General features: G+C 36.6%; 1 protein-coding gene across 1 annotated transcript; it reads left to right on the top strand.

Moving 5' to 3' along the window:
- The first annotated feature begins 909 nt into the window (after positions 1-909).
- On the top strand, positions 910-48,014 carry FRK (fyn related Src family tyrosine kinase). The gene is made up of 8 exons (XM_090135868.1): positions 910-1,440; positions 19,379-19,500; positions 26,874-27,037; positions 27,607-27,775; positions 35,806-35,964; positions 40,502-40,683; positions 42,683-42,848; positions 47,258-48,014. Exons 1-8 carry the CDS (start codon positions 1,010-1,012, stop codon positions 47,464-47,466), a joined length of 1,602 nt encoding a protein of 533 aa, XP_089991994.1. The 5' UTR covers positions 910-1,009; the 3' UTR covers positions 47,467-48,014.
- The last annotated feature ends 24,075 nt before the right edge of the window (positions 48,015-72,089 follow it).

Consider the following 72,089-nt stretch of genomic DNA (forward strand, 5'->3'; position numbering starts at 1 on the left):
GTGCTTCATACCTTACTCCCATGCATTACATGCACCATTGGCTGGTGATTTCCAGCTGCTGTAAAGCCTGTTCTGCATGGCTGAAAAGTGGCAGATTGTTCCACAGGCTGCTTTGCCACAGCAGCAGTTAGACACCCATGCTCTGTCTGTTTGACACTTTGCAGGTGCCTTAGGAAAGGAAGCATACTGGTTAACTTAGCTTCTGCTGGCTTGCTCACTGGCTGGAAAACAGAAATTATTTTTATATTGTTGTTAGTATAATTAGCCATCCACCTAGAGCCATTGGCTTGTGACTTTGTTTCCTCAAAATGCAGAATAAAGTATGTAGTAAAATCACTTCCCCTCTCCCTCCCGTAAGAAGTTTCAAAACCAGATTAAAAAAAAAAAAAAAGAGTGGGTGTGTAAGAGCGCAGAAGTAGCAGGTGTGTTCCAGGTGAGGTCCCCTGGGCAGGCATAGGCTGCTCTGTGAACAGAAGGCAGCGCAGACCAGGAAGCAAAAAGAAATAATCAGGCTGCCCATGCTGGAGGCTGAGGAGACACGCAGGTCACCTCGGTTAATCATTACCAAAGAGATAAGAGATAAGAATGCCCCATCACAAGCATAAAGAGCTGAGAAGACTCCCCAGAACAGACTAGATTTTCTGAATGTATTTTTGTTGTGTCAGAGGAGGATCCATGTTCTTTTGCTGTTCCAAAAGTTCAGCCCAAAGGCAGTTCGTGTGTTGCTTTCCTGTTCCGAGGAGGAAGTCAGAAATTCCCTCCACATCTGCTCTCGCGCATGAATTCTCCGGTTTCACTTCTGAATCGGGAGCTGTCTGAATGAGTTCTCAGCAGTGCTCAGAGAGGAGCTTCCAGCTGTGCCACGAACGGTTTCATCTTGTGCCAAAGGAGGAAGAGGAAAAGAAATCCTTCAAAATGCTAAGATATTATGGGGCAAAAATTTCTTTAAGGATATTTCAGCTGTGAAAAGTGAAAGAAAAGAAGGAACAGGAAGGCATAAGGAAACAGAATGGGAAACTTCTGTCAGAAGTACTGCAGCTGTTTGGAGCCCTATGTTCCTTGCTTATTCTCAGGGAAAGAAGATGAGCGGGAAGAGGATGTTGGCCAGGTCTTTGCCAACCCTGCTGTGGTAAGGATTGACTCACAGGCAGGAGAGAAGGACAAAGTGAATAAGACTAAAGGGAAACCCTTACCTCCACTGCCTGGCCAGCATTTGGTGAGCACTTGCAATTTTGTGGCACTCTTCAACTATGATGCTCGCACAGAGGATGATTTGAGCTTCCAAGCCGGGGATAAACTTGAAGTGCTGGACGCATCCCATGAGGGCTGGTGGTACGCTAAGCTCCTCCTGCCAGAAGGGTCAGTCTGTCCTGGCCGCAAGCTCCAGGGCTACATCCCTGCCAACTACATAGCTGCTGTACAGAGCATTGAAGCTGAGCCGTGAGTAACCCATGTAACACACACCACATCGTATTTTCTGTAGGGTTAAGTGGCTATTTTCTTTTTCTGACTAGTACCTTGTAGCAATGAATGCCCAGTAGTTCTACCAGCAAGAGTTCGAGTCCATGTGTGTGAGGAAAAGACACTGTGATTGAAAGAAAATTAATGTTAAAAGGCAGAGTCTTGAGGGATTAGTGGTATTGTAAGTAATATATACCCCAATGAAGAAGCATTTGGAAATATTCAGGCTGGTTACCACTGTAATGGTTCCTACTGTTATTCATGTAATACTGATTGTGGACCAGACCCTTTCAAGTACAACCCTTTACCCAAAAAGCCCTCAACCTAACCAGTTGCAGAGTTATCATTTAGTTACAGTTTCAGGAAGTTCCACATTAAATCTTGTTGCAAATGATAGGTGAGTCTCTAACATACCATTTTTTTATGGCTTGTTTCTTTATAAACAAATCACTCTCAGGGTTATTGAAGGTTAACTAAAGTATAGGAAATGGAAAAAAACTGGATAAAGCAAAGGAATGGATTGTATTTCTTTAAGTTCCACAGGGTTTATCTATGCTGCCTATGTTCTGTTCCTTCAAAAGTGGTCTGATCTTATTTACCATTCAGAACAAAAGAAGAAATCACATGAAATCAGTTATTTGGCTTTCCAGTGAGGATGAGTAGGATCTACGTTAGTCTGGGATGCAGAATTACTTTTGTATGCTGCAGTCAGAGGCAGCATGAAATAACACTGACTGCCACGTGAGAGGTGTGTTGTGGCAAAAAATTATTGCCTTGGAAAAAGACAGTAGAAATAGCATTATAATTCATTTTGGTTTTAAAGAAATGATACTGCAGATTTTCAGTTAAATCTCATCTAGACCTGAAATATCATCTCCAATCTGATCTGCCCACTGTACTGCTTATGCTAGGAAAATTGGCTTACATATGATTATGCCCGCCTTTTATCCACTATAGGATTTGTGCTAGAGAAATCTTAGGGCAACTGTAAGATTTCTCTCAAACCTGAAGACCTTAATTTTTGGAGTCTGTCCAGATGTTGCTATTTCTATATTCAGGCAGACAACAATTTCAGTGGTCATGTTCAAAAGAATTCTTCCAATTGCAGAAATCAATCTGCAGGGAAGACATTTTCTGAACCACTAGAGAAAAGATGGTAGGCTCTAATTCAACCAACCTTGGCCTTTGCTCTCTTCCAAGAAGTAATTTTATTACAACTCATCTAAGATTACCACTTGCAGTTAATATTTTGAAAGCATTTTTCCTCAGTTATACAACAGAGTCTCAGCTTTTAGGCTTCCTCTTATCATTCTATATCTTCCGTATCATATGTGGAGTTACCTTGTGCAAAGTTCTCTACTGCATAACCTTGTTTTTTTTTTTTCTTTTTTTCTATGTGCAGAATCAATTTTATTTTCTTGCACTCTTTTTATATACCTTACTCTGTTTAATAATCAATACACAGTTATGAGAAAAGTTTTATGCAGTTGGTTGGATGGTTTCTTTAGTTGTTTTTTTTTTTTTTTTTCTTTTTTCCCCTCCATATTTTTAAAAATAGCAAACAGGGGGAATGGAGGGCTTTTACAGCTCTCAGACAAAGTAATTCCTCCAAAGTATTTAACAAGTTTTTAATTTCATACCAAAACAATTCTGGCTAGACCTGCTGTCTTTTCTCAACTCTCCTTCTAAGTCAGTTGGTTGCATTGACCTTCAACAAAACTAAATATGCAACACTGTCTCCTGTCAATCCATACAGATACATTTCCTATAACAATAGGCTAACTCAGGTTGTAAAGGGCCTCTGATCTGAAAGTTTGAATCAGCCCGGCTCAAACAAGGCAAACATAAAGTTAGACCCATTTGGTTAGAACTATTTCCTGTCAAGTTTTTTTTTTCAACCACCTCATGGTTATGATTTTTAGACTTGTATCTAGTTGGAATATCTCTTGCTTCAGTTTCCTCCACAACCTCCATTTCACCCATCCCATGTATTTCACACCTCTATTATCCTATTGAAACAGTAAGAACAGCAGCTGTGATTGTGCTTTAACAGATGAACCCTTGCCTGAATTACAAGGATGACGAAAAAGATATTATAATGTCTCTTTATTTAAAATTCAATGTTCAATCACATTCTGGGAACCAGGCTTGTTTAGCTGGAGAAGACTGCAGGGAGACCTCACTGTGGCCTTCCAATACTTATAGGGAACATATAAACAGGAGGGGGAACAGCTGTTTACATGGGTGAATAGTGAAAGGACAAGGGAGAATGGTTTTAATTTGAGACAGGGGAGGTTTACGTTAGATATTAGGAGGAAGTTTTTCACTCAGAGGGTGGTGATGCGCTGGAACAGGTTGCCCAAGGAGGTTGTGGATGCCTTATTCCTGGATGCATTCAAAGCCAGGTTGGATGTGGCTCTGGGCTGCCTGGTCTGGTGGTTGGCGAGCCTGCACATAGCAGGGGGGTTGAATCTAGACAACCTTTGAGGTCCTTTTCAACCCAGGCCATTCTATGATTCTATGATGATTCTCAGCCTGAAATTTAAATTTAACTTCTTTTACCATTTCATTTAAGTTTTAATTAGCACTCACTTTTGGTGTTGGCCAATTTTTTACAGCCATGACATAGACATTTGTTGAAATAGGAAAAGTTTCAATTGCATCTTTTCATCCTTCGTATTGTCCTTCTTGGTCCCAGCACAGAACTGATAGAGAAAGATTTACAGAGTCTGTCATGTAGCACCATCCAGCTTCTGGACACCTGCAGAGAGAATGGACATTTTCGTTTATTTCTCAAATATAATGCCAACTTACTAGATCATGGAAAACTGGCTATCCTGTTGAGGGAAACAGATTTGATAATTACAGAAATAGCCTAGGTCAATGTCCGGTACACATAGAGGGACTTATGAAATTAGTGATTTTTTTCACAATTTCTGAGTCTCAACTCTGTAAATTAATGTCTGTAATTAAGCTAGGCTAAGATGCACATTGGCAGACAATAACAAGTGTTGATTTGATGACAATAGATGGTGAGTATCTAGTACTCAGGAAGGGCTTTCAAAAAAACAGCAAAGTAAAATATGTAGTTTGTTATCTCCTTACTGACAGCTCAGTATTAAGATATGAAATTTACTCAATATGACTTGCACAGCTTCAATAGTAGAGAAAAAAGTAGGTTTTATCTTTTTTTTTCCTGGATATATTGAGGCAGTTTCATAAATTCTTGATATGCACACAGATCATTCTGCTCAAAGACATTTACATTGTCATTTTCTATGTTTGTTTAGGTTTATAAATCAGAGATTTATGTATTTTCTTTAGCAAGTGAACATAGCTTACAAAACAGGTTCTCTTGAAAAGCAACTAATTTAAACACTTACAATCTTTGTTTCATGACATGAGTTCTTGGAAAACTGGGAAATAAAACAAACTGACCATGTTCTTTAGCAGCTGATTTCAAGATGGTTTTATATAAAAATTAAGAAAATATTGATACTCAATATGTGCATGGATACCCCATAAACTCGCTTAAATAAAGGGACATAAAGACATGAAACATTCTATAAGTTATGGAATAACAGAGTTGTCAGAGTCACTATGTAAGTTTAGTAAGTATATGTTCTCATACAGAACTTTGCTTTTCCTAATCATTTCAATTTTGCCTGTAGACATCAAGATTATTAAGATAAAAGTATATCTAGTCCTTTTTTAATTTAAATTTTTAACATGATCTGTATAGCAGAGCTAACTAGGGATTGGTAAATCCATTTGATTTTGTGTTGTCCATCCTGGTAGAAGATAATACTAGGCGACTGCTTGTTCCCTGCAAGTGCCACAGGAGACCATTTTGTCTCCTTACTGAAATGTCTGGGATTCTTTCCTTGACAGAGAGTGTGACTTTACTTTCCCTGTGTTCCTTCTGTTATTTTGTCCTATAAACAGGAACCATAGTAACACATTCACCTGCCCTTATTTTATTACTGCCACTTGTTTTAACTAAACAAAAAAAAGACATAGTGCCAATAGTTATGTGCAGCAAATACAGCCCAGCTGGACAGTTAATTTTAATGAAGAAAAATAATAATTAGAAGAAGTAAAGAAAACTTTTGGAGTGACATGAATTCTTCTACGGAGGAAAGGTAGAGTGTACTTAGAGGGTGCTCTCTCTCACCTGCTATCCTGATGGACCTGATGACTGCTTATTGAAAGTCAAATTCATTCCATATATTCACCCAACATTACTGACATAATAGTGCTGTGCTAAGGGAAGTAAATTCATGCAAATTCCTAGTAGATTAGGTCAAAGAAGAGCACCACAATTACTTTTAATGTTTACTAATTTCAGAATCATTCCTCCCTTCAGGGAGATCTCTTGAATTGATATTCTCAGCTGGTGGAAACTGAGTCCTTGACCTAATCAACAAAACCTTGCTAGTCAATTCCACAATGAGTTTCTACACTACCCTTTGAAAGCGGAAGTGATTTATAGGTCATTTTTGTCAATTTCTGTAATTCCTTCCTTTCTGTGACTTGACTTTGTTTCATATGCTGACGTAATCTAAATTACTATGTATGAACAGGAAATCATTCACTGCGTTGACCTGTTTCAGACTTTCTGCAAATTCAGGCTTGTGGGGTTCCTTTCATACACGTGGGTCATTTTACAAAGTAATTTACAGTTTATAGCTAGAATGGCTAGAGGTTGTTTTTGAAATGAAAGCTTAGATTTTGCTGAACAATTCAGAAATCCAAATATGATCCTCTGTGGTTTCAGTGTGCTCTCACTCTGTCATTCTCACAAGTCCTTTCTCTATTACCATACAAAATCTTGACACCACCTGAAACAGCAGTAATCCTAGCACTGAAGTGGACTTATAAAAACTGTGAGACTAAGGAACATGTATGTATTAGTGGGCAGTGTCAGTGGTAGGTGGACAGTTGGACTAGATGATCTTAAATGTCTTTTCCAACCTTAATGATTCTATGGTTCTATGATTCTGTGTTCATTAACAGGCATGCCTGTATTATATTTCTTGTGTTCACATTCAGCTTTTGGTAGAAAAGGATTATTAATTGCCAAAATATGCATTTATTTTAAATAAATGACTCTATATGAATTCTCTTTTGATGAATGTATTTCAGGTATTCACTTGAATATACTTCATATATATGTGCTTCTCTGTGTGCGCATGTGCAGAAAGTATAGAAGATTGATGCTCTTATGACTATGTAAAACAGCTTGGAGATACAGGCAAAGCCTATTATGCTTTTGATGTTTTCTTCACCATGTGTTCAGAGCATCCGAAATACCTACCCAGAGTTTTGAATCACCAAGTGTTTTCAAGTGCTTTTCTTGAAATTACTTAAACAATTTAATACTGGAACAAGACCCTAAATTTTATTAACTTCATTGGTCTTTTCTCAAAATTGCCATGTTATCTTCAAGCCTATCTCAAACATTTTCTTCAGCTCTGCTTTTTTTTTAACTATACAATGATAACCCAAAGGAGACTGTTCACAGAAGTATGCAACATGTCAGATTTTGTCAAGTGTCAGCAGTATTTACATGTCTGTGTGTAATGCAGAAAAGATATTACCACTCAAAAAGATCAAAAGGATTCTGGCTTTGTAAATGAGTGGTTTATACAAATTTGTCCAGTTTAGGCCACCTATTTCTTGTCAGCATGGTATTCTTAATATATAACATTGTCCGTTTAAATGGAGAAATGAAAAAATCTTTTCCTACTATATCTTTATTTGAAATTAGGGTGTACTTTAAGCATTATAATTAGTATATAGCAATTTCTATTACCATGTTGAGAAAGATTTGACAGTGAATCATGTCAAGATCTGAAACAATATCCTGAAAAGCTGAAAAAATAGGCAGTTTGTTTTTTTATGGCACCATGAAACCCACATGGCCCTTGCAGCATGTCTTCAAAAAACATAGAAAATATCCCAGTCAGAAGAACTTAGCAGTCTTGTTTGATGTTTTTTTTCCCCTCCAGATTCAGTAGAAATAGATGTTGTGTGTTATGACCTAGATTAGTTGATTTTGAATGATGTTGTTAGTAAAAACATTCCCCAGGTAGTGTACAACAGTTATTGTTTTCTGTATAGTTGTCTTTGGCGGTTGTCTGTGTAACAAAGCACAGAACTGTGTGGAGCTCACTGATCTCTGAACAGGTTTAGGAGGGAAAAATAGTAATCAGAAGCTCAGCCAGACTAAGAAGTCCTAAAGCTGTACTGGTTTGAAACTATCTAGGTCAGATATCTCTGTGAAGAATTGTAATAAGTGAAAAGCACTGTTGGTCATAGAAGACTGGGGCTTTTCTTACACATGTGTGGGATCTGCACTGAACAGATTAAGTCATAAAAGTATACAGGATACCCTAAGAGGTCCAGCCAAGGACCCTCTATACCAGCTTTTCTGTTTCGGAAAGGATCACTGCCATGTCTGATTGCAGACCTAATGTCAAGTCTATTTAGCAAAGGCATAGGTATTGACATTGCAGAGCTCTTTATTTCTGTTTGGAGATGAAGACTAAGGTATTTCCAAAAAAAAAAAAAAAAAAAGAGCAAGAAAGCAAAAAAAAAAAACCAACCAAAGGAAAAAAAAAAAAGCAAAAAAACCCATCTCTCATCTCTACAGAAAGTTTTACATTCCTAAACAAGTTTTTGGCTTTTCTTCTCCATCTGGTAATTGTTTAGTGTGGAATGACTCAAAAAAAAAACCCCACCAACATACTCTTGAAACTAATGAGGAAGTAGCAGTGCTGTGAGGTTCACCTGCCCATTCCTTTACAAGCCACACCTGCCTATCTCTGTATATCGTAATTCTCATGAGTCAGCCTGTGCTGCAGACGTCACTTACTTTACTATGAGAAATTTACTGTTAAGTTCATCTTGAATCTTACTGAAGATAACAGAAATTAGACCAGAATGTGTTATGCTATTATCTTATAGTTTAACAGAGATGCCTCTGCAAACATTATATTGAAGATGCAGCCTTCCAGTAGCCTAAGTTAGATAATAAAAATTTACTAGTGAATTTGTTTTGAATAGATTTGTAGAAAATGTATGATTGTTCATGTTTCATACATTTATTTGTAATACAATTTTGCTCCTTTTCAAGTCATGGAAATAAAGTCCACATAGCAAGGAAGAATTTATTAGATGACATTAAAATAAGACAAAATATTATTACATGTTTACTACTTAGTTACTTACACATGTAAGATAAAAAAACAATATGCAGTGTTGCTCAAATAATATTCTATGAAGCATATGTAAGGGCATCTTATATTAGAACTTGACAAATAAGCAATAAAGCTCCTTAGTTAAGAAACTTATTATTCATGGGAGTTTTTAAATGTTGACGTTCAGTTTTACACCTTGATACTGCATATGAAAGCCATAAAAGTAACAAGAAATTAGAGTGGAAATTGACATCTTTGTAGTTTTCAATTCTCCAGATATGCTGAGGAAGCAGGTTTGTTGTTTCTTTTTTCTTCAGAAGATCAAACAAAATATTGATCATGAATAAATTTCTTCTTTTTATCACTTAAAATACATAAAATATATATTTTGCACACTTATCTTAATCACAGAAAATGGAAAAGAGCAGTGAATTCAGTAATAAGAGATGGATCCAGAAAGGATTCACTAATTGACATTTTTTTTTTTTACTTCCATGAGATTACTCTCTAATCTGTAATTTCTTACATTGTAGACTTATGTATCTGCAATAATGTTGGTAAGTGTTTTCATTACCTTTCTCTCATTAAAGCAGATACGTTGCTAGTTTCCTGAAACTTTTTTTTTTTTTTTTTTTGTATTTGTAGCACAAGAAATTTTTCAGCAACATTTCAAGCCTCAGCACAAAAGAAAAGAACAAAAAAAAAATTTTGAGGCTTACTGCAAATTTCAGAAATGATGAGAAGTCCCAAAACTCAACCTCCCTTTGGAAACTACAAATCATTTTATTTAGCAAAAGTCGCTGTGAAGGTATGCAGGATTCTCTATTGCTCTGATGTTTTCTAGTCAAAAGAGCTATACAGAACAGGCAAGCCTGGCTGACACATGATAAGGGAGGTGGTGAGGAGAACAGGCCTAGTCAGTGGCACTAATTGATAACAGTATGTGGCATCAGTTGTACTAATTGATGGGCCTTCAAGAAACAATCTGAGACTTTGCAGGTGAGGAGATGCAAAGCTGGGGATCCAGGAGATTGGAGAGTTTGGTGGGACTGTGCCAACCAGTGAGGCACTGTGCAGGGGAGGGATGTTGGGGAGGTGGAAAGGTAGGAAGATGTAGAAATGGATGTAAAAGGATCTGGCTGTGAATACTGTGTGCTTGTGAACCTGGGGAGTGCTATCCTGTGCACCACTACCAGTGACCCAGTCTCTACCAGCCCAGGAAGAGAAGGTGATGAGGTTGTCTGTGCTCACATAGAAGATATTGTATGTGAGTCCTGCATGTGGGAGCTGTTGAAAGTAGTGCTTTTTCTGTGATTATCTGTGTTACTGGCCACATCCCTGTTCTCTGTGTGGATAGTTACTGGTTTTCTGAATTCCTGTAAAAAAAGAAAAGATCACCTCAATCTTGCTCTAATTTCAGAGTAAAAATGATTTAAAAATTGAAATATCTTACTGTTGTAGTGTTATGCTCTCTTATGAAATAAACCATATTTGGGCATCTTGGGCTGATAATACATGCAGATGTCACACTGATATATGGAGTTGGATGTGCAAGCTTTTCTTCTGGAAGTCAAAGGTATCCTGAGAGTGTTATCTTCATCTCTCAACCTTTTCTGATTACCCCTGGAAACTGAGTGACCTGATCATTCTCCACTGAAAACTGAACTGAAAGATCACAGAATTCTGCTACTGGCAATAGGGTATGGAAGTATGTGCCTGTGTGAATGTCCAAGAGAGAGCTCTGCACAAAATCTGTGGGCAGATAACATCAGCATCATTAACAGCCATAAGGGGCTTTTTGTTTCTGAAAGCTTCTCTTTTACTTCTGTGCTGTCATGATTTTACTTGTTTGAAAAGAAAATAATTTTTCAAGAATTATTTTTGGAAGAAAATCAATTCAGTGCTTTTCAAGGCTGTAATGTTTCAAGTGAATGTACGATGGAAAATTTTCTTGTGCTTCTGAGTTTCCCTTAATGTTAAATCAATTGATGCTATTAGTGTTCTTTGTACCACTTTAACATTAAGGCTACCTCATGGTTTCAGCTTTGTTCCAAAGTTGCTATGAATAGCAGAGTTATTGCTACATTTAGGGAATATTAGAACTGTATATCAGTACTTTTGTTCAGGTATATGTTAACAAATGTGCAGAGGTACTAGCACTTATGCAAGGTTTTATAATGCTATTTTGAAAATAGGACCTGTGAAATACTTTTTTTTTTATTTGGTTTGTTGGTTGTTGTTGTTGTTTTTTTAAAGCAACAATGTAGCTATATTTCACACAAAAAGCCCAAGACAATGCCCATTACAGATGATGATAAACTTTCATTTATTCCGAAGACAAGTGTTTTTGAACAAGTTTAAAATGAAATAAAGTCCTTATCCAGGTACAATAGCACTACTGGGAATAAACTTTAATAGTCAATTCCCCATCATTACAGAGCTAAAGATTACAGAGCTAAAGAGGCACAGTGATTGCTTTTGCAGCAGCCACGCTTTTCCCCCAGAGACTCCTTTCTCAAAAGCCTGGAGGGGCCAGGGGAAACCTTTGGTGAAAAAGGGGAGGGCTGTGAGCATGGAGTAGGTGAGCCTGGAAAAGAGAACACTTGGGGGGATCTGATCAATGTGTATAAGTAACTGAAGGGAAGCTATCAAGAGGATGGGGCCAGACTCTTCTCAGTGATGCCCAGCTACAAAATAAGAAGCAACAGGTACAAACTGAAACTTGGGAGACTCCTTCTGAACACGAGGAAGCAATTCTATACTGTGAGGGTGACAGAGCACTGGAACAGGGTTCCTAGAGAAGTTGTGGAGTCTCCTGCTTGGAGACGTTCAAAAGCCGCCTCGAAGTAATTCAGTGCAACATGTTCTAGGTGTCCTCGCTTGAGCAGAGGGTTGGACCAGAGGTATCTTCCAACCTCAGCCGTTCTGTGATTCTATGAATGTGTTGGTGTACATTTCAGAAGTTGGAATGGACTCAAATGTGTGGCAGAGTAGGGGCACGACTTCACCCATCCCCTGAGTTTGAGGAATGTCTCTTGAGTGCGGTGTTCATGGGGCATGCTGAGGGATGAGAAGAAAAACTGATGTGGAATGCTGCAGATTTCAGCCAGAATGATGCCTGCAGACATCTAATTCACAAATTCACAAAGAGTTTGCCACAGAGCAACTAACAGGGCAGCTGGGATCCATCAACTGTTAAAACATAGGAAAACCTAGAGCACATGCCACATTCATAGAGTTTGAAAAGCATTTTGCATCTCTCCTTATTCTGTTGCCCTAAGAAAGAATTTCATTTCCTACAGGCTTTCCTGTAGGAGGCATGACCTCCTTGCTCTAGGCTCTGTTTTTGTTTGCTTTGTAAAACAGGCATCAGAGCAGATTCAACAACACATTTGCAGTACAATCAACTGTTATTATTGAGAAGTGAAAAATTAACATAACATTATGCGTAATCTCTTTTAACAGGATTACACACCAGTGTAGCTATGTCCTACTGCAGTAAAATGGTATATACCCAACACGTCATGGACCTTTGTCTGACTAATCTTTGTATTTATGTTTACAAGACTATAAGTTTGTTCTAGTTTGTAAGAGGAAATGCCGATCTCTGTGGTGGATTTTACCACACTCACTGTTGAACGTTACCTTATCCAAACAATCCCACACAGTTCTTTACTGTAAAAGTTCATCTGACAGACCTGTTCTTTCAGGTACAGCTTACTATTTCCAACAAAAACAATGACAAAACAAAACAATTTCATAGACCACAACAGACTTCAGGTGCCTAGAATTTTTTGATACCCCTGCTGCCTTCTTCTCATGGCTTGAGAGTGAATGTAGGGTATCATTTGGCTGTAATTCTTTTCAGATAACTGAATTATTTATGAAAAAAAAAAAAACCCACCAGTTTATATTTCAATAGAAACTCCATTTGAGAACAGAAATAAGAAACAACTTTAAATCTAAAAATTATTCGAGTACCTTCAAAAATAAACATAATATTTTGTTTAGAAAACATACAGGGAAGTATAAATTCTTTCTTTCTTCTTTATTTATCTATTTTTTTTTTTCTGATATCTCTTCAGTTATCAGCTCTTATATTTTTCATCTCACCAGTTATAAGCCAGTCTACAGTAAATTTAGTATTTTTTGAAAAATGCCAATCCATCAGCTATAACTGTTGACAAGGATATTAGTAAAAAGTTACCCAAAGGCCAAGAAAAAATGTGATCTGTTTTTTCCAAAACTGTGTATTCTTCTTTGTAATCATTATTTTATGAAAACTTGTAATGTTGATCTCAAAGTATGGAAAGTAAAATGGGACTTAATATACATTGCCCACAAAATATCACTTTCAAAAATACAGGTGGATTTCTACGTACTTGTGTAACATAAAGTAGTTATATGCTGTTGATTTTGATAGAGCTCTTGCATTTAGACAGCACGGAAATGAGCCTTTGTTTTTTTCTGAACTATTCATGTATTCTGCGTTTTCCCACATGGAAAGAATATCCAACTTACTCCACCCACTGTCACTGTTAAAAGACTCAGAAGCTCTCAGTCCATCACAAAGTATATATGGATAGTCTTCATTTCACTTCTGATAAGCCACTCAGCAACAAGGATCTGAGCAATATACATGACTCAGATCCTTACGTATGAAGCAAGTGCATTGTGGTTGCGTAAGATTAAAAGTGCTGCCCTACCTAATCGTCCCTGAAAACCTGAATTTCTAGTTTCCTTGGAGGAAATTACTTTCTGAGTATTGTAAATAAGTAATCAGAACTGAGCTGTGTCACTGCAGAGGTACATTTTAAACACATTTTTATTTCAGGTGTTGTCTATGTTAGAAACTATGTTAGAAACTGCAGCATGCTAAGATTTTAATTCATTTCTGTATATAGACTGTAGAAAGCTGTTGTTTCTTACATTTTTAAAGTCTTATTCTGACTCACTTGTTGATGGCAGTAGTTTGGGAAGTAAGATTTATGTATTAATGTATTTAACATTGAGCTTTAGTCAACATGCGACTAAAGTGAATAGTGAAGTAGTCTCTTGGTGAGTCCAAAAGCAAGTGATGAAATAAAGTTAAGAAAGCAAAAGGGGAAAGGTCTGTAAAGAGCAACACTTAGAGTGGGAGTTAGTCTGTGAAACTATTTCCTCAAATAGGAGCAGGATAATCTGGAGACACATTTCCTGCACAGCCTAGGCAGCAGTAGTTCATAGACTCTGAGCATTAAACGAAATCCTCAGCTTTTTTATGTCTTTATTTTCTCTTTATCTTCTGTTAGCTCCAAGTTTCTCCCTTCTTTTCCTCCATCTCCTTAATGGTATCTTATGGTCCTCTCTACATTCACTTTTTAATATCCTGTTTCCCCCACTCCTACATTGTTCTATGCATTCCTTTTCCAACAGTTTTAAATTCCTTTCTTTTATATTTTGTCCCATGTATCCTTCAGTATCTGATTATAAATGACAATGAGGGATACATGGTATTACAGATAATCCCAGGCAGGCCTGTAGAAGGTAGTAAGGAAGCAGGGTTTGGTGTCTAAAAGAGCTTAAACCTAAGTTTAGATTTTTCAGGTTCTTCTTACCCAAAAGACTGGAAAATTTATACTGAGGCTGAGAACACTTTCTTTGTCCAGTCTGGAGAAGAGGAGGCTGAGAGGAGGCGTGACTGGTCTATGCAGCTCCTTGGGGAAAGATGCAAGAAGCTATGAGCTCTGCTCCCTCTGGGCACCCAATGACAGAACACATGGGAATGGCACAGACTGAATGAGAGGAGGCTCAGACTAAGGATTAGGAAAAAAAATCATTACAATGAGGGTGGTCAAACACTGCAACAGACCTCCTAGAGAGGTGGTTGATGCCCTGTGATTGTCAGTGTTCAAGAGGTATTCGGATAGTGTCCTCAATGACTTTTGTTTAGCCCTGAAGTGCTCAGACACTTGGACTGGATGTTCTTTGAAGATCCCTTCCAACTGAACAATGCTATGCTATGCTAAGTTATGCTATGCTATTCTATATTAAAAGTATATGTTTTTTGCTCTCAGAGAAAACTTTGCTTCATACTAACCAAGCATTTGGAAATAAAATTGCACTTTATATATATCATAACCAAACAGATAACAATTGTCAAATTCTAATAAGCCTTCTTCTCAGCACAGAGAGGACGCATTGGGGGCTCCCAGAAGTAAACTTCTGTCCCAGCTTCTGCACTGAATGTTTACCCACAACAGACTGCAAACCTGGCATGGATTAAAAGCTGGCTCAGCAGCACTCTTTGTCCTGCTCAGAAAACAGCAGTGAAGAGTCGCACACGCAAGCCTGTTCAGGTTTCTATGTGCTGAGTAAGGACAGTGATCACAGGATGGTCATATGATGAAAGGAATTAAATAAGAACCCAGAGGATCTGTCTCTCTTTCTCTCTTTTGCTTTCTGCACACCTCTCCTTGTCTTCTTATGTGAAACACTTCCTGAAGTTAACAAATATTTGTCCCTGACTGAACTACTACACGCAGTACAATTCTGAAATCTCTGAAAGGCTCTAGGCATTTCAAATTGGATGTTCAAAATTAGTAGAAAATTTTAATGATAATGTTCTCTTGCCTTTGTCCCCTTTTATAGTTTTTCTCCACTGTAAATAACAGTTTACAAACAGAAGTCCCACAAAATAAATGAACATTTGTAAAGTATGCAAATAATATAATCATAAATGCTATAATAGAGGTTTCTAGGAAATTAGCCATTCATGTAATTTTATAACTTGTATTGAGAACAGAGACTAAAATACACAGTAAGTAAGCTCTATCTATGCACTGACAAAACAAAGTACAGAATAACTATTCAGTGAGCAGCACTCATATTCAACCTATAGGAAGCAGTGAATGTAGCCATGTAATTAAAAGATATACTGGACCTTCCTGAAAATGGCTGACTTGATGCCATGAAAACAAGATGAAAACTACCATCTTCTTACTTCAGAATTCTTGATTTTTACATCTACAACTTTCTATAAATGTGATGCTAAGGCATTTAAAATGTATAATTTAGGCCACTGAAGCTTTTCTTTAATGGTTTTAGTTATTGTATTAGGTTTCTGCATTCCACAAGAAAGTACGATATATTTGGTTGCACTATATATAACATAATCTATTTTTCTTTATCTTCATCTAAGACTTTTGCTCTAATTACAGTGATTCTTTATTCCTTGTCTCAGAAATCTTCTCCTCATAGCTTAGCACTATCGATCCAGTTAACATATCACAGTTATTGTGCTGGAGAGCCAGCTAACATATTTGTCATCATTGTTTCTTCAGTAATGGAGATTTCTGAGCAGGAATCATGGGTAAGAAAACAAACACTCCACGTTGCTGAGATTTAGTGGCATCATGAGATTTACCCTAATATGAGAGTGTAAATTCCAGTTGCAAACACTTAAGAAAAACGAGAAGTGGGATGCCCTTATGCCACAAAGTGCTGATCAAGGGTAGGATTATGCTATCAATTATAACATACGTAGTGCTTTTGAAAAACAATTTCATGTGACTGATTTCCTGCTATTTTTTCTGTTATACTTCCACACTCTTTGAATGATCTTGCCAAGTAGTCCTTCTCTACTGATGATCTGGCTATCAGGATTTTCCTTTTTAGTTGAGCATTCATAAAATTCAGAGTATGTTATGGACCTCTGCCTCTAGCTTTATTTTACTTCCAGTACTTGAGTGAAAAACAAATAATCCACTTTCATCTCAGACACAGCTAGTTATTAAAACAAATACAGCCCCTATAGATACAATGCTGTGGAGCTGATTTTGACTTTGCTCCTGTGCATATTAAATGTAGGTGAAGACAGAGAATAAAGGTGGGGAGCTCTACTGATAATGGGTGTCATGGCCAGAACTTCCACATCATTTTCTATGCTGGTCTTTAGTGTGACTAACCAAGAGTAGAGAGAGATCTAGCAAAATTTCCAAGGAAGTGAAGGATGACAGCTGTTAACTCAGAAGATTTTGGTCAGGTCTCAAATGGGAATGACACTCCTCTTTAATTATGAGCTTAGAGTTTTTGTTGGAGTGAATTTGTAAAGAGACTGCCCAAAGAAAGGGTATGCTGCCAAAAATTTTCTCCAATAAAATTTTTTTTACTTCAGTCATGGCTGGGGGGAGGGGGAATCTTTGGCTGTGGGCCCTCCCATGCAAAATCAAATGGTAGAATTAGGAGAGGTGAGTACTAGACTTGGAGAAAGGTGGCACTGTAGCCACTCAAAGAAGGTGGAGGCTCTAGAAATATGTGTCTTCTCAGGACATATTTGTCTTGCTCTCGCCAGTATCTTTGGCTAAGGCTTGGCTCACATCTTGCTTTAGAATTAGAAAGAAACAAATCCTAGAGCATTAGTTGGAATGGGACAAGAAAAGCGGCTTGATAAGGCTTAGCTAGTAGCGAAGGCTGCAAACAGATTTGTTTCATGTATTCATTCAAATTATGACTGGATATTAAGAATTTAATAATGTATGGATTGCTACTTCAATGTGCTCCTGAAATGCCTCGTGTCAGTGGAGATACACAGATGTCAGAGAAGTTAAGTTGGTTAAGTAACCTGGGTAGAGGATGGTGCTTGATGTTTCAGTTTTATTTTTCCAAGAGTTCTATTTCAAAACTTTCATCTAAATTTGAGCTCTCAAAACCAAAGAGATTTACTAAGGATAGGATTTTGGTCTGACTTTCCCATTCCACAGAACAATATCTCATGGTGCGCAAATACTTTGATTTATTATATCCCTTAGAGTACTTTTTCGTCTGAAATGCATGCTTTTAGATAAAGTAAAATGTTAAGTCCGTTGAAGCATAAGCTCAGTCAATGAAAATAAGCCCTTACACCTTTTTAAAAGGAACATAAACTTCCATTTATAATGAAAATAGACTTTAAATTTGGAGTACATTTATTAAAAATGTGAATAGCAGATTAATTTATTTGCTTTGAGTTTAAAGGGTTATTTTATTCTTGCAGAACTGCTTTTGGTACTAGATTTTTATTATAAACTCAGTGACTCTGGACTAAGATGGAAGAAATCATCCCTCTTTACTCAAAAATATTTCAATTCAAATTCTTTAAAATCATATTGTTTGCTAGGTTTTGGTTGCTATTCTTGAATATGTGTATTTAGAAATTTCAGAAAGATTCTAATTTCTGGTTTTTAGAGCACATAAATTTTCTTCAGGATTCGAATGGTGTCAAACTTGTACTCTGCCATCTCAGTGCTTTGATGAGAATTTAAGTCAGGATTTGAACACTTATTGATTACTTAGTTTTCTAAGGTAAATTAATGAATTAATTAAATTAATTGAATTCAGGTGTTTACTAATTAAAATAGCTGCTAAAACATTCTAGCTTTTTAATTAGGTTATTTTCCTTGCCAACTATGTATCAAGTCCTATGTTATCCAAATCAACTTCAAGTCAGAAAGCAGAAATGAGGTCTAGAGTATCTGTGTTTCATATTCTTTTGTTAATAAAGCATACCTGCCATAGGTTAGCACCATCTGTTTTACCTCTTTTTATTTCTTCTTTATTCATACAAAAACATTTATCATTCCTCATGCTTGCTCAGCCAAGGTTTCATCCAATGTTCTGATTTATTTCCTTCATTTTTCTTGGTGATTGGAAGCATTACAGATACTAAGGTAATTTGTTGATGACTCCTCCTGTACTTTTCACTAGCAACTGACAAATCACGTAGCTGAGTAGGCAACTTATGAGTCATGTGATACACTGATTTATCTTAAAAGTTTGCATAATAGGTTTATCTCTGATTAATTTAAAAGGAGTTTGCTTGTATGTGGCATGATTTTGATAACTATATATCACCATTTACTTCAAATAAGGGGCAGAGCTAATCTTTGAAAGTACTTTGTATGCTCGTTGGATGAAAGTTGAGTGCCGTCCCAGTTGAAAATGCTGACTCATTCTTATTTCAATTAAATTTACACTCAGCACCATACAGCAAGAGAGCTAACTACTTTCCTGTTGCTCGTATAAAACTTTGGAAACTACAAGTCTTAGTGATAGAAAAGAAGTCTTGCACTTACTCTGAAAGGAGTAGAGAAGAATAATTTCCAGAGTATATAGATGCTCTGATGTTTGCAGTGACTTGAGAGTTTTTTTTGTTTGTTGAGCAGCTGCAGAGCTGAAAAACTACCAGTAATTCATCTCAGATATCAACACAGAAGTGGGATAGGGAAGGCCCTAGCGTAGTCGGCCACTAGGAACCTTACTGCATCTCTGCAGCTTTGGGGAAATTTGACTTTTAAAACATCAGGATTAAGTACTTACTTGCATCTCTACATTGTTCAAATGGCATCAGTTGACTTGGCATCGCTTTCTGTTATGATAGCATTGGAAATATTTCTTGGTGAATTTTTCTTTAGACAACGTCAGTCAGTCACATTTCAATTTTCTTTTTCTTGAAATCAGTAGTACTTTTCATCAGCTGCAGAATCCAGATTTTACTCAAATGCTTAAGCATTATTTTCTAACAATGAATTTCCATGTGGTTTATAGGCTTTCCTGTAATCTATTCTTCCACGCCATTGGAATTCTAATCAGCACACCACACATTATCTTCTAGTAAATACACAGCAAGTTCATAAAACCTAATTGTCTTTCTAGTATGTTTCGCTGAACATTAAAATTAATTGTTTTTATTTGTTAAGATGGTTTTTTGGACCAATCAAGCGAGCAGATGCTGAGAGGCAACTGTTGTATCCTGGAAACCGGGCAGGAGCCTTCCTAATCCGAGAAAGCGAAAGTCTAAAAGGCGAATACTCACTTTCAGGTATATTTTTGCTTTTCATTTTAACCTGTGTTTTAAAATTTTCTCAGCTCATTTGGACTTCTGCATTTTTGTTAAACAACGTACATGGAAATGAAATCAAAATTTGTGATGATATTTATTTCCCAGCAGATATACATAAAGGAAACATTGCAAGAGTCATTTGAGGTTTTACTAACTTTTCTTTTATAGAGCTTCTTTATTAATAAGTTCAGAACAAAAAATAAGGTGGTTAGTACTTCCAGCCTTCATTTGCCTTGAAATAAGTAATGTTTTCATAGTTTATGCCAAAAATGCCTTATTGCTCTACACCATGGTGCTGACTGGTATGCAAAATAAAAATTAAACATATTATAGAAAATATCCGGTGTTTAAGAAAATGGGATTTCTGTTGCCTCAGGCTCATATTTGCTTGTTTTCAGAGGCAAAATGATAGGAAGAATTTCAAAGTTGTACATCAGAATCAGTTATACTTGATTGAAAAGTTGTCTGTAAGCATTGTTAAAAAAGAGTTATGGTGATTTTTTTTTTTCTTTTTTAATGTACATTCAGTCTGTTATTTTGATCCAAAAGTCTCAAATAAGAATACTATTATTTTATTTTCTTGCATAAATATACATACCATCTTTATTTGTGTGTGTAATATATATTTGTCAGAATAGATGGAAATGATTATAATTGGTTCTTTTCTATGAACATTTTTTATCAAACCTGTCTTACCAGTGTGCATCAAGAGTGTAAAGATGTCCCTCAGACAACGAGTTTCTACACTCAAACTTTCTAATGTGCTTGACATTTTTAATCCTATAAGACAATAAAGAATCTTTGATGTCCATGAATAAATTGTGGATGCCTCATCCTTATAGACCTTATATTCAAGGTCAGGCTCAACAGGATCCTGAGAATATCTAGTTGTAGGTGTCCTTGTTCATTGCAGGGGAGTTGGACTAGTTGGCCTTTAAAAATCCCTTCAACACAAATGATTTCATGATGATTCTATGATGAATTATGTCAGCAAAAGGAAAGGCCTCTTGTATAAGCAGATGCTTTCACGTTTACTCCTCTTTCACCTGGATGTTTCTGTTACTCACCTTCTAAATATAACTAAAAAATGCATTAAGCAACTTAATGAACCTTTGCTCACTAAGTCTTTGTTCACAGTCTTGGTTTCTCTTTCTACATCACAAGGAAAGGGTGTATAGCTGCACTGTCTTGTGATGCTTTTTATTACAAAGACAAGGAAATATGTAGATTGAAATAGAGAATTTACAAAATAAATATGATATACTCTGCTCTGGGACAGTTACTTCCACATTTTTCAGCTGGACCTCAAGGAACATTGTTTTTGCTAAGAAGCACTGACATTAAAAACTAACTTAAACAAGGAATTAGATTGCTCGCAAACTGTGACAGAACTGACTCACTGTGTGCATACCCTTTTATCCAAAGATTGTATTATAGCCACCGGCTGTTCAAAATGCTTTCCCTCCATGTGCTTTTTCCTGTCTTACATGGTTTCAGCTTCCAGTAAACTGACTTTATCCATGGACTAGGCTAGACCTTTAACAATATGGTTAGGAAGGGAAGGATAGCTATGCTTGTTTTATCTGTTTAATTCTGGCACTTGAATACATGATACCTTAATAAATATTGGTGAAAATTCTTATGCTTGTGCATGCAGGGGATGGAAATGCATTTTTTTTTTTTAAATTATTTCTATTCTACAACTGTAGCCTGCTAGAAAAGGTTCAAAATCTTAATACCTTAGCCTGCCTTCTCCAAGATGAAGGCAGCAGTACCTTACTTACAAAAGAAGTTGCACAGAGAAAAGTCAAAGAGAATAAAAATAGATATCAGTGAAGCATTTATGATGGGATAAGACCATCCTTTAATACTGCTGTTCATTTTTTTCCTGGAAAGATATTATAAGGTATTTGATTTTTATATTTAATTCAACTAAGTAAGCTTCTAGCAGACTTTTTTCAAGTTTCTGTGTAAACTTCTTTGGGAACGGATTTGATGATGCCTTATAACAGCAAGATATGAAACCATCAATTTGGATTTCTTCCATGCTGGTTTGTTAGATGAAAGAACAACTGAAGAGCACTGTATATGTGGAGGTGAGGCTCCAGCTACAGCAGGCAGCCCTCCTTTGAGCACACGTGTGGATTGTCCTCTGAGCATGTATGCAAGTGCCATCTCAGATTTATTAAATATTTCTACTCTTTTAGGAATAGAAAGAAAATAAACTCTGACACAGTCTAGTCTGTAGACAGTATTAATGAAGCAATTTACCACTGCTGCTAAACCTCTTAGCATTTTCCCAGGCTGGAATGTAATTTAGCCTCAACATGCTACTTCATCCCGAAGAAATTAAATATTATTTGCTGTTTACTGAACAGACTTGACTGAATGGTGCCTCATGTGTGTTGTGCTATTTGTTTGCTTCCATTGTAATGGTATACATAGTGGTTGACATATTATATGTCCATAATCTCATTACTTATATCTACTTTGAAAGATGTAGTCCATGATCTCCCAAAGTAAATGTTCAAGTGAACTGTACTGTAGGAAGAGGTAATCGGATGGAAAGTTGTTCAGATCCCTGAGATACTAAGAAATAAGCAATTTTTCTGAATCCCTCTTATTTATTCCATCAGAAGTTACCAAACCCTCAAACCTGACATGCCAAAACACTGTTTTCAGGAGGAACACAAGGAATAGGGATTCAGGACTATTTATTTTAGGAGGTCTTTGATAGCTCAGATATCTCTATGCTAGCTGTTATACTGACCAGGGAGAAATTACAACTTGGTATTTTGGAATATATCTCTAATATCTTCAGAATATATATATTTTTTAATCTCTGTCCAGTCTTACATTTAAATATAATAAATCTAAAACAGAAAAGAAATATAAAAGAAAGAGAGATTCTTACCCAAGCTTTCAAAAACTGATTTCCTGATATTCATGTCTGATATCACACTCATATGGGCAAAATATAAGAGATGTAACGTTAATAAGAGAAATAAATGGATATCTTTAGAAAACAAACAAACAAAACAGGAAAAAAAAAAACCCACAACAAATCAATGAAGCTTGCCTTTCATTAAAAGGAATATGTTCACTTCCAGCTTGCCTTAATGGGATAACTCATATTTTGTAAAAGATTTTAATTATAAACAACTATTTAAACTAATAACAAAACGTGATGTTCAGAAAACTTTTTCAGAGCTGTGAATAGTTAAATGGAAAACACATCAAACTAGATCATGCACTGTGTTGCTATCATTTTAAAGTGTTTGACATTTTAAAAATAGGTTTTCCTATTTTAAAAATGCACATGTTATAGACAGATTTTTATGTTGATGACTCCAGCATCTGCTGTGAAATATATTAACTTTTAAACATGTTGGTGCCATCTCATACATTGCCTCTTTTTAATTAAAAGCCATAATTTAGATGTGCTCAGCTTAATTGAGTGTCATTGCCAATGATAGCAGGAGGCTCTCTATTTCATCCCTTACTGAATAATGGTATCTGATGGCATTAAATGACAATGCATGTTTTTCTTCTTGCTCCTATAAAAAGAGATTGCGTGATTTCCACTAGTCCAGATTGCCTTTAGGCCTAGGGAAAACAAAACAAAACAAAACCATAATAATTTAAGGAAGTAAACTGATTGGAGTGAGAAAACCATGGCTGTAGCAGGAAAATGCTCTTGGAATACCCACTGTACCATCTCTGTGCTGGTGGGAGTGATCCAAGCAGCTACTTTTCTCCCAGCTTCACCTGGGTCACCTGGCCATGGTCCTGCTGTTAGAACTCCTCCTACTTCTGGGGAAGGATAGGAGAGAATTAAGGTCTGTGGTCCCCAGGCTGGTTCAGTTCCCACTCTCCCTTCCTGCTGGTTACTTTGCACTGTGAGTGGTGAGGGAGAACTGCTGGGGTGCTAGCAGTATGATGTCTTAGTGTCTCCATTACTCATTTGGTCAGGATATGGACTTCACTGATGCCAACATAAGATTTACTACTGCTGCCTTGGGCAACAAATTATTTTATTAACTTCCTTGGGGTTGCAAAATGTATTTCTCCATGGCCTAAACTGACGTAGAAGGGAAGGAGGGAGAGGAGAATGTTTTTGTTAAGCCAAAACCATGAAGAAATCTAAGGAGAGCCATAATTACATCAGAAAGGGCAAGGAATTAGATGATAAATTCACTGCAGTCTTCAAACCTAGTTGCTGTCATGCTGTGTGAAGCACAGCAGTCTCATCCTGTATGGCTTGTGTTTAAGGAAGACTGAAAGAATTAAGGGGTTATGGCTGCCTCTTCCCAGAATTCCACATGCTTTCTATCTTCTGTGTGCTGAGAAGCTGCGGTATGTTGCAGCTCTGCCAATGAGGTATGCAGAACTCACAGAGCCAGCTTCAGCCCTGGGATGTCAATGAACAATTCCCTCTCAAGCACTGCCTTTCCCTCAGCTGCTTATCACAGGTAAAGACTGTGTCAGCCCAGAAATTTTCTCTGAATTATCCACACACATCCCTACTTCATCCAGAAGAAATAAAAACTATGAAATTACCATAATCCAGCAATGTTACAAGAATGTGAAGACAATCAAGTATTATACAGTAGGCTAACTTATTATTTTCCTTGACAGCCTTAAGAAATTTTCTCTTTGGCCATTTCTAAACGTTATGGTTATACTACTGTTTCTTATTATTTCCTTGTTCAGATCACACTCCTTGCTTGAGGTAAAAAGGTTAGACCTAATGGTTGGCAAACACTATTTTATTTCAATTTGATATGAAGAGCACACTTTGGCAAGTTGTGATTTGATATCACCTTGAGGAATACAATCTGAATAGTAGCAAAGTATCACTAACCATGATAAAGCATTTGGTATCTACAAAATCCAGTATAAACAGGTTCCTGTCCAGTAACCATTACTCATAGACTTAGAAAACATAAAGTCAGAAGTTTGCACTGGTGTGGTCTGACCTCTATATGGGCAACCATAAAGTTTCAGGCAAATGTCCTTTAAAAAAGTAGAGCACATGTTTCAAACCAACTTTTACATTAATATTAGATGCTTTGCAAGTAACAAATATAATACTTCTAATGAATAAAACAGATAGACAAACTACATACTATCACTTTATGCTAAGACAGGATTAACACAGTCATCCTGCTGGCTTTTTTGTCCAGTGAATCACAAAGAGCAATTCATTTGGACAGTTTAATTTTACTTTAAATTTTGAAAAATTCAGTGCATTTTCAATCTGCTGTTACTGAATTTCCTTTAACACAATTTTCAAATCGTACATTACAAAAATGTGTATACATTTTATAGTTGAGCAAATAGTAATTACACATTAAAAAAAAAAAAAAAAAAGCCACCTGAAAATTCTGATTTTATTATCTTTATTTTCAGGAGCTGTATTTAAAAATGTTCTATTTTATGGTCCTTATGCAGAATTGTAAACTGGTAAACAATTTCTCTAAAAATATTACTTGTGGCAGATATAAAATCCCAAAACATTTTTAACAGTTCCTAGATGCCCTCTGGTGGCCGGGCCTGACAACTGCAGAGTACAGTAGAAAAATGGTTATACATGACAGCAATTATGGAAGGAAGATTTTTTTTATTATTATTATTTAATGAACAGAATGGTGAGAGAAATATACTTTTTATCACCTTTGTTAATTAAAAGCAACCAGTAATATAAACCATCTGTTTCTATGTGCAATATGTAGCTGTGCACACTTTTACTGTTGCTAATGTGACTAAAAATTAAATGCTCAAATATAGAGGTAAATAGCAGAAGGCCTTTTTCGTGTACTTTCCTTTTCTTTTCAATTTTGTCTTGTGTGATGGCCCTGAGAAGGGGAAGATAATGGTAATCTCCTGTACCAATGGGTGTGGAAGGAGCCACCCAATCTATGGAAAAGGAATAGCGTTTGGTGATGAGGACCAGCATGGCAAATGAAATGCCCTGCTTCCCCTTAGAGCTCTCTTCTACTCATCATAGAAAAGTACCATGTTGCTTCATGAATGGAAGGGAATCACAAGCCTCTGATTTCTCCTCTCTTGTTCTTACCTATTTCTGACTTTTTCCAAAATGGGATGTTTTCTTTTAGTCCTGCTCCAACGTTTCTCCTCTTTGCTATTCCCCAAAGTAAGTAGATATTTTCTGTTTTGTCTTGCTTCTTAATCTCATAACCCCTGCTCTTACTGGGCATCCTGTGTCCCGTAACAAGCTCTAACAGGTGGAAAAAAAGAAGAGAATAAAACCCCATCCACACTTTCAAATACTTGTTTCTAACTTAATGTCATTGCACTTTGGTAATTCCTTGAGCTCAAAACATTTTTCCACCTGAAACTCCCCACATCAGGAAACCTTCTACTCATGCATGTCTCTTCTGTTTGGGATGCAAAAAAATATATCCTAGTGCTTAAACATCTTTCCTGTTAAATTATGCATTATATAGTTAGAATTTCTCTTCAGCTAGGTTCATTTTAGAGCACTGTCAATATTAGAGCCAAAAGCTATGGCACTGATAGGAGCTAAACCAACTTTCCTAACCAAGGCTTGAGTTGAGTGCATTTTTCTCCATCTCTTGTCTACTGCTGCTCCTCCATCTCACCAGTCCCACCCTACAGAAACATAGCTCTCCTTTTGATATTATCAACATCTGCTGTGATAATCACAGAAAAGGACACTGAGCATCAGGAGATGCACCTAAATAAGATAAAGACCTTTTTATTTACAGAAGCGTAGGTGAGAATAAACCACATTTCAGTGGTAAGTATAGTTATCAGCTACTCAAAGCAGAGCATTACTGGTTTTATTTTCACACGTTCCAAGCACACACAAAACTCAATAAAACCCATGGAAAATATGAGTGCTTCCTAGAAAATCATGGAGCACAGTTTGTATATTTGTTTTCCTCTAAAAATGCCTGCTGATCCAGAAGATGCTATTTGGAATGCTAATACTGATAAATGAAATATTAATAATTTGATCAATTTTTACTTTGAATTAGATTCTCTTGGAAGATTTGGTATTCTAAAAGGTGGAAAACATGAACTGCCTCAATAATTATGTCCTTAAATATTTTTGTGTCACATCATAGGGTGATAACAAGAACCTCCAAATCTTTAACAATAGTTAAAGACTGGAAGACTGGATATGCTAAGCTATCTAAATAGTGATCTGTGGTTTGGAAAAAAAATTTGTACCGTTGATATCTTTGAAACTAAAATAATTTGTTTTAATTTTTTCAATACAGCCTCTAGGAACTAATGCCCCTTTTGCTGATTTGTTCTGCTGCTTTAATACCTGTAAAATTAATATATTTAAATCTTCTTAGTGTTCGATGGTGAATCAGTGAAGCACTACAGGATCAGAAGACTGGATGGAGGAGGTTTTTTCTTAAGTAAATTGAAAACTTTTAAAACTCTGAATGAGTTTGTTGACCATTACAGTAAGAACAGTGATGGCCTCTGTGTGATGCTTGGAAAGCCGTGTCCGAAGGTAAGAGTGAATATGTGTGCACATATTTTCATAAGCTAAGTCTTCAGTATTATTTAGAAAGTGCCAGTCCCATATCTACTTGCATAATCAGAATGGTGATGATCATCTTATTTTCAGAAAGTTTAGATACCAACACACTTTCATTCTTGAAGCTGAAGTGTTAATTTTGAACAGGTTAGAGGAGAAAATATGCCAAATCAATTTCTTAACACCATTTTTAATAGATGTATATGGTGATAAAATCTTCAGATTCATAACTCCTGCTGTCTATAACTAATTATGGAGGCAAAACAACAAGGTTCAGGTAAGCAAGACATGACTGTTCAAAAAGCTTGTTAGGGGATGACTTCTAATTTTTACTGTCAATGTCAGGGTATTTTCTATAGAGTATTCCTTATTTCTGGCTATAAACACCAAATTTATTTTATGTTCTCAACTTACTTCACATGTGCTGTCAGGAAACACTCATGTCTGTTTCAGCTTAACATTGTAAAAAAAAATAATACATTCTTTTGAAAAAAAAAAAAAAGGGGGGGGGAAAATCTAAATATATTATTTTCTTTTACCAGGTACAAATTCCTACTACTTTTGATTTGTCATATAAAACTGTTGATCAGTGGGAGATAGACAGAAAATCTCTGAAATTCTTGAAAAAGTTAGGATCTGGTCAGTTTGGTGAGGTATGGGAAGGACTGTGGAATAATACCACCCCAGTGGCAATCAAAACATTAAAACCAGGTATGTGAATTGCTCTTAAATGTTAATAATGTGTAATGTTGCCAACTTGCTTCTTTATTTTTTCCACTATGACTAAAAATAGATCCTATCCCTATGTGTAGCTGTTTTTAAAATCACTGTATTTAAACATGTTTTGACACACAACATTAATATCCAATATTTGAATATAATATAACCTTGCAATTAAGACAACTTTGAACATTTTTTCTTCATTATCTTTCATTACCTTTAAGTAATCTATGCATTTTAAATAGACAACGTAAAACATCTGCCAGCAGATGGCAAGAATCCCATAGAGAAGAAGGTAGCGTGAGTGGCATTTATATTTTTTTAAAGATAACATTAAAATTTGTTGTTAACAAACAGAAAAAGCTCATTTAATGATTCAGTTTCAGGAAGCAAAATAGATTGGGACCTTTGGTTCAGAAGAACAACTAGATATTCTTGAGTCCGACTTGACTAGAATGATTTCCTGAAAAGGGAAGAATCTAAAAGTGCATTTTAGGACTATCTTATATTACAATACTGTTGATTATTTTTGGACTTGCAAATTGAAAGCATTTAAGAACCTTTTCTGTTAAAGCAGAAAAAATGTTCAGATTGAAGTCCTTCTATAGTTAATGTAAAAAAAAAAAAAAAAAAAATCAGCATACATTTTCAGTGAGCTGATCATCTCCATACTTATCTAGTGAACACAGAAATTGTTTTGAAATCTCTGTCCATTTCCCTGTTCTAAGACATTCGCAGTGCTAAGCCATTTTGTGGCAGGGATCCATCTGAAACAAGAAGTCTGAACCCAGACTCTTTCTCCTTGAATCTACGAACAGAATTCTTCAAGTAGCTCAGATATTTCACGTCCAATTTTTTTTAAGACCATCTTCACTGGGCCTTTTCTATGTGCTAACCAATTTTTTTTCTAGGTATGATGCCAAAAGAGAGAACAAATCCAGCTGTGTAAAGACAGGGAATTGGTTCATATTTCTTACATGCTAGCCATCTATTTAACAGCCCAGTATAATTTTTGCTTTTCTTCTCCAAACTAATTTCTTCATGTTAGTTTACTTTCTTTTAAAGATTTAATGAAACATATGGGTAAGTCTGTTTTATAGCAAAAGATGGAATGGTTCTTTCTAAAGCATGAAATCTTGTAAATAATATTTAAGGAAGGAAATTATCTATACTGGAATGAAGAATAAGGCTAATCTTAAGTTTTCTTCTACAGATTTTCTTCCATCTTCAAGAAAATGTGAGGCAATTAGCATTCTAGGAAAAGATTTGTTCTCATCAAGCAAAATAAGATTTTGCACAAATTGCAGTTCATACATTTCTACTTATTTTCTATGGAGAAAGTGCAGCTGACATTTATCTGGTATTGCATATCTCCACTTAATAACTCATTTCAAAACTCTACTTCATCTTCTCCTTCTGTATAATGGGAACAGTGCATATTTTCAGTTCTCTGTGAAACAAACTCTTGTTTTAAAGATGGACTCAATCAGAACTGAGAAGACTACCCAGAAATGCATGAAACTTGAATGGGACAGTAATACTAAGTTACAGTTGCAATTTTATTATTTTTTTCTTTTTTTTTTTCTTTTTGCCATTTTATATTAAGTTGAAGACTGCTTTTAATACTCAACCTGAAGAAAAAGAAAAGAATTAAAAGATATCAAATTTTATGAAGCAGAGTTTAGTATGTTTAAAGCCAAACTGAACTTTGGAGAATCTATTTCTTTGTTAATCACTTCATTACCTGTTTCATGTCTTACTGATAAAGGATACAGAGAAGACATTATTCTAGAAAAATTCAAACTCACCAGAGATTATAAGATAATAAAAATGACATATTTGTTAGCTAAAAATTAAGATTTTACATCAGAATAAACATATTATTTACCAACTTGCTTACTCACAGTCTAATACATTAGAAATGAAGAAGCTCTTTGTGTTATGGTAGTTTAGATGGGTAAAATGACTTGATTAATCAGAGAGCATGCTGCACAGGAAAGCATTAAGGCAGGTTTTGAAGATCTCCAGTGAAGGAGACTCCACATGCGCTGTGGGCTACCTGTTCTATTGCTCTGTCAGCATCAGAAGTAGTTTTTTTCTCATATCCAGATGGAACTCTTTCTATTTCAATTTGTGCACATTGTACTGTGTTGCTAGGCACCACTGAAGAGTCTGGCACCATTCTTTTGACACACTTCCTTATACATTGGTAAGAGCCCTTCCTAGTCTTCTCCAGGCCAAACAGTCCCAGCTCTCCCAGCCTTTCCTCATATGAGGGATACTCCAGTTCTCTAACTATTTTCATGGGTCTTCACTGGACTTTCTCCAGCATGTCCATGTCTGTGGTACTGGGGAACCCAGAAATGGACAGAACACAGCAGGTAGAGTCTCACCAAGGCTGAGTAGAGAGAGAATCACCTTCCTTGATCTGTTGATGACAGTATTCCTAATGCAGCCTAGGATACCTTTGGTCTTCTTGGCAATTTGAACATACTGCTGGCTCATGGAAAGTAATACTCCTTCAGAGGAGAATTCCATGAGTATACTTTCAGATATCTACAAACACTCTTAGCAGTATAGTAACACAGAATGAAAGGCAGTATAAATTGCAAATTTTGCAGGTGCATGACTGAGGATCTAATTATATCAAGCTTCAGCTGAAAAAATAAATAAATTAGCAGCATAGGTTTTTTTCCTGTGTCCACTGCACTATGTAGAACTACTTTTCCACAGTGAGTGAAGAACTGCATTTTGTAAGCCAGTGGCATCCTCCTTCATGCTTCCAGAAGCAATTTGCTCAAGTGTTTCAGCAGCACTCTGAACACACACAGTTCAGCTGGGACTAAGCTGGAAACAATAGATTTTGTAGGCTGCAATGACTAAAATTTATGGTTTCTAATCTAGAAGGAACAGAATTATAGATCTTTGATACTGTGGCTTTAAGAAAAAGTAGCAGTAACGTCATGCCAGCACTCTGGGATTTGGTTCATTCTGCTTTGGCTGTATCTGTGACATTTTAGCAGGGGAAAAAAAAAAAAAAGGGGGGGTGAATTTATGAATGAAAAAAAAAAATAAAATCAAAGAGAAAACAAGAATTCTTTAAGGAACATAATCGCAGACATCTGAGTTGCTGACCCGCAATCAAAGATGTGTAGAGATCAGAGATAAGAAAATGGTCTGAAAGACAGCAATTAATTTTTGTGTTCTTGGCTCTGCACAACACTGTCTTGCTACAGGCTCCTGATACGTCACTTCATGTTTTTGTTTTTATTTCCTCACTGAGACATTGTTTTTTTCTACTTAAGTGGAAAATGTTGCAGCAGGGATTTGCACTTTGTCCTATGCTGAGCATGATGGATTCTCTGGAATTTATTGCCTGGGCTTAGCTTGCTTCTCCAACTGTCAGCACATAAAGCAGGCATCTATCATCACTAGTTAATCATATCTGAGAAAGTTCCTTATGCCTGCTCAAGCTGACAGATGCATTTGTCATTATCATATTGTAAATCATCTCCCAAGTTTCTCTCTTTACATGGAAGCTTCCCAAGCAGAGTTTGTTTCGGAAGCATTCTCAAAATAGTTTTTGGGTTGGTAGTCTTATGAGAGGCTTTAGTAATATTCTCAGTTCTTTAGCATGTAATATATTTAATGCATATACAATGGAAAAAATTTTTACATGCAGGAAATTTTCTGTTTCCCTGAACAAAGATAATATTTTTTCTATTTACTTCAGTACATATCCTTACATTACTTTATAAGTTCACTTGTGTACGGTCGGAACACTGATTGAGGGTTGCTGGAAGCCTGTCTCCTCCTATTGTGTAAAGCTTACACTCAGTCTCTTTTTTTAATAAGAACTTGTAGTTTTAAATGTTATTTATTATATATAAACTTACTCAGAAGATCACAATAATGCTCAGTTTAACCTCTACAAAAGTTCATTGTTTATAAACATACAGAAGATAACATTGCTCTGAAGTACAAGGTTACTTTGAAGTCTCTTTTGAAGGTTTATCAGAAGTTGCAAATTCTGTCCAGAAGGGCTTATCAAATATTTAAGGACCACTTACATTTAGGCCAGTGGAAACTAGATAGAAATAACTGATCTTTAACTCATTTTCAAGTAATCAATGTCTATTTTATAATGTGAAGTTTCCTCAACTCTAGAACAAGTAATTAGTACTGATACACCTGCTTTAAGTAGGCTTAAATTATAGGAGAATTCTGGCAAAAAAAAAACAAAAAAACAAAAACACATTAGAGAGTACATCAAATAAACACATGCTAACATTCAGTTCTTAGGAAGGACTTCAGTGTTTACTCATTCAAAAAAAGAATTATCTAATGCATATTTTCTTCAAGTAGTAATCAACCTACTCTCAAATTGGTGTCTTATAAAGAGACACATTAACTAGCTGCTTTTTGATCAAGTGGTTTCTACCTACAGTGCTTTGCTGTTCACTTTCTGTTTGCCAATTACAGGTGAAAATGGCTACTTCTTCGGAAACACAAACTCAACAACAACCTTTAAAAAAAAGTAATTTGAAACTCCATGTGGCTTTTTTATTTTATGTATTTCATTTACACAAGCATCCTCAAAGAAATGTAGTTTTCTTGTTGCTATTATGACAGGTTTAGTTTCTTTTTCTTTTTTTGTAGCTGGCACTCAAACCATTCATTAACATATGCTAAAGATATTAGCTAAGAAAAATGAAGGTTAAATACAGTCTTTAGAATATGCAGGAAATACTTACTGATCTGGTCACTTGTATATCATCATTACTGTTATTATTATGAATATTAACAAACAGGGTAAAAAGGATTTACTGTTATTCAACTAGCAGAATACTTCCCTCTTGATCACTTTATTGGAGGTTGACATATATGAAAAACATCTTGATTGGTTTGAGTTCATAGGAAGAAGTTTATAATATGATTAAACTGAGAGATAACCTGTAGGTAAAATCTGACATTAGAAGCAAATCAGACTATTATTTTTTATGATGTGAAGAATCTCTTATAATGATCCACAAAGGGCAAGTGGTTTCATAGACTCCAAGTTGCCTTACTTTATTCTTTTTAGGATAAACACAGCAAATTTTAGCTCTGATGCTAAGTCACTGCTCAGGTTTATACATGCCCTTAAACAATCAGAGTACCTCACACTTTTGTCAGAAATAGTAACAACTACACTGTATACTTCTCTTGAAAAATAAGCAGGAATATACTTATTGCATATTTGCACATTATACATACAGATGTAATAGAGTGATTTAAAAGTAACCTAACAAGATTCAAGATGACTGGATACACTTGATTATTTAATATATAAAGTGTAAAGTTAAACACAGACACAGGAGGCCCTCCCTCTGAGTCATGAGGTTCAAAATGGACCCCTTACTTTCAGAACTCCTTCAAAAGTAGCAATAAGGACCTTAGACATAGCTAGATCTTCTCCTACGCCTAGACTTGATCAACAGTATTTTTTTAAGGAATTATTTGTGCATAATCTAAGATACGATCCTATCAAACTTAATAAAACACACTTTTAGCCACTTACTTGGGAACTGTATCATCAAGGCATCTTGATATCAGGACAAAAAAGGTCTCCACAGAAGTATAACCCTGCAATGCATTACTACTTAAGAGAAAGACTGTTGCACAGCCTACTGCTATGCTTCCTCATTATGGGGTAAGATAATTGACTCATAGGTATAGGTTGCTTTTTAGGTGTGAGCTCAATTGTTTCTCAGCTGGTGAATCAGGTGTCTGCTATCAGTTTATTCAGCTCTCTTTCACTTGAGACAGATTTGTGGTTATTGTCAATACTGTTGCTTATTGTTTTCCTGTGCTAGTACAAACTTGAAGGAAGCTGAGGGAAGAAGAGAGGTATGGCAGGAGAAGCATGCTGTAACAACCACATAGCTTCTCTTTTGGCTTTAGGTTGGTTTCCATGACAGACTCATATAGTTTGAAAAGAGGAAGCACATGCATCACAGCATTAAAAGAAATGTCAAAGTAAGCCCAAGCCCTATAAAAAGAACTCTACATGGTTGATTTTTCTTTTTTTGTTGTTTGTTTGTTTTTACTGACTGGAGGTCTAGGATCTGTGGTAGATTCAAATAAAGATTGTGCTGCTCTAAATAAAAAAGGGATGTATGGTAGCATTACAGATATTTATTTTTTTTCCACCTGACTCTCATCATCTCTTCTTTGTAGAGAACATCCATCAGTAATCTACTTTTCATCCAGTTTCCCATTTTCCTCTGATAGTGACAAAAAGAAATGTGTATAGCCTGTACCAGTTAAAGAGACGTATTATTGGCTGCCATCCACTTATTGATGACATGGAGATCCATTGCTTTTCACCATCCCCTTCTAATGACATCCTGTAAAATATGTCAAATTGGAGCTTGTGAGATTGCCTAGCAAAGTATGAGAACACCAGGAAAGAGAAGCACTTAGCCCTTGCAACAGTTTTTGCTCTCACAGGTTGCAGTGTCAAGTGGCTTTTTTTTTTTTTTTCTTTTCTTCACAATGTCTGTCAGCAGTATTTTTCAGTCATTTCTGTTGCATTGATGCAAGGATGTGAAACCACACATCACTGTTATGTTTTGGGAAATAGGTTGAAGAACTGCTCAGGTGGCAGAATTCAAGGTAGGTATTGGGTGATGTGACCCAGACTGATTTACCAGTTCATTCTGTAGAACAGATTTTCCGGTGGAGTTTTATTGCTGAGCCATTTAGCTTCCTCACAGCATTTCACTCCATTTAAACATCCATGTTTGAAGCAGAGCCAAGCTCCCAAATGAACCTTGTCAGTTACCTAATGTTAATGTTAAAGAAAACGAAATAAAGATTCTTACTCTTGCATGCCTGGTTTGTTAAATGACTCAGTCTGCTTACACTAAAAAAAACAAAATCTGTTTTAAAACATAACATAGAGCAGACTAAGCTTGGATTGTTGGTTTTTTTTTTTTTTTTTTTTTGTTTGTTTGTTTGTATGTTTTGTTTTTGTTTTCAAATACTTCCCTGTAGTCTCTTCTTAATGAATATATTTTGATTTTGGAAGAAGAAAACATTTGAGTGGTTGAATAATTTCACATTTGTTTTTACAAGTATGATGGAGAAGGTGTTATTTACCATCTTCCTCAAACCTCTGAGAGTGTCTAATCACTATTGGATAATCCATAAACATAACATTTTTTCTTCATTTATGCATATCTTTTCATAATCAATCTTCCACTCAGGATGTATGAAATTTAAGCCTATCTTTGTCACTTACATTCATTCCCTGTGCCATTTCTATATTGTTTCTTTGACTTAGTTATAAATTGATCCACTGCGTATGTGAATAGAACTAGAGGTAGTATGACCTTATGTAATACTTAAAAATTTGAGATCATTAGCAGTTAAGATAACTAGGCATTAAAGAGAATATAAAATTAGTTTTACATATTCACAAGGAAAATATACATATTTATTTATGTATTTCTATATTGGCAAACATTATAAGTAGCTATTTGCATTTATGCATATAAATTGCATGGATCCATTCCTTATATACTGAAGTGTTTTCAATGCTTTCATTGTTTAGTTGCTGTAGCTGATAAAAATAGCGCAGCAGATTCTTACTGCAGCACTATTTTTTCCATCAGAAATTCTATGTTCATTACTATTATCCCAGTTTCTGGGTGTTTTGTTTACTAGATGCAGCATAATTATTTGTTTAAATTGTATCATTTAACATTCTACCCTCACCTTTCTCTGCCTGGGGGAGGTTAATCTTAGCCTTTCTATTCCTGGGGGCCAGAACACATATGTTCTCTGTCCCTGTGCAACTGGCATATTTCACTCATTAACAGTTTATTTCAGCTGTGCTGTCTGTTTGCTCTGGGAACTGTGAAGACTTGAGATGCTAATGTACTTTGAGAGACAGAAAACAACTCCGGTTATTCTCTTAAGACTGCCAGGCTGGTAGGAATGTCCTTATAACCTTAGCTTATGTTTTGTTATTTCAGGTTCAATGGATCCAAAGGACTTTCTGAGGGAGGCACAAATAATGAAGAACTTGCGGCATCCAAAGCTCATACAACTTTATGCTGTTTGCACTTTGGAGGACCCAATTTATATTGTTACGGAGCTGATGAAATATGGAAGTCTTATAGAATACCTTCAAAGTAAGCATAGATATGTATAAACTCATTTGAAGGGGTGTCACAGTTTTCAGTTTGGTAAATATGCTTATATGAAAGACAGAAGTACAACACTTGATTTGATAAGAAAAACTGCACTATTAGCTATAGTTGGGGATGAGAGAAGAGGAAGAGGTTTATGAATTTTTGACAAAGTATTTGAGAAGTAGAAGAGAATGATATTCAAAGTTTGATTCTTACTATCTGAGACACATTTTTTCACCAGTTCTACAAGTAGATGGGAACACGCATAAACAGAATAAAAAAATAAGCATGGCAAAACACAAAATGGAGGCATTTCCACAAACTGTACTTAACATCTTTGAAATCTATTATCAAGCAGAGATAGTCTTTCCTTGTGAGTTTGTTCATTACTTATGTTATCAAGTCTTATATGAAAAGCACTTAAATGTGCTCTTCTGAAGGCAAATAATAATTAAAAATGAAGTTCTACAGCCTGGAACAGACTAACATATTGATTGCTCTTTAGGTTCACCCTAGCTACTGTGAAATGCCTGATTCCAGTACTGTTCCTCATTTTAATTTACCAGATGACTGAATGTTAAATGTCTCTAAGGCTGTGATGATCTCTTGAAAACAGATCTTCAAGATCTTGGTAAATTTCTTAGTCTCTAGCCCATAGGGCAAAGACCTAGGAACTATTGTAGACACTATTTGGGATAACACACTACTTCTCCCATCCTCTCTGTGGAACAGTTTCTTAAGTAAGGCTCAGTCCACAGACAATTACAGCTAAGGAAATCTCTAGAAGAGGGACAACCTCTTTAGGAATTAAGCAGAGAGGGACTGCAGGGAACTTGGGTCAGATTATCTGAAGGTTTGAGTACAAAAGTAAATACTAATTAGTCAGAGGCTGTGAGGAATAAATTTCCATTTGTATCATATTTGGTGCCTTTATGTGCAGATTGCTGCTTATCTGACCAAAATAGCCTGGCACATCAGAAAGTGATTGCTGTACATGAGAACATTTGTTGCATGGGTGAAATAACTCTGAGAAAGCCATGATAAATCACAGCTAACACAGGTGAAAATTGGTTTCTCTTACATGGAGCACAATATCTTTAGGATACATTAGTTCTGCAGCCTATGTGTAAATTAGTTGCCAGCATATGAATAGCAGCTGCCTTGCTGCAGGCATTGAATGTATACAGCCTGATTTGTGCACTTATTCCTGAAATCTTGCACCAGAGACTATTGAAAATCAGTTGGTTTCCAGGCAGCTGTTAATATAACTGTAAAAATGGCCAATACAAACCTAGTGGTGTTTCTCCATTTCTGATGGCCTATGCACTAGGAGATAAAACAGAACTAAGAGGCACAAGCAGAAATTCAGGTACTTTACTAGGTATTGGTCAGAGAACCGACTGCCATCAGTGAGAGTAATAAGAAAGCAGATTTGAAGCTTGAGTAAAGCTCTGTGTCTGGAAGTGATCCACATTGGTTGGAGGTCAACACATTGCTCCTGATAAGCATTCTTGAGACTCAGCCACTTCAAAAGTCAGGACAAATTTCCAAAAGGCTGCTGTTTCTATGTACTCCATGGGTAAAAAAAAGTCCAAGGGAGGGAAAGCCTGGAGATAATTTTTTGGTGAAATTTCAGATGCTTGGTATGTTTTTCCAGTTTTTAAATACCTTGCTATTACATGCACGGTTGTTACCACATTCCACACTAATGACTACAACTTAATAATGATAAGCATGTGAACTCCTTGCACACTGCCATCACCAATATGAGAAAAATGCAACTGAAAACTTTTCATTATTGAATGTGAATGTAATTGTCATAAATATGTGAATGTGTTTATCAATTCTGATAGACCTGTGTTTTTTTTTCTGGCAAAGACAATGTCTTGAAATTGGAATTATAACCAATGAAATACTCTCAACTGGGCAAATAGTTGTGTATTTCTATGTTTACTGCCAAGATTCTGTAAAAAGAATATTTACCTGTCTTTCCTAAATGAGGTACTGTGATTTTTTAGAAAGTGGTGCAGAACCTGAGCTGTCTTTGATATTTTCTCTGTTAAAATTTTCATAGATGAGGGACACAAAAAGGACACAGAAATGCTATGTTTTCTTTATAGATAAGGATAAGGAGTAAGCCATAAGAAAGTTTTATAAATTCACAAGTATTGCTTGGTTTTGGATGTGGAAGTTATACTGACTTTGAGTTTCTTTTTGTTGTTATAGTTTTTTCTTCTTTAAAACACTTAAAAAAAACCCTAAAGCACATGTATACTGAGATGAATGCAGCTGCACACTCTTCCAACCTGTTCTGAATCTCACAGATGGAAGCTGGCTCTAGTCTGGAAATTTCTGTAGCAATATTCCTGTAGTGAGGGCAACAGAGCACCTGTGATCTCTTTTACTTCATTGGCACATATGCTGAAGGCTACTCCAGGCACCCACCTGGTCTGGGTTTCCAAAAAGGACCCAAAAGAAGGAGAAGTCTTGTAATAGTAATTCCACATATAAAACTGGATCTTGTCTCTGTCCTTTAACATGGTGCACATGTATGTCCTAGAGGAAAAACAAAACAAAACAAAAAAAACAACACAGAGAATTTAGCAGCTCATTAAACATGAGAAGTTGTTCTTTCTGCCATGACTATTTTCTCTGAATTGGAGAAAACTTGTGTCAGGCCAGCCTGGAGCATCAGCTCCAGAGCAAGAATGAACCTGTGCTCAAATCTGTCTGTGTCTTAGTTTGTTTTCACCAGGAGGTAGTTTGCAGCCTGAGCAGATGAAGGAACAGTGTGAAAGGGAACATAAAAAGCGGGTTTTCAAATCAACTTGTATAAGCTGTTTTCCAAAACCCATGTACCCATGCAGGTACTGGTACATCTTTAGTTATTTTCTGATTAAATACAACTTAAGATTCATTTGTGGATTTATCTTTGTCCAGCGAGATAAAAACAATTGATGTCTGTCAGTTCTTGGAACTGCAAAACTTCAGAGTGCTTTATTATTCTGTGTCCTGATGATTATTTTCTTGATGGTTAAGCCATAAATTTTTACAGAGCCTGATTTTTCTCTCTCTCTTCTAAAGGTTAAGGCAGCATAAGTGTGAGAGAGGAAAAGAATATCTGAATCAACAGTAAAAGTAAATAATCTCAGTGGTAGATTGTAATGACAATGAGCTTCGACTTAAAAAGGAAGGAGGACAATACACACAGAGAGCAAACATAATCATTCAAAATTCACTCCTTTTACCTATTTATCTTAGAACATTCGTGAGCAGGAAATTCAAGACCTGGAGATCATGAAACAGATTAGTAAACAATGGTATTTCGCACTCTTCATAAGGAGTAACTGCAAGGTTAGGTCAGATAAAATGCCCTACTGGAGGAAGCTATGCAAAACAAAGACACTTTTACTTTGAATCAATTTAAAATATCAGCTATAAATGTTTTATTTCTTTAATACTGAGGCAGTAAGGAAAAGTCATCATTCTCAACGAAAAAATGAGAACTGCGAAGATATGTGGCAGCAAACGCTTAGCTTTTTGTTGTTGCTGTTTAAATTCTGAAACTATTTTGAGTACTGCTGCAGAAGTAGGCACTCACGTTTCAGTGCTGCAGACTTTGGGTTTAGGTGTCAGTGATGCCTCAAGAAAACACTGATTTCGCTTAGCTAGATTACCTTGGGATACAAATTATTTGTTATGATGAATTCATCTGCTCTCAAAATGCCACAAAATCCCTGGTCTTGAATTTTAAAGTGTTATACTCCAGTGACACCTTTTTGTTACCTGTCTTACTATTTATGGCTGCCATTTTTCCTGTTCTATGGACTCTTTATTTGTGGAAACAAGTTTTTCTGCTTGAAGTTCTTCTCCTACTTTGTTTGAACAGCCAATCTTTGATAGCAAATCTCTATTTCTGAGACTTACTGATTTTACAGTAGTGGAATGGCATGCATATTGCTTCAGAAAATTCTACCAGGCAGCTTGAAAGCAGCCTGAAGAGTCCTAGTGTTGAGTAGCAGAAACAGTGATAACAGCATGAAAAAGTTAAGTGGACTGGAAAGTGAAAATGAGAGTTACACTTGACAGCACATGGTGTATTTTCTAGTAAAAGTCATGGGAGAACATTCAGAAGGGCTATTTTTGTGCTTTTCACTCTCTAGACAGCTTTGACTACACCCAGTGTGTATTGACATTAACTCATACTTGCATTTTGGGATGGGTAGGGAACTTGTCAGAATGAGAAACATCTGAACTGCTATCAGCAGATAAGTCTTTTTCTTTGTCACCAACTCCTTGTAAGCCTAGAACAACTAGATATTTAGTATCTATTCTTTCAGGCAAAATAGGACAGTCCTTGTCACTATCATGAAACTAGCTGTATGACTTAAGATAGTGCCATTCACTAATATCTGTCATGTGGTTATTGCACTACATGGTTGCCTTGATTTGTATTGGCTATTTGAACCTGTAAACTGTAATGTGATTAATATCTGAATGCCACAAACATTATCTTTGTCTATCTCTTTTAAAACAGATGATGCAGGCTCCCACATCTCCCTGCCACATCAAATAGACATGGCTGCTCAAGTGGCTTCTGGCATGGCTTATCTTGAATCTCAGAACTACATCCACCGAGATTTGGCAGCCAGGAATGTTCTCGTTGGTGAACACAGTGTTTACAAAGTGGCAGATTTTGGACTTGCAAGAGTTTTTAAGGTGGGTCATGAGAGGATAAATTGACTCCACCTCCGGAGGAAAGTTAGAAGGGGTCAACTAAGGGATATACAGTAGCTTCTAAATTATTTTCTCTCTGCACATGCAGAGAGAAAAGGATTCCTAATGTGTTTCCTTGCATCCTCTACTTGCATTATTCTGTGAAAGGTTAGAAGCCAGCCTATGCCATTCTGTCAATCTGAAGACGGACTCCTGTTATGTATCTCCCAACCACCGAGGAAGGAACTTGGTATTGGCAGGCAATACCTTTTGCTGCTCAGCCTTTATACACAACACTAGTGTCTGGCACATGGAGAGAGACTATAGGAATTATACTCCTAAGCCTGTAAGAGAAGATATATAAAAATATATTCACAGCTATTTTCTCTGCCTTCATGATGCTTGGGAGTGCAGGTAGCAATCATAAATGGATCTTATTCCTGTGCACAACTAACTCTGAAGCTCATAAAATGTCTCAGACATTTAAATCTGATGCAGTTTCAAGTTCTTTTCCATTATGCTCTGTTTTGTTTTGTTTTTTTTTCTTTTTTCTTTTTTCTCTTTATGCTTTGAGGATGTGGGATACCAAGTAAAGCCGAGGAGGATCATCTCAGCAAAGAGCTATGGGTTAGAAATGAGATTTTCTACTTCTAAAAATTATTTGAGTTGGGAAGACCTGATTTGCTGTATTTTATGGATTTCAATATGTAGCCCATATTTTCTGAACTATTATTATTGCTTTTATTGATTTATGCTCTTCCACTGAGAAGCAAAAACAGATAAAAAAGCCCTCTGCTTCCAATTTGCTTTTTTTTTTTTTTTTTCCCCATTCAAGCAGCAGAAATTTAATTTCATATTTATTACATTCTGAACTGTAAAATAATTTATTGACAATAGCTTTCTGCTATACTTTCTGCTTAATTTTTTTTTAGTTTTTTTTCTAGTTGTGCATAAAATTAAACTGTACATTTTTAAACATGAAAAAATATATATTTTTAAATGAAAGGTGCGGACTATAGGTAATATTTTACAGTGGTTGACATTTCTTGTTAGAATTGAACTTCACTATAGAACACTTTCATAGAGTCACCTTGGCAGACTTAGAATATTCTTTCTCTTAAGTAAAAATGCCAAGTGTATCAGTATGTAGACACAAGACACAACGACCATTTGTTCAGTGCTTTAGGTTATTGGAGCTGAAAAAGACTTTCTATATTAAAAAAACAAAACCCAACCCCCCAAATTAGTGTATACATTTGCCTGAATTTGTATGTGAAAAACTTAACAGAGACTTGAATGTGGCTGATGAACATTAAACTGCATTTAAAAATAAAGAAGAGGATAAATATTCACAAAGTCTAGGTGTCCATGCTATAAAACTTTAAGCAAATGATTTTACTACCAAGTAAAATTAACTCAAATTTAGAAGCAAATAATTTTCCTTTTTTCTATCAGTATTTCCTCTTCATTTTGAATGAATTAATTGCAGCCCTTATAAGCTAACGCTAATTTGAATCACTCAGAGATTGTTCTTTGGTTCTGAAACCTGTTTAACTGATTGTTATAAAAGATAATGGCCCTTCAACACTGAAATAAATCAAAGAACAAAGGTTCCGAAATTCATTAGCTCTTGCTCTTCCCTTCTCTCTTTACTGATGACAGACATTTGGTCTCTAGCGTCAGCAAGATCCATACACTGCCACTTCTGACAGACTTCTGAAATCTTGCATGCCAGATCCAGAACTCACAGTAGCGGGTTATAATTAATCACAAACCACTCCAGTGCTGCATTCTTGCTTGAAATGATAAATGCTTTAGAAAGACCTCCAATGAATAATAGCATTTCTAAACTGTAGAGCCCAATTCAACAAAAGACTTCTGTAAGTGCATGCTTTAATACCGTGAAACGCAAACATTTATTAAGTTTAAGCATAAGTTTAGCTTGATCAGGTGCTTAAGTGCTTTGCTCCTAAATCAGGCTTCTTTGTTTCACCCATGACAGGTAGAAAATGAAAACATATATGAAGCTAGGCCTGAAACAAAACTCCCAGTGAAGTGGACAGCCCCTGAGGCAATCCGCTATAACAAATTCAGTGTTAAGTCAGATGTGTGGTCATTTGGAATACTTGTCTTTGAAATAATCACATATGGGAAGATGCCATATGCTGGTAAGTATTTTTTACCTACTGAATAATTTCTAGTTGCTATCTTGCTTTAAGTTAAACTTTAGTTTAACTAAAAAAGTTAAATGCTTGTTCTACAAGTGAGTTGAAGGGTTTGAACCTTTCTGTAAATATAGAAAAGTGGCTGTTCAGACGAGATCCATTCATTGGCAGACCTGGCTACCCTAGGCTTCCTGGAAACTTACCAAGGGGTGTAATTGGCAGCCATTCAAGCTTCCTCTTGATTGAGTCAACCTGCATTTCACATACACAGAAGACAATTGCTTATTTTCATCCAGCACCTCATCAAAAATGCTGTAATTTGGAAATCCCTATGGGTAAAGATCAGGGGAAGGGCTGACAAGGCAGATGTATTGGTGGGTGTCTGCTATAGACCGCCGAACCAGGATGAGGAGACAGATGAGGTGTTCTATGAGCAGCTGGCAGAAGCTGCGAGGTCGCCAGCCCTTGTCCTCATGGGGGACTTCAACTTCCCTGACATATGCTGGGAATTCAACGCAGCGCAGAAGAAGCAGTCTAGGAGGTTTCTGGAGTGTATAGAGGATAACTTTCTGATGCAGCTGGTGAGAGAGCCTACGAGAGGAGCTGCCCCGCTAGACCTGCTGTTCACAAACAGAGAAGGTCTGGTGGAAGATGTGGAGGTTGGGGGCTGTCTTGGACAGAGTGACCATGAGATGGTAGAGTTCTCAATTCTTGGTGGAGCCAGGAGGAAGAACAGCAAAACTGTTACCTTGGACTTCCGGAGGGAGGACTTTGAACTGTTTAGAAGACTAGTAGGGGGAGTCCCCTGGGATTCAGTCTTAGAGGGTAAAGGGGTCCAAGACAACTGGTTGCTCTTCAAGAAGGTAGTCTTACAGGCGCAGGAGCGGGCTGTCCCCCTGAGCTGCAAAATGAGCCGGCGGGGAAGGAGACCGGCGTGGATGAATAAGCAACTATTCTTGAAGCTCCGGGAGAAAAAGAGAATCTACCTCCTGTGGAAGAAGGGACGGGCAACTCAGAAAGAATACAGAGAAGTTGTTAAGATATGCAGGGAGAAAATCAGAAAGGCGAAAGCCCAGCTCGAGCTCGACCTGGCCACTGGAATAAAAAGAAACAAGAAATCCTTTTACAAATATATCAACAGTAAGAGGAGGACTAAGGAGAATCTCCATTCTTTACTGGATGAAGCCGGGAATGTGACTACTGAGGATAAAGAAAAGGCAGAGGTCCTGAATGCCTTCTTTACGTCTGTCTTTAAAGGTCAGACCAGTTATCCTCAGGATATTCCACTTTTCGACCAGGTGGTCTCGGCTGGAGACCAGACTAAACCACCCATGATTCAGAAGGAAACGGTCAGAGACCTTCTACTCCAACTGGACTGTCACAAGTCCATGGGGCCGGATGAGATTCACCCGAGAGTGCTGAGGGAACTGGCGGAGGTGATAGCCGAGCCGCTTTCCATCATCTATCAGCGCTCCTTGTTGACTGGTGAGGTACCAGAAGACTGGAGGCTTGCCAATGTGACTCCCATCTACAAGAAGGGCTGTAAGGAGGACCCGGGGAACTACAGGCCTGTTAGCCTGACCTCGGTGCCAGGGAAGGTTATGGAGCAGATTGTCTTGAGGGAGATCACGCGGCAAGTGCGGGACAACTGGAGCATCAGGTCTAGCCAGCATGGGTTCACGAAGGGTAGGTCCTGCTTGACCAACCTGATCTCCTTCTATGATCTAGTGACCCGCCTGGTGGATGAGGGAAAGGCTGTTGATGTAGTCTACCTAGACTTCAGCAAGGCCTTTGACACTGTCTCCCACAGTATTCTCCTGCAGAAGCTGGCAGCCCGTGGCTTGGACAGGTACACTCTTGGCTGGGTAAGGAACTGGCTGGAGGGTCGAGCCCAGAGAGTGGTGGTCAATGGAGCTAAATCCAGCTGGCGACCGGTCACGAGTGGTGTTCCCCAGGGGTCGGTGCTGGGGCCTGTCCTTTTCAATATTTTTATTGATGACCTGGATGAGGGCATTGAGTGCACCCTCAGTAAGTTTGCAGATGACACCAAGTTGGCTGGAAGTGTCGATCTGCCTGGGGGTAGCGAGGCCCTACAGAGAGATCTGGACAGGCTGGAGAGCTGGGCTGAAGCCAATGGGATGAGGTTTAATAAGACCAAATGCCGGGTTCTACACTTTGGCCACAGCAACCCCAAGCAACGCTACAGGCTTGGGGTGGAATGGCTTGAAGACTGTGTAGAGGAAATGGACCTGGGGGTGTTGGTTGACGCTCGGCTAAACATGAGCCAGCAGTGTGCCCGGGTGGCCAAGAAGGCCAATGGCATTCTGGCTTGTATCAGAAGCAGTGTGACCAGCAGGAGTAGGGAAGTAATTGTTCCCCTGTACTCAGCTCTGGTGAGGCCGCACCTTGAGTATTGTGTCCAGTTCTGGGCCCCTCACTGCAAGAAAGACATTGAGGCCCTGGAGCGTGTTCAAAGAAGGGCAACAAAGCTGGTGAGGGGTCTGGAGCACAGGCCTTATGAGGAGCGGCTGAGGGAGCTGGGATTGTTCAGTCTGGAGAAGAGGAGGCTCAGGGGAGACCTTATTGCTCTCTATAACTACCTGAAGGGAGGTTGTAACGAGCTGGGGGTCGGCCTCTTCTCTCATGTAACTGGTGATAGGACTAGAGGGAATGGTTTCAAGCTTCGCCAGGGAAGATTCAGGCTGGATATTAGGAAATACTACTTCTCTGAAAGGGTGGTCAGGCACTGGAATGGGCTGCCCAGGGAGGTGGTGGAGTCACCGACCCTGGAGGTGTTCAAAGAACGTTTGGATGTTGTGTTGAGGGATATGGTTTAATGAGAACCATTGGTGACAGGTGGATGGTTGGACTGGATGATCTTATAGGTCTTTTCCAACCTTAGTGATTCTGTGATTCTGTGATTCTGTGAAAAGGGGAAGACTTTTTGCCCCCACTTACTTGCACCCTTGCTTTTCTTCTTCTGTAAACATCATGTGAAAGAATAGACTATCAGGGGTGAAATACTGCACAGGTACTTCAGGAAGAAGACATCAAAAAATGAATTGGAGTGATTTCACTCCCTTCCTTCATATTTGACTATTGCAGTGGAAAGTTTTCATAAAGAAATAAATCAGAAGAACTAGGAATAAAATTTCACCAAACACAAAAATAGATTCAATAGTGTGGAAACAGCCAATATACCTAACATTCTGAGGTGTGCTCAGGGAACACTGGCTCCAGTAACACTAGATATTAGTGAAAACAACTGACTGTGACATATTTTGTGCTGGTGAGGAGAAAACAAGGGCAAGATTGAAGCAAAAAAAAAGAGTTATGCTTTATCCTGACCTGGCCTTTAAGCTGATACATTCACCATAAACTACATTTCATAGAGTCCCACAGTGGTATTTACCATAAAGGGAAAAGTTGATTTTGCCTTTTGATTCCCACCCTTCTCACCTCCTGTGAAGGCATGTCGGGGAAAAAAAAACCCACAAACCCAAAGCCTCAAATCCTCAACTCATTCTCATGTAAATTATGTATGCACATATACATGTAAAAAAATTATTCAAGTATAAATGATATATAACACCATGATTCTCAGCATTGTCTGAAAATATGCTTAGCAAAGCACACATAATATGCCTTGGCAAAGGCATAGTTTCCTTTAACTTCACAGTAGAAATAGTTATATGCTTTCTTGATATTACTTTCAGGAGCTTGTCCTTAGTAATCAGCTAAGAGATAAGGTTATGTTGAACCATGGTGGCAATGGCTAATGTAAAGAGGAAATATAATTCAGAGATCTAAAAAAAAAGAAGTAAAGATTACACAGCTGAGGATTTAGTTTAAAGAGTAGAAAATTGAAAAGGAATGGGACAATAGCCTTAATACAAGAAAGGTATAGCAAAGATAAGGGAATTTCTTCTTCTCCATGACCCACAGTGATAGAGCAGGATGCCACAGGATAACTGCCCCACAGGAAAATTAGGACTGATGTTACTGAGAACTTTCCAAATGTGAGGAAAATTCAAAAGCAGGACAGATTTTCTTGGGATGTTTTGGAGCTGCTGAAAGCAGAGGGATTTATCTTTAGCTTAATTTTAAATAGGTATCAATTCAGGCAAAAGCTGGTAGTAGAGCAGAAGCCTCTCACCCAGACAAATCCATTTGAAATGGGTATTGGCAGTTAGAGATGAAGGGCCTGGAATGCGATGGATGTGCTCTTAAACTGCAGGTTTGGCACCTCCAGTGGTTTTTGTGGCCTTTTACTGATGCACAGAACCTGCTTGCTCCCAGCTCTGCCCTTAGTGGTCCTGCAGGTGGGGAGTGCGATCCATTGTCTTGTCTCAGTGGGAGACAGGGACACACAGGTAATCTGATTAATTCTTTCTGCCTTGAAATTTTGGCAGGCATGCCAGGACACCAGGTAATCCAGATGCTGGACAAGGGATACAGACTCCCTCAGCCTGAGACCTGCCCGAAAGCGCTCTATGAACTGATGCTGAAGTGCTGGAGTACAGAGCCCAGTGAGAGACCCACTTTTGAGGCCTTGTACTGTCAGCTGGAGGACTACTTTGATAATGACTCCTATATGGACAGGCATGCCACCATTAAGTGAACCCCAAGGCAGGGACAGAGGACGAAGTGTAAGTGAACGTGACTGAAGGGAAACCAATTTAACCCCAGATGGGGAGCTGGATGTGAAGATAAGGAGGACTGGTACATTTTCACACCTGTGCTGGCACATGAAGACACATCATGATTTTACTGGTGGCAAATGTTTTGCAAGACTAAGCATCAGGAAGCAGGAAAGGTGGGGGCTTCTAAAATATAAACAACCTTCTATTTATTTTTTAAATAACAGCTCACAAGAATGAATAAATGACATGTCTGGTTCAATAAAACCATAGCAATTTATAATTTCCTTATTGGAATAATTACATATTTACCATTTCTTAGATTTTTGATCCCTACTAGTTTGTCCTTGTGGAGAAATTTGATTACTCTGCACAGCAGGATCTGTGCTATGAAAGTTCTCTTACACTAAAAAAATACAGAAATTTCATGACTGTGATGATGTTGAAATCTAGATTAGTTGCCTTGCTTAGACGTGAAGTACTCATGCTTTTGCTGTATCAGAAAATAAAAGAGATGTTCATGTGAGGAGGAATTATTTTCATATTTGGATGTGAACAGTGATTTTTACTAGTTTGTATAATGTTCTTCTTTTACAACAATAAACACAATTATTAGTACATTCCTGAAGTGGTTTGTTTTAAATGTTAGTATTTGACTTACTGTCATCTATTGAAGTGTAAGGACTTGTTTTTTAGTTCTAAAGACTGGGAATGTTGGAGAAAAAAAATATTCAAAGTTTAAATCATGACTGCCTTAACTTTTTAGAGTTATCCTTCACCTATGTCAGCATTCCTCTCCAACAGGCCCATGGCAGATGTAGGTATTTTGCAGAAGAACTCACAATCCATGCTTCCATCTTCTCCAGATATAAGTTTAATATAGGAGATTTAAATAATTGATCATCTATTTTATTCTGTTCCATGGGGAAATAGGACCCAGATGTTTCTGCAAGCAATCTTTACAGCTATGGATTTCAGAAGCTTTTTTTTTTTTTTTCTTCCCAGATTTTCTAATTAACTTCAATATCAGTTTTGCTAAAATTTAATATCGCTATGACATTTTTATGTTCTCAATTGTGAGGTTTAGAGAACCAAATTTCAATTATTTACTTATGATTCATCAGTTAATTATTTAACAGCATAATCTAGAAGTTAAGAGCTGCTCAGTGTTAGCATACTTTGAACTTAGTACAAGTGTGTTACCATTTTTCCTCTAATATCAAGAAAGGGTATAAATAAAAGATTCATTACTTTAAAGGGGTATGTCTTTTATTACCTCTTTTCTTTATCATCCCTTTTCTTCACTTTATACTTCAGATTCATTCATCTCAGTTCTTTGCTTCCAATTTTTAATTTCCTTTTCCTCTCCTCTACTTTTGGAAGGCAGAATTGCTTTTTTTTTTTTTTTTTTTTTTTTTCTTTCCACACACATCTTTATTCTTTCTACCCAGAATACCTTTTCTTATTTATGTCTTCCTCTGTCTTGTAGAATTTCTAGTGTTCACCTACATTTTTGTTCAGTGTTTCTCCTAGCATCTCTCTACGTACTAATTAAATTTGTAAAGAATTCAGCAGTAATTAATTAGCTGTCCCAACATTTGTACGATTTTGGAAAGTCATTACCACTCTGAAAGAAGAAGTGAAATGGCTTTGCCAAATCCATCCTGATAAGAATTGGCATGGCATTATCTGAGAGAGACATAGGGAAAGTCTTGTGCAGTAATAACATCCTGGTTTGTTTCTAGACTTATGTTAACTACTGGCTCCTGGTCCAAGCAGGATATTATTTATGATATCAAATCTCCATCAATCCTTGTTTCTCTCTTCTAGCCAGGAGCTGTATTTAGCCCTGTTACAATATGAGGTTAGCAAATCCCATGGGGAAGTTTTATACAGTAAGAGTAGGAACACAGTTATTCAGTAAGACCTATGCATTAAACTTTCAATCTTGATGTACAGGCTCTAATTTTTTTTCAGACTGGGAACATTAAGAATATTGCAAAGAAGGGTAAAGTTTTCCCAATTAAAACAAAAAAGCTGATAAAAGAAATATAAACCTTAAAAAGGCCAGAAAAGTGCATTTCAGAGGAGACCGTCTTTCTTTTTTTTTTTTTTTCCCAAAGATGATTTGTCAGGAAACAAACAAACTAACTGCAGATGTCATAGGGAAACAGCAAAGGTTTCAGAATTTCAAATTTAACAATTTGTCAGAATGCTCTGTAGTGGCTTCTGTCCTCAGGTGGAGACAAAAAGGATTTTGTAGCAGTGTTAGCTGAAAGCAGGAGGTAGATTCACTTTGATAAGTCTCATTATAGATATCACATCAAATGAATTTATTTGTTTTCAGCTCTGAAGCAATATTTGGCTCCTACCATTTGACATACTGTAGGTATACCTCACTTCTATTGCCAGCGACCAGCCAAATTTTTTTTCTTAGCAGAAGAGAAAATCAGGGAAAGGCAGGAAGACATGTAAGTGACGAAGCCAAAATGTTCATTTTTCTCCACTAAATTGCCCTGAAAGAGTGTGGTGTTTGGTAGAGCAGCTTTGCTGCCCTCGACAAGTAAGGTGAGGCAAAACTTATAATCACAGATGCTACTATGAAAAGCAGTGATTTGCCATTCTGGCTTCAATTTGTGTGTTTGCATTTGCTTCCTTATTCTGCCTGACCCTAAAGCCAGCCCTTGTTGCACCAGTGAAATGCCTCCTCACTAATTTGAGGTTTAATTTTTCACCTCCTTTTTTCCCCTGGGCTGACAGAGGAACAAAGGAGAGAAAAATCATCAATGCAGTGGAATCAACAAAGTACTGGAAATAGAGTGTAATGTGAAAAATTAAACATTCTTTTCCTCAGCTCTTTCTCTCCATGTATTTGCAGTCAGATGGATCCATTACCAGGAAAGAGAGGAGGAAGAAGGCAGCCAAGGGTAATGAACCTTCATAGAGTTCAATTTGCTTATGGGCAATGTAAGAAGCAAAATTATTATTTTCCAAGTCCAATCCATTTTACAATCAATCATTTTATTTATACAATAGATAACAATTATAGTCAGAAGTTTTTTCTATGACTTGACTTAAATTAAGGTTATCATTTCCAGTTATAGTGCACAGTCTGATAGGTTTAACTTATTTCATTTTGAAGCCTCTTATTTTCAAGGTTCTGCCAGAGCCATCTATTGCTTGTTTTTACCTGATGGATCATGGAGGGATGGATCATGGAGGGAAAATAATGGATTCAGTTATGAGAAAGAGTAACAGATTTTTTTGAGCTGACATAAATTCCTATGTTTAGATAGCATAAAAGGATCAGGAAGAGATAAGTTGAATTTTCTTCAATAGACCAATTCTTGAGAAATACACTTCACATAAATTGTACTGAGACATCTTTATGTAATGTTTTATTTATGTAATTCAGTTATTCTTTGAGAACTAAATCATTTTACACAGTCTTACAAAAGATAACTTAAAAATTCCCAACCAGAAAGGAAGAATATATATTTTTTAAATGCTCAATTTTTCAAGAAGTTATGGAGCACTGCAATTGCATTTTGATCTCTATTAAAGACTTTCTGGTTTTTAATTCTGACTCCTATCGGACAACACTTTCTTGCCTTATTTTTATTCCAGCACATACAGACATACAAAACACACAATAGAGCAATAGGAAACCTTCCATCACTCATATCTCATACTTGTCCCCTGAATGCTTTGACTACAAGCAGCAATTTTCTTTCTGTGGATTTGTAACTTATATTATGCAAGGAAATAGACCATCAGAGTTCAACATTTCATTGTGGTGTAGACTCAGTAAACTATCTGTGCATCAAAATGAAGCATCACTCATTTAAATGATTTCCTCCTCATACTTTTCTGTGCGCTACTATTTTATTCATCTAAAGTGGTGTAGACTCCTGTCTACCTAGCGTTCCCATGGCCACTGCAACTCACTTTTCAGCTATTTGTAGTGTATGGATCTTGGAGAAGGTAAAACTGCTGAACAACTTTTCTCTTACAGATACAGAATTTTGATAAATATCTAAGAGAGCTGTGTTGGCTCCTGTTCTGTATGTTAACATCTGGAATTATATATTCTTCAACATGTGACTGATCTCAGCCTCAGTTACTTGTCACAAATCTTGCTTAGAAGAATTCTGTATACACTTGAATGAAATGCTGAACTGTGAAGAAGACTTCCAGTCTATCCACGCTTACTATTCCTGGATACATGTAATCAATTTTTCAGTCTCAAGCCTTTCAGAAATGACAAAAGAATATATAAATATGAGAAATGACATATGTAAGCATGCTGGGGAAATCAGTGAAAAGTACTTAGGCATTTTAACCTTCAAAGCCAAATTGTACTGAACAATTCACTCCTTTATTAAGTGGTAGATAACACTAAAATACATAGTTGAAGAATTCAGCATTCAAGAAATGAATTCTAACCAATTTCTGTATGTACATATCACTATAACTGAAGAACTCAATAAAAATTGCACCTTGCTTCCTATCAGTATTTTCAACAAAGTAAATTCTATTAAAATTAGGCAGATATGTGAGAAGAGAGGTGCATAGCAACACTTTTGTTTCTTTACATGGAGATCCCCCTTTGCATCCTCCTTCCTGTTCTTTATCATTGTTATTACAGGAGGATTAGAAGTCCCACAGAGTAAAAGGACCTCTTACTTATGCTAAGAATAAGAATTTTTCGTTCCTAAAGTAAAAAAAAGAAAAAAGAAAAAAAGAAATTAAAAGCTAAGCCCTGAACACTTTTCTAAAAACTACCTTTCAAAATAAACAATAAAACCAATCAACAAAATCAACCAACCAAAAAGAAAAAAGAGAGGGAGAGAGAGAGAGAAGGAAATAAAGAAAGAACAAAGAAAAAGAAAAAAGAAATGTGGGAAGTTTATCATTCTTTTACAATCATCCATATTTTCTGAAAATAGATGGGAAAATTATTTCAGAGCAAAGTTGCTGCTGAATTTAGACTCCTCAAAAAAGCTGGTTGTACTATTTACACTATAAAAGAAAAGAAAATTATTGCATTGTATTCTTTTGTCTAATTACTTTGTTTTAAGTATTTGAATACTGATTGGATTTCTGTCTTTTGATGTGCTATAGAATACAAATATATATACATAGAAATATCAAAACATACTTATTCTAATTTCCTGTCTCTGTAGCTAGATATGTCTCTCTGCTTAGAAAAACAGATTTTTGTAAGATGGTCACATATGTTTTTCCACATAATTTTTACTCTTTTATTTTTTTTTTTCTTAACATTTAAAAATTTTCTCTCCCAAACAACAAAACCTGCTGGTATTCCAAAGTAGTCTATTACTCTGCCAATAATTAAAAATGACCAGCAATAGAATGCAATGCATTCAGCTTTTTCATTCCACCAGACAGCTTCTTAGAAACAAATATCCATCTATTGTATGCTATTACCAGAATATCAGTTCCACATTTCTCTCAGAAACCAGAAGAAGAAAACCTTAACTTTCAAGTTCTTCTAGAACCCCTAGAACTCTAGAACTGAATTATCTCGCAACAAGGTCAAAAGTTTCAAAAATTTCACAGATTCTATTAGCTGTGCATCTCTTAGGGAGTCAACTACACCATGCAGCAATGTAACAGGGGCTAATAGGCACTGTTATACTGACTTTGGACTATAACATTCCTTATGTGATTATAGGTTCTGTAGGGTAAGAAAATTTTCATTATAAATTTACCTTGCAAAAACTTGATTTGTTCAGTAGTCCTGAATTTTGAATTGATGTAAGAGATAGTTCCACATCATGCACTTGGTTGCCCTGCAGCCAATTCCCCTGAGTTTTATAGTTTTATGGATTTTTCACATTATGTCATATAGTATGGAATATCCCTTTGGATTTATGCAGCACTGCTGAGAAACAACTAAAACATTGGTGTGTTTTTGACATTGCTTTTCTCCTACAGGCAAAATATAGCATCATAACAAACACTAGAAAATCAACTCTGCCCCAGCTGAAACCAGTACAAGTCACATGCTCTCAGAAGTTAGCAATGTTGCTTGGAGCCACACTTTTATATTAACAGTTGGATAATAATACTCTTCTCTTCTCCTTGTCCCACCGTCAGGATTGCTTGTCCTCTTAACAAGTTGCCTTTTGTCCATACTCTTATTTCCACAAGACTTCAGGATGGCTATGGAAAGCTATTCTCTGATTTTTTTGTTGTCCTGATACACACCATAAAATAAATTATGATAATAAGCTACAGTGCTACCATAGTTGAAAGACTGCATTCTGTTAATGAGAAATGGCTGAATAAAAGTCTTTGTGATCCTTAAAAATATAAGCAATTAATATTACTATAGTCTGATGTATATCATTCTGGAATTCGGAATAAATGAGGAATAAATGAGGTGTCATGAGAGCAGCTAAATTTCAAAATTTATAGCATTCTTCTCTGAAAAAGGAACATGATGTTGATTTTGTAGAAAGGGTGGTGGGAAAAGAAATTCCTCAATTCAATAGCATGATAACAAAACAGAAGAAACTTTGTTACTCTTGGAAGCCTTTAAAAAAACACTGCCTTTGCTTACTACCCTGCGGCAGGATGCAATGTTGATAGTTCAACCTTTAAATAATGTATTGTTTGCAGACAGTGGATATGTGTACAAATACTCTATCCAGCAGAGTAGGTGTAGCCAAATGGCTGTATGAGCCAAAAGCTGGAAGCATTCCTGTATCAAGCTCATGTCTCATTGTGCTTGTACTATAGTTCTGTACAGCCTAATAATGCTATAGGTTGCTATGCTGGGCCAGTGATAGAATGAGACAAATTGAAGATGATCTGATAGCAGGATTTTCGATGTCCCAACCTGGCACCACAGTTATACGTACTCATGTCATTACACGTCTGACTCCTGAAAACACAGACTCCACTTCACTTGCATGCAATGTAAGTGCAGTTTTCCTCTAATAAGTTTTCACAGTAATAGAGGAAGGATGCTTGCTAATTCCTATCTCATACAATGATTAAAGATTTATCTATATTGTGGTTTCTGGAGGTCTGATAAGTTCATATTGCAACTTCTTACAATTCCCAAAGCTCTAAAATCATTTTGTGAAGTTTTTCTTATTTATCCCTGAGATAAGAGATGTGGTTCCAGCAATAAATTACGACATTAAATGATTCTTAAGGGCAGAGATAAAACATGCAGAGTATTAGAGAATAACCATAAGTTAATTCTATAATTCTTTATACAGCTAAATTATGACTTATAATGAGATATTATACAAGATTTATTTTGGATGGACTTTGGACCATTACTAAGGGAAACATATTTAAAGTTATAAATTGTTTATTATGTTGGCCCTTTATTAGCCTCATCTGTGGAATAACTGTATTCTCAACATTGAATTCTTAATATACTTGAGAGTGATGTAATTTAAATATAGTGCAAGCCTCAAATATTGATTTGGAGTTACAATATGACTGATTTATAAATTATAATGGTGTTGTTTCTTAAGGCTAAAAAGTTGGATCTGTTGCTTTATTATCTTTTATATTTTATGGATAAACCTAAAATTCTCTCCTAAAATTAAAATTTACAGTTGCACTTTCTTAACATGAATGCATTTCTCTGTCTATGAAGGCAGTTAAGAAACCTTCAAGTGCTTCAGATAGGCTTTCCAAAATTAGGAAATTGCAGCTTTCTGTATGATTTGCATTACATCAGGCAAATATGTTCTTTGGGGCTGCGTGGATATAACACAAGAAACATTACATTACAAGATAACTCAGGTGCCACTACCATACAGCTGTAGCAAACTAGAATCCATTACCAGTTCATTACCAGAAAAAAGTGAAGAAACATATCACAGAATCTGTTTTTGCAGTTTTGTTGTGTTTGGCTACACTGGTGACAACTCCTGCTAAGAATCACAGAATCACAGAATCGTAGGGGTTGGAAGGGACCTCCAGAGATCATCGAGTCCAACCCCCCTGCCAAAGCAGGATCCCTACACCAGGTCACACAGGTAGGCGTCCAGGCGGGTCTTGAATATCTCCAGAAGCTGAAGTAGTAGGCTAGCATAAGTATCAACAAGTGCAAGGCAGATATATTCCCTGTACTTTCAAGTATAGATATTTTTGAGAAATTGATAAAGGCTAACAGAGCCACTCTTCCAAGTTCAGTATCTTGATTTCAAAAGAGAAGGATGAAAGTTTAATAAATAGTTTCCTGAGCTGTGTTTTGGGTTAGCTATAAAATAGCTTTAAAATAGCTTTAAAATTTCTTACTCAGGAAATTCAAAAGTTCAATACACTGCAAACATTCAGCTGAAAAGCTTTCACCATATTACTGCAGATATTCAGTTACTGGATTCAGTTAATAGATTACGAATGATCTGCTGCAGAATTACTTGTGACTTGCAGTTTAAAACACTGAAAATAATTATCTGTCTTCAGTGAATGAAGGTGAGATAAAAAAGATAGACAGAAAGAGAGAATGCATATTGAGATAAAGTGTTCTGCTCCAAAAGCCAGCACTGGAGTAATGACTGCATGACAGCTAAAACCTGGAGCCGTCCTCTAGATGTTTCCAAGACAGTGAGGTGAAAACACAATGTCTCCTTGGGACACCATAAGAGTCCAGTAGGATCAATATATCATTTATTGATCTTCGCTAGGAAAAAGATAATTCCAAGAAACCCACCGTGCACACTTTCAAACCTACAAACTCCTTTGGCTGTTTGACTACATTTCTTTCTGTAGTGCAGAAGATAGCAGCACTGGTAAAAACCTTATAAAAGGATTCTTCAAAGTTTTGATGAAAGAGGTCAACAAGCTGTAGGTACACATTGAGCACAGGGCAGAGCTGGAGTGCAGACCCCAAATCTCCTGGCAACTAATAGGTTATGCTCACCACTTTATTTCTAATATGACAAACTGGAAGCCACAAAGTAATCAACATTTTCATGCCTGTACTTAGGAAGTGCCAATGAGAACCTCATTCCTCTGGAGTATAATCCTAAAAAGCTAAGCTCTGCTGGCTCATCTTCTCTGCATGCAGATGGCAGCCCTGCAGAAATGGAGGGCAGCAGCAGGATGCTCACCATGAACCTGGGTGCTTGCAGTGAAGCACACACAGCACTTGCCAGCATTGTCCTCAATACCTGCTTTGAACCAGGGAGTAGCAGGCTTGTTGCATCAGGCTGCTGATGGAGGAACCTGGCTGCCATCAGCTATCAGCTACCAGGGGCTGTTGTTGGGAAGCTTCCAGCCAGACCTCTGCTTCTGAGTCTCCCCTCTGCCCAATCCTCATGTTCTGTGTTATAAAAGGGAGAATGCAGCAGTCCTGCAGCCTTTGTGGACTATATTTATTATTGATTTATCTATTTATCTGTCATCTATCTATCTGTCTAGATTCATTTGCTTCAGCAAAGTCTTAAATTATTTGAATTACAGAACAGCTTGTGAGGCAATATAAGGTCCTGGGTGTTCGACTCTGACAAGGTCAGACTCCCCCTTTGCCCCATATTTCACCCAAATATATTTCAGTCACTCTGCTAAACACAATATTGACAACCAGATGCTTGCTCAGCCTGGCTTTACCTGCTGTGATCCTTGCAGCTGTTGATGGAAAGTTCCCTACTCTGACTTCTGTTCAGTCTTCAGCATTTTTGAGAGAATTTCTCTCCCTTTCCAAAGAGGGGACTGAACACTGGGTGCAGAGGCAGATACTTACTAGCATTTGCTTATTTGATTTCTCCTTCCTCTCCTTTGTGGAAGCTTACTGTAGCTCAAAAAAAAAAAAAAAAAAAAAAAAAGTAGAGCAAAAACACACCAGTATCAATTATTCAAGGATACTGCTGAGGCCAGGAAGAGTCTGCCTATAAAACATTAACATGACATTTTTGAATTGTGACAGGTGGGCTGGGAGAAGAAAGCTAAAGAATGAGCAGAACATCCTTCCAACAAAACAAAAAAGTATCAGCTATAAAAAAGCCTGCTCTATCACTTCATTGCACGGGGGCCTCTGGTGAATTATGAATTTGGGAAAAAGGGAAATTGTGGTGGAAGACAGATTACTACAATCTTAGAGAATTCTTTATAGGCTGTAAGTGATCTGTTCAGGGATGCTGTGAGAAATCAGAGGGGTAAGAACTGGAATTTGGCTGGGTTTCCTTCCATTTCCACTTCTTTGGTCAAAACTGGGAGTGATCCACTTCATCTACTAAAAGTTTTGAAAATTCCTTCTGCTCCTGATTGACAATTTGGAATCTTAGCTCGGTTGTGATCTACCTGATTTCCCCAGAGACTTCCAAGTATAAAGACTGTAAAAAGGCATCTATTTTTACTTCGGATGGCAGTAACAATACAAGGGTGCCAAATTCCCTCAGTCAATAGAGCATTTTTTCAATTGGGAAGCCCTACGGCAATGTCAGATGCCCTCTATTTAATGACATCCCTGTATCTCAGAAGTAAAATATTATTTTGAACAGAATGAAGATAGATTTTTAGGTGAATAAAACATCTCCTAGGACTAGAGACAGTGAACAATGTCTTACGTTGAATGAAGCAACTATGTAGAATATATGAATTTGTCGGTGTATATTTTGGCTTTGTACCTTTAGTTCAGTGTTTTAAATCCTTGACTGCTATGATTTAGCCCTATGCCCTTTCTCTTTTTCCCCATAGGTTATTCAAGCTCTCTTTTCCTAATGCATGGTTTTCAGCAAAAGCAAGGTCTGCTACCTATATAGAAGCTAGGGATAAAAGTAATGTTCACAAAAGGCTAGCCTACAGAAGCAGATTTCCTTCTTCTCTGTTTCTTTCTATATATAATTTGTGCATAGTGCTATTTCATTTCCCTGCTGAATTTGCCTTTACAGCTTTTTCTCTCTTTGGCCAATTTTTTTTTTTTTTTTTGCTCCTTTCTGTCCTGCAGCTTAAGGCTTTCTTTAGTCTTCTCAGTTTCTTTTTCCCCAGATATACAATGCCAGTAGTCTTTGAGTGAGATTTTTAACAGATGAATACATTCAAAATTATGTAAAGTGATCATGCCCACTCTTGCCCAGGCAGCATAGAAAATGCTACCACCACATAGCTAGCCAAGGGTAAAGAACAATACCTTTGATTGAGTTTTCGTCAGAGGCCCATGAAACAGAAATACCATGTGTAGTGTAGATCTGTTTCTTCTCCCTTTTTTTTACTGAATCTGAAGAAGAAATGCCTGAGTGAGACTTCAGACTTCCAGGCAGACAGATGCAAATTTTGGGCAAGGAATGTCATTCCTGAGAAATGTGCTCACTGTTCACCTTCAGACTACGTCCCCATCCCCAATGAGGCAGGTCCATGATCTCCTGTAGGAAGAATTATCCTTATTTGGTGGTGAGAGTTCTTTATTCAAGGGAAATGAAGGTCTGTGTCTGCCAGCCCTTGTAATTCTGAACAGTGACATTAGAAGTGCTCCCTGGTGTTTATTGCTGGTATTTGTAACTGATTAGAAGACAGTACGTATGTTATGCAGTGGTTTCTTTCGTATCCTCCAAGGTATCAGCTGCTGCAGCCATGCTCACATACAGGTGATGGCTAGAAGCACCACCCAGCAGGTCATGTTGGCACTAGGTAGCATTTGCTGTGTAGTTTCATGCCAAAACTCTGCTGCCAGCATGCTCCAACTGTTCACTCTCAATTTTTGTCTTGGCTCAAGGAACAGCCACCTCCTGCCACGTCTGCTGCTACAGAGCAGAAACTCAATTCTCACCATTATCACAGTTCATCAGCCAACTCCTACGACTACTACCAACTGCAGAATGGGCATGAGCAATCACATTTATTCAGTGTGCTTGCTTCCCACATGCTAACCCAGACGTGCCTTTGGCTTGCCAACCACTTGCTACTCTGCCGCTAGAAAAATGCATGCAATGCTCCTCTGTCATTTGGATGGAAACAAGACTGACGAGATCTCACCTGTAAGCCACATGCTTGGATTGACAAGCCAGAAAGTGTCATTCTCCAGATTAAAAATGCCAAGTCAGAATGCTAAGACAAAATCCTCTTCTTAAAGTGAGTTTGGCTGAAAAACCATGTGGGAAATCTGTGAGAGGCTTCAGGCTTTTCCTTCCCCAAGGACTGGATGCAAAGGAAAATGTGCTGAGTCTTTGTCAAGAGGGAGCTGGGAAAGCAATGATTGATTCTTCATTCCCAGCTGCTGGTAGACTGATGGGAACTGAAATGGTGATAACTTTGGAGGGATATGTTTGCCTTGCCTTCCATCTGGAGCTCCTGTGTTATGACTCACAAATATGGCTATTGAACAGGCTGAATTGGCAGTCCTTCTCCAGCTCACCAAATTGGAGGCTGGGGAAAGGGCATGTGGAGTGAATGGAGTTTGATATATCTCATGATGATAGTTTTCATAAAAATAGAAGGTGCTGGGGAACTTGTGTGGAGACCAAAGGGAAAAACAGAGTGTTGTGTTGCTTCCTCAGAGCTGTATTCTGACCTTGGATCTGCGTAGTGTATCACTGAAAAGTGCTTTAATTTAGCATGGAAGGAGTGCCAGTTGCTGCAGTTTAAATTACAGCAGATTATTTTGTCCTTTGAACCCAGTGTGCTTTTGTGCATGTGACTTACTGCAAAGTTTGGAACCAAATTTGTTTTTGCATCACAAAGACAAGTAGAGACATATGAGTAGAGGTGAGCTCTGATCTAAACACAAAATTTTTCAGACAAGTTTCATTTTTGAATGCAAAGGAGTGTTTCTTCATTCGTAGCAGGAGTAGTAGTAATAACTTCCTTCATTTTTTTGTAGCCCAGAAAAAACATAAAGCTTTCAATAGGATACATGAGAAATTAGACAAAAATTTTGCTACATGGTTCAGTGATAATGTGCCAAGAATCACAAGAGAATGATTTTTGGAACAAACATGCATGTTGCTGCGTGAAGCAAATTATTTGGAAAACAACATTCATCCCTTTAAAATATACTAAGACAAAAAGTGTTTCTGAATAATGTAATACTGAAGAAAACTGTTGAGAGAATTACCAAGAACGTGGCACCTTCATGATTCAAAAACACTGAAACAGATCTATGTTCAGAATTTCCACTGCAGTTCTAGGTAGAAGAACGGAGATAAGATCTTTTAACTATTCACAGAGACAAATGTGAGTAAAGAGCATATATATAATTGAAAATATGAAGTCAGCTGCTTCAGCTCTGAGTGAAGTATTTATTTAAGATATCCAACTATGATATTGAAATAATAATAAAAAAGTCTGGTTTTGATTATTTTAATCAAAGCTTTGTTTTTTTATTTTTTTTTCTTTCTTACTTGTAACCTATGAGCAAATAGTTGAAAGAATAAGAACAATTTTCACAGTGTTTTCTATATTTTAAGCGAATCTCACTTTCTGTAATGTCTAAAAGTACTATTAATGAGTTTAGTAGATATCTTCTATTACTTAGTTTGCCTTCACGTGCTGCACTGGAAATAAATTTTCCTTTTCAAACTTCCCATAAATCTTTAAGTATTTCTTATTTTTTAACTCAATCTTTCATTTCAAACTCTCATTTTACTGCTTATTATTTTTCTTACTTTCAACTGCAATTTTTATTATGGCTTAAAGATACAATTGTATGTAGTCATTCAGTCCATAAAAATACGTTCAAATCCACTACTTTTGCATCTAATTTTCTTGGGAGCATTTTGTATGAGCTACCTTTTGATAAAAATTTATCTTCCCCAAAACTATTTATATTGGAACTCTTTTTCAATTCATCAAATGGAAGAACCCTTAAAAATAAACATAAATGAAAGGCCACATACTGAAGGCAATTCAAATACTTAAATGAAACACTTAATTTTGATTTTTTTAATCAAAAGATTTACAACTTTTGGTACAGAAGGACCACCTCTAAGCAATTTTGCATTCAAAGCGAAATGCTTAGCATATAGAGAAGAAACATGCTGAGGGAAATGATTGCAGCTCATTTCTTGTTTCTTTAATGTTGTTGGAGTCCCTCAACTAGCTGTGCGGTATGCTGCCCTTCAAAATGCCCTTGAATAAACATAAATAATATCTTTTTCTTCTATGTTAGGTGAAAGTTTGAAGAGTGAGCAATAGAAATCTCTAAAGTGACCTCCTCTTTCCCCCAGATGATATAATGCCAACAATATTTAAAATATTTATTTATCCTGTATTATGCCTAGAAGGCATTTTCTGTGCAAGAAGTGATCTATGCAATTTTTCAAGAGATATATTTGGGTGAACAGGAAAATAAGGTATTACAGAGAATAAATTTTCAATTTTTTCTTTCAAAAATCAGAAGAATTTAAAAAATGTCCATCCAAATAAAAATATTCTATCTTAAAATATCAATATGGCTTGATAATAGTATGGTGAAATACTGAATCTAAATCATCTTCAGATATTAAGATGCTTCCTTTCACTAGAAAGAGAAATGTATTTAAATTCTTTTTATCTCAAAGAAATTGGAAATTGCTGCTGAACAAAGAAAGCACTTCTGCTTCTCAGTGCAATTATTACAGTGTAATTGGAATTGTTATAACTGGAAAATATTAAAATCCTTATAGAATTTAGAAATTGTGTATGACGCAGGATAGTTAATCAAAAATATATGATGATGGATAAATTCCACATTAGCTTGCTAGACTTCTTGAAACTTTAATTTAAGTAAAATCAATCTAAATGTAGTGTTATATTTATCTCAAGACAAAATATGTCTTATTTTTCAGTCTCAAAAGACTGAAAAAGAGAAAATACTGTAGTCAATCAAAAAATGAAGAATTATTCAAGAAATATAAAGGAAAGATGATTTTTGATGGAAAGCATGAAATGCATTAACATCTAATCATAATTTGTTGTTGTTGTTTTTTTACAAAAAAAATTATTTTTACAAAATAATTTCCTGAGCATTCATGTATATTTCGTTCCTTTTCATCCAGGAATTTCTTCTTAACAAGGTAAGAGATTGTTTGGACTTAAGCAAATCCTTAGTTGCTCATCTACTTTGGAAGGAGAATTCACTCTTTGTAAGTTTGTAGTAATACTTTCAGTGCATCATGGTGGAAACTGAGATCAGTTATTTAGTTTTTGTGTTTTGCTTTTACAAAACACTTTGTTTCGTAAAACAAAACTGTGTTTGTACAAAGCTTTTGTTTTTTGTGTTTACACCTATAGTAGTAAATTTAGCACCTTCTCACATTATTTGATTTTGAGGCACTGAGAGAACTGATTTTTTTTTTTTCCTAATAGCTTGTCAAGGATACAAATTTGTACCTAAATTGATTTAGGGTTTTGCTGTTAGATTTACATCAAAGTGCACAAGCAAAGTAGTCTAGAATCTATGAATGCAATTACTAAGTCCGCTATTATGCTGGGAAAAATAGAGATGGATATAGAGACAATGTAATGGCTTGAGAAGGCTTCTTTGCTTTGTCTATTTTTTTCAACTACAGTAATACTAAGTACTGTATTGATAAACCTTTGCTTGCCTATGTCTGAACACTATCTGTTCCTAAGTGATCAAACACCACCATAGCTGGACTAGCACTAAACAACCTAATTTCTTTAGAGAAACAACATTACTTGTCACGTACAGTCTGAAACTCTGGGCAAGGTTTGCAAAAGAAGGTGACAAAGAGGCAAGAGATGAAAAGGCTTGTCTCCTCTATTCTCCTTCCAGAGGACTTGACTCAGTGGCCAAGCTGAAGTCAGTGGCCAACCTTTCTTCTGCCACTGATATATATTGCATATTGTCCAAATCTCCTCAAAAGCTCTAAATAAAATGTCATTACTATCTTTGGGGACTATCTCATCCCTTAATACATCTTTGACAATGCGGCACAGAGATGCTTTTTATGGAGGAAATGTCAATTGTTCTACAGTCACTGCACAGCTATGATTACAAGGTGAACTAATTTGGCCTGGACTTATAATGTAAAAGTCATGAAATTCATCAGAGGCAGAAGAACAAATCCTGAGCTCTCAGTGCTTATATTTAGACCATATACATCATTTAATTTCTGTGATACATGAGCTATTTGTTTTCTGCTACTGCCTGGTTAGCCTCTTATTGCTCTTAATGCTTTAATAGCCTTTTACATACAGATGTTGTGTTGCACATCTCCAGAAACTTCTAATGGAAACCAGAGTATGTAAGCACAGATACGATGAAGGGCTCTCAGAGGAATGTAGATTGCTGTTTCAATACCTAGTTAAAACATGGCTGTTTTCCAGCTTCACTTTACTGTATTTTTAACTTGGTAATGGAGATCTAGTTTTTATTTCTTGTTTGATTGCAAGTAAAATTTTTTCAGTAAAAATAACAGTAATAAATAGATTTATGTAACCCTGCATATTATTTTGCAACTCTTGAAGTCGCATTTAAAAAGGTAACTGTGGAAACAAGGAAACGGACTCACCATTTAATGACATCAGACTGATACATTCTAAAAAATGATTTTCCCATTATTTCACATCAGGAAGGAATGATACTTTCCCTCTGTTACATTTCCCAGAGAGATTTTTCCTTGTAAAGTTTCACATATGACCCAAAGTACATATTTCAGTCCTATGCAAAAACGAAGAAACTCACCCAGTTACACCCAATTACTGAAGAAATAAATCATAGCAAGGCCTGTCCACAATTATACCACATTAAGGATTTTAAATAAAATTTTTGTCATGGTATAATGCAGTGAAACTATTTTATGTTCATGCAAATCATTTCAGTTATAAGCTAGAAAAGTAAAAGTGTTCATGACAGATGAAAACACATGAGGCTGGGGTATCCCATGGAGTGTAGAAAGGATTATTTTTTTAAACATTCCTGGCCTCTGACGGAAGGCTGGAAATTGCCCTACGAAGAGATATAGCTGTCAATGCAACACATTTGCATTCACACTAATTCCTTTCACACTAATTCATCTCCTCAAGAAACTACAACTTTTGTTTTTTCCCCCTGATATTTTTTCCATAGGCTTTTTTATTAGCTGAAAATTGACCAGTCTTCCCTTTAAGCTCAGGTCTAATAACTGGATGCTCCTCTGGTGTGTAAATTATTAGCAACTGAATCTTCACGTGGACTTAAGAATGACACTTGCTCTTCAGTGAAGTTTAGTGTTTGGATATGTCTTCCAAGACAGACCTGTTGCTAAAATAGAGAGTATTCTGAATCTCACACCTCTCAGATACAGCCAGTTCCAGACTTTATGTGGTAATTTATACAACCTGAAATGAGTAATGATGTTTACTGTTAGCCAATCATGGAACCTGTGTTGTCAGAAGCGGGAACACTTATTGCAATTATAATGAATTCTAATAAAGTTCTATAAACTTTTTATAACTTAAAATTATATTATGCTTATTTAAGTATCTTCTTAAACTTATGTTTAGCAATGACAAACTAACAACTGACATTCAGATCACTTGCTGCTCCAGTTACTACATATTCTAATGTGCATGCTTTACTTTCCACACTTAGATCTCAAGGTTGCTGTAGGCCTGGCTTTGAGCCAGGTAAGAGACTATACATCCCTTTTCTCCTCTTATTGCTATACTTCATTGTGTCACTGGATGAATATCTAATTAGGAGGTTTTGTTGGAAGGGAATAGAAATGATACAACACCATTATTAACATTTATAGATTGCCTTCAAATCCAGCCTTTTATTTTAAGCCTGTGATACACTGAAAGGAGACGTACTATGAAAAAACAGAAAGTGACTAGTGCGGAAAAGTAGTAAAAGAGGAACAAAATAATATTACGGCATTAACATATTTTAATATTTGTATAGAAAATTTATTTGTTGTGATTGGATGGAAGTGTTCAATGAGGAAAGCCCATCTGATAAGAAATAAATACAGCTGGCATTTTGTCTTTGTCATCTCCCTGGATGAAACCAAATCAAACATTTTTAAACAAGAAATGAAAATGGCATTCACATTGGTGATTTGTAACATTATTACATGAGGTTAAATATTTCCCCTCACTTGAGTAGTGTAAAGGTCTTCATATTGAATAAAATTCATGAGCACCTCAGTGCAAATGAAGAAACAGGAGTAGAATAGAGTGCATAAATTATTGAATATCACTCAGTACTTCTCTGGTAGAACGATTAATCAAATTCCTATGTGTATATATTCTCAGTTTGGATGGAGACTTAAACTCACCTATTCTTAGTTAACTGTAGTCTCACTGTCTGCATTTCTGCTTGTCATTGCAACAACTCCTTTTGTTGTTACCATAGATAGAAGGGAAGGAATCTTTAAAGTGTACCTTTTTGATATAGTTTGTCTGATTAGGATGCATCACACCCTAAATATGCCATCTTTCTTATGACTACAAGAGTCCAGTGGGAGTAGCTTGGATGTATATATCTGCATTTGTTGATATAAACATTCATTCACATGAGTCCTGCATTAATTAATTGCAGTTACACATTAATTACTAAATGTTCTGCCTATAGGATATTACATTAACCATGTTCTGCCAGACAAAAAATGGCAACAAATGTACTTCCTAAACATTTCCCAAGGGCTTTAATTGTCTCTTGTATTCTTTCACTTGTTGAAGCACATAATGCAGAAGGATATGTCACAAAATTATCAATGATTCTGCTTCTCTTGCATTAAAATCTGCAAGAAATATCCAGTAATTAATGTTGTTTAATGAGTACATGGTAATTAAATGACAGTCTATTTGCTTCAGATAGTATTCAGATGATTTATTGGGAAGCACTGTGACTACATGTAGTGATCTCTTTAGAAATCTTGCAAATCTATACAATGACTTGCATGAATATACATCCAAACTCAATTATTATGTAGCAAGCTGCTAACTGTAGACAAACTGAGGCAGAAAATTATGTGACTTGCACAAAAGCATAGCCAGTTAATGAAAAAATCCAGGAAAAAGGACTGATGCTGAATGTAGCAGCCTCTGTTAACTGCAATCATAATTATTCTAGAACACTGGCAAGTTATAAAAAATTCTAGTTCAGCTTTGAATGCATAACACAAAATGCATTCTATTTACTCTGTTCAATTTTCTTATCACAAAGAACAAGCGTGCCTTTTATTTCTATCCAGGCAATGCAGGTACAGTCATCAGAAGTATTGCACAGTTTTTTGTATTTCAAAGTACTTTTTCTTAAAACAGATATGTCATTTAAGCAAAGAAAAATCTGAGGAGTGTTTTGTCCTTGCAGTGTTGTCTGGAGGACACATGATGGAGCCAGCAAGTTCACAAATATTAGTTTCCTCCTGCAGGTGATCTGTAGGTAGAATCAGATAAGGCATACTGGCTTTGACAGAGGTGTAAAAACACTTTGTTATCAGTGACCACTAGTGAATATACTAAAGCCCACACATAAAACAGAATGGACTCTCATCTGAAGAGTATTAGACAGAATCTCATGTTTCAGCACGTTTCTTTGGCAGAGATAGATACACTGGGGAAGGTGACTATACTCTTAAGACGTTGTGCCGAAGGAATTTTCCTGGCAAGATCTCAGATCATGCCTGCTTTTTCCATTCTTCTCATCATGGAGAGACCCAGTTTCAAGAAGCTGAATTTAAGTCTATGTCCTTAAAATCCAGACTTCTCTTCAGTATACATTTTGAAGTTTGAAAATAGCTGCTTCATGAGGCTTTCTTGGAAATAACTTCAAGAAGTTATAACAACACTGGCTTGTCAAGTGAGGAAACAGGAACTAGGATTGTTCCTCTAGAAGCTCATGATAGTAACTGGAGAAGTTATGAATTTTTTCTCCTCTCCTTCTCAGGTGCTTGGGATTCCTCAGTGCTTATAGTAGCATGAAACAAGTCAGATGTAGAACCAAATCAGCGTTTGACTGAAATAAACCTTTACCCCTTTATTCTACTTCCCCCAGTCATATAGTAAAGCTATTGGCTTGCATGGTTACTAGAGGCAGTTCAGCTCTGCTTTGCCTTGGTCTGTTCTCGCTTTTTTACAGCTTTGTGTGAAACTTTCTGTTTTGGGTTTTCCATGCAGTGAATCCATAGAAGCATTTTTCTATTTGCCACAAAAAGATTTTAAAAAGTTTGAAATGTACTTACACAAAAAAACTCACTAAGACATGGTGGAGATTCAAGCAAATGGTTTGTGAAGTAGGTGGGGCACTGCAGCCAGAAATATTTTGCAGACAATGTGTTTGAGTTGGTAGAGGTAGCAACAAGATGAACAAGTTGTCTTAACAAACATTTTCTTGCCTATAATTTTTGAAATTTTGCTGTCTTTACAAGGAGGTTTCAGTTTTTAACTTGAATCTAGATCTGATAATTAAATATTACTGCATTATTAAAAGTGATTTCTGAAATACCATTCAAGGTCTGCCTGTTTATAATCAGAATCAGTTCAGAATTTCCAAGCTAAAAATAAATCTTTTTTTCTTTTTTTTTCTCCAGAATGTTTTTGCAGATGTAAGAAACTTCAGTGAGAGGGAATTTTTTCCTTTCATTTGAATTGCCCCATTAACCAAGTTTTGCCACAGAGGTAGATCTTATTCTAAACAGTAAGTTACAGCAGAAGATCTGAAACACTCAGAATTTGAAGGTTCAAAACTGTTTTGAATGCATTGGAAAGACAACATCTCTTTCTCATTAGTAATTTTCAAGTTGAGAATATATATTTGGAATAAAACATTGAAGCTTAAATAATGCTGTAGATTAGAAGCCAATAATATCTAACTAGTAGAATCCCTTATGAACTGCTGATCATACTACTCTATTGTTACAGTTCCTTTTGCCTCAAAAGCAGTGAAAAGAACATGAAAGAAAATGGAAGAGGTGTGCTTAAGCCTAGGAACCTAAGATGTAATGTTCTTTTTCTTTTTTCTCTCCCTTTAATTTTTATTTTTATTTTCTTAATGGCTGCAAATACTATTGATGATAAGTTGAATACACAAAAAGTGTTTTAAGAAAAGATAGAAATATAAGGCACTGGCATGTGTAGATAGTGTTAAGGTGTTTACAGTGAGGGAAGTTCTTAATTAAGAAGTGCATTGAAAGTACATGTATCCAATGGAACATAGAAATAAATTATGCTTATGAGACAGCTTTTCCTGCAGCCCAGTGCCTCACTGTTCAGCCTGGAAGCCCCACAGGCATGTAGTAGTTGACTTTTACCCTGAGCACTTTCTTTCCCTGTTGAAAACCCTTCCAGATTTCTTCTCCAAAAGAATCACGGCACAGAGATGGGAAGAATTGTGTTGGGACCTTATTCTGTCTGAACATATGAACTGCAAGAAGAAGAATGTGAATGCACAGTGGTATACTAACTGAATCTGAATGTCAGGTGTACTCTGTGGTTAAGATAAATAAATCAGGGCATATCTACAACACTTAATGGGCTTTATGTGGAGCTGGCACTGCACGGCTCACTCTGAACTGAAATGGAACTGAACCTGAGTAACTATTTACTATTTTCAGGATTGGAGCTAATATTGCTGAGAGCTTGAAGCTCTGCAGTACTCTTGAGGATGATCAACACAGTAAGATTTAGCCGAGGGATCATGAGAAAGATACAGCTTTTGAAATATTCACCCTAGCTTTAATAGCTGGAGGTTAGGGTGATATTGCGAGTAACTTGAATGAATACTGGAAGATTGATGGGAGTTATTAAAGGTACAAAATACATGTAGCTGTGTGATAACTGAAGTGAAAAGTTCACAATTAAATGAACAATAGCAGGAAGTTAGAACAAAGATCAGGCCGAACAAACTGCTTCAATAAACTGTGTTTGTGAAGAAGAGATTCCATGAGAGACACTGCCAGGACATTCAGTCCTTCATTCCAGAAAACCTCCAGAGTTGCTTAGTTAACAAAAGCAAAATATGACTATCAAGGTGTATTTCTGAGATCAGCAAAGTGAACAGGGCAGTCCTCTTGTTCATTTTATTTAAAACAGGAAGGAAATAATTCATAAAACTGGAAATGTAAAAACAAACACTGAGAAAAAGTAGTTATGCCCAGCAACATGAAAATTCAGCTGATCAATATTTAAATTCAGTTTTTGATAGAAAGGAGGGGATTGAGGTGTGGCAGTGATGCTGCAAGGACAAAAGTTTAGAACTGCACTGTTGAATAATTACGCTGAATAAGATCTTTTGATCTCCCGGTTTTTACATTAAACAGAGATTCAGATGATAAAATATTATAGATTATACTTTCCTATTACATAGCATGCATCAGAATTTCAATGTCTGTTGTTCCAAGATGAAATTCACCCTGTTGAAATTTGTCACCAGGTTCAGCATGCAATGGCATGTTATCTGAAAGGATTTTGAAATCTATAACAAGGAAACTAATCCCTTCAGAAGATGCTGAGTATCAAAGCACATCAGAACACAGTATGAGAATAAGAGGACTTCTATCCTATTTATGGAAAGTCAGAATGATGTCATTTTGTGCACACTTTCATGTTTAAACTCCCACACACGTTGAGATTGATTAAGCATTATTGAATGCATTTCACTCTTCTAAAATAACAATATTAGATGCAATTATATTTGCAATTGAAAGATGCCAAAGCACAGACACTCAGATTTATTTATTTGCTTATTTCAGATTAAAACATATGAGAATCTTCTCAGTCAAACAGCTTGATATATTTAAAGAGTTCAGACTTCACTATACAGAGGTATCTATGCATTCAGTAATCATAGTAGTTCTTCACTATGAGTAAAATGTAGTGAGAAAGATTGGAAAAGAGAATAAAAAGCATAGATAAACTGTAGTTGATGCAGAAAGATAGAAATATTTGGGATGGTTTAGATAAGAGGGTAAGACTGAAAAGGAGACGAAGAAAAAAACCCTACAATGTCTCTTCCTTGACCCATGTTTGTAGGAACATGTAGATCTCATTTCAGCAGTGAAGACTTAGGTTAGACTTCTAGAAAATAAAAATTCTGGTTAAAAAAAAAGAAGGCTGCTGCTAGGGGTTGATAGATACTGAGTCAATCTACAAAACTGATTTTGGGTCCTGTTCTGTTTAACATCATTAATGATTTGAATAATGGGGTAGAGTGCATCCTCAGTAAATTTGCAGATGACATGGAACAGGAGTGTCTCATCAAAGAGCCAAGCTGCCATACAGAAGCCTTGACAGGCTAGAGAGGTGGGCTGACAACAATCTCACGAAGTCCAACAAGGAAAAGTGCAGAGTTCTGCTGCTGGGGCAACCCCAGGCAATTCCTGGTTGTAAAGCAACCTAGGACCTAGGAAAAGGACCTAGGAATCCTGTTAGCCACCAAGTTGAACATGAGTCAGCAACGTACTCTTGCTTCTAAGAAGGGTGATGGCATTTTTTGCTCTGTTAGGCAAGGTCAAGATAGGCCCTCTACTCAGCATTGGTGAGGCCAAACCTAGAGCACTGTGTTCAGTTCTGGGCTTCCAGTACAAAAGAGACATGTACAGGATGGAACAAGGCTCTTTTAAGTGAAGCCCACTGACAAGATGCAATGAGCACAAATTGGAATACGAGAGATTCCATCTAAAGACGAAGAGATACTTTACTGCACAAGTGACAGAGCAATGACACTGGTTGTCTAGAGAGGCTGTGGAGTATCCTCCTTGTTGATCTTCAAAAGTTGCCTATATCTAGTCTTGGACACCCTACTCTAGGTGTACGTGCTTGAGCAGGAGTTTGGACCAGATGGCTTTCCTTCCAATCTTAACCATTTTGTGATTCTGAATTCATGTTTCAGTACAATTTTGAAAATAGACTGTACAAGCTTTTCTAAGTACGACATTGGTACACATGATCCTGCCTTTGGGCAGGGGTTAAATGAAACAACCTTTGGATGTTGATTTCTCATCAAATTGTCTATAATTGCAATGATTTATGAGGCATAGAGTAGGCCAGGTCCTACATTTGTGCCAATTTGCATATCTGAGAAGTTGGCTTATTGTGTGCCTAATTCTCTACTAACCATTAATTTGTAGTTAATTATGGTACTGTTCTAGCATGTTAGATTGATTTGCTATATAGTATGGCCGACCTATCCATTCTGAACAGTATTAGTGGTGAGCTTGCAGTCTCTTTCGTACTTACATTCACTATATGTACATCAATATGATATATAATTTATCAGGCAGGGCTTAACTTTAGTCCATGTGTCTGCTAAAAAGAATTTGGCTTACAGAAGTTCAGCACTTATTTTATTCTATCTAAGAAGGGAAGAATATAATTGATATTTTGCATTTCTTCACTTTAATTAACTTCTCTAACAAAAGACTACTTTAAAAAGATTGGTGGTTTTATTTTTTCTTTTTTTTCCCCAATCTCTTACTAACCACACTAATTCTTTTGGTGTAATTACAAAAATGTTGTTGAAATAGCATAATTTTCAATGTTTAAAATACATCTCTTTGAAACATATCATATCTCTCTTGTATTCCATAATGCTCTTGATTGTGGGCTATGGTCCAAATTTTAAACTGCTAAGGAACCTTGGATAGTAGTTTTGTCTGTAAGGATATAAGGCAGATTGCTACATAATTAACGGTATCCTTAAACCATAAGTCTCAGCAGATACAGTACTGTCAATAAAATCCCAGCA

Source organism: Phasianus colchicus, chromosome 2 (genome assembly GCF_987193195.1).
Source record: "Phasianus colchicus chromosome 2, bPhaCol1.hap1.1, whole genome shotgun sequence".
Lineage (NCBI taxonomy): Eukaryota > Metazoa > Chordata > Aves > Galliformes > Phasianidae > Phasianus > Phasianus colchicus.

Excerpts from the sequence above, each read along its gene's own strand:
- FRK (XM_090135868.1), top strand. The coding sequence starts at position 1,010 with ATGGGAAACTTCTGTCAGAAGTACTGCAGCTGTTTGGAGCCCTATGTT. Across the intron at positions 1,441-19,378 it reads CAGAGCATTGAAGCTGAGCC|ATGGTTTTTTGGACCAATCA; the intron begins GTGAGTAACCCA and ends TTATTTGTTAAG. Across the intron at positions 40,684-42,682 it reads GACTTGCAAGAGTTTTTAAG|GTAGAAAATGAAAACATATA; the intron begins GTGGGTCATGAG and ends CACCCATGACAG.